A 71744-nucleotide genomic window follows, 5' to 3' on the forward strand; every position below is an offset into this window, starting at 1 on the left:
CGGTACCATGATCACTCCTAATTGCTTTTAGTTTAAGATTGAGTTCATTTGAAACCCTATTATGAAAATTGATAAAAGCGGGAAAGGACTCATCTTTGTGTGCAAGAAATGAAACCCATGTAAAATGTGAAAAATCATCAACGATTACAAGACCAAATTTCTTACCCCCTAGACTAGCAGTTCTAGTGGGTCCAAACAAATCCATGTGAATTAGTTCTAAGGGTTTTGATGTTGAGACTATGTTCTTAGACTTGAAAGAACTTCTTGTTTGTTTCCCTAATTGACATGAAGCACAAATTTTATTCTTTTCAAAGTCTATTTTTGGTAGTCCTTTGACTAGATCCTTTGTAATTAATTTAGAGATTAAATCCATGCTAGCATGCCCTAACCTACGATGCCATAACCAACTAGTCTCATTGACTTTGGGATTCATGGCTACAAGACATTGGCCATCCTTCATGGTGAGATCATCAAGATCTACCATGTAAACATTTCCATGCCTATGTCCTGTGAGTATGATCTCATTATCAATTGGACTACTAATTATGCATAGTGATGATTCAAATGATACTTTAAATCCCTTGTCACAAAATTGACTTATACTTAATAAATTATGTTTTAGTCCATTAACTAACAATACATTATCAATAAATGAGGAGGGTGATATGGAGATTTTACCAACACCAATGATTCGGCCTTTAGCATTGTCTCCAAATGTGACTACTCCTCCTTCTTTTGATTCCAAGGTGACGAAGAGACTCTTGTCACCGGTCATATACCTTGAGCAACCGCTATCAAGATACCACATTCTCTTTTTATTTTCGGCTGCAAGGCATACCTGTAAAATGATCATGTGAAGCTCTTAGGTACCCAAGTTTTCTTGGGTCCTTCGTGGTTAGTGTGGTTGGTTCCCTTAGGCACCCATACTTTAGTTATGTTTTTGGCTTTCACAAATGTACTCTTGTTAGTTTGGATCTTTCTTTGAATACAAGAGTAGGCTTTATGTCCATTCTTTCCACAATGAAAGCATGTAGATTTTTCAGTTTTTACATCTTGTGCTTTTATGAAGAAATTCTTTAGATACTTTTGTTGTTTGTTAGTTTTATATCCTAATCCGGCTTTATTGAAAACAACTCTTTGATTTGAAAGAATAAGATTTAGTTTTTCAGAGCTTTGTGTAAATTTTTCAACAATTGGTTTGTACTTATGTACCTCGTTCTTAAGATTCAAATTTTCTTTAACTAGTTCTTCCTTATCCTGTTTAAGAGATTCAACATTTTGTGCAAGTGAGGTATTATTATTGAGTAGGGATTTTATTTTTAGATTTAATTCCTTAATTAGTGTTTTTGCCTTTTCATTTTCAATGCTAAGTTTTGAATTTTTGATTTCTAGGTCAATAGTGTTAATATTTTTAATGCTCTCTTTTTCAATTAATAGGTTCTCAATATCTTCCTTTAGTTTTTGATTGGAGACTTTTAATTCTTTATTCTTTGCTCCTAACATACTACAATCACCCATAAGTTCTTGAAAAGCTTCATACAATTCTTCTAAAGTAAAATTTATAGTTGGGTTTTGACATACCTCGTCGTCTTCGAACGCCATGAAGCATAAATTGGCGGTCTCTTCCTTCTCTTCCTCGGAGGATGATGTGTCACTATCATCCCATGTTGCCTTCAATGCCTTCTTCTTCTTCTTTCCAAAGTACTTCTTTTGTTGAGGGCATTCGGAACGAATGTGTCCCGGTCTCTTGCAATCATAGCATATGATTGGGTCTCTTTCTTTTTCTTTTTCCTTTTTCCAATCATTTCTCCCTCCAAACTTTTTCCTAGGGAAGGGTTTCTTTTTCCTCATGAATTTTTTAAACTTCCTAACTATCAAACCCAAGTCCTCGTCCTCACTTTCTTCCTCACTCTCACTACTTTCTTCTTCACACACACTCGAAGTAGCCTTGAGTGCAATTGTCTTCTTCTTTGGCAAATCATCTTCATGTTGCTTCATCGTGAGCTCATGCGTCATTAATGAGCCCAAAAGTTGTTCTAGCCCCAAGGTGTTGAGGTCTTTGGCTTCTACGATCGCCGTGACCTTTGCTTCCCATGCTTTTGGCAAAGACCTGAGAATTTTACTCACAAGTTCCGGGTTAGTATAAGATTTACCCAAACTTTTTAGACCATTAATTATATCGGTAAAGCGTGTAAACATGCATGTGATGGTTTCATTGGGTTCCATCTTAAACAACTCATATTTGTGAACTAGAATGTTCACTTTGGACTCCTTGACTTGATTTGTACCCTCGTGGGTAACTTCAAGCCTATCCCATATTTTCTTAGCGGAACTACATGTGGAGACTCTATTAAACTCATTTGCATCTAAAGAACAAAATAATGAGTTCATGGCTCTAGAATTGAGTTGAGCCATCCTATCATCATTCTCATCCCAATCCTCTTCAGGTTTGGGAACTCGAATGCCATTAACCATGTGTGATGGTTCTTGTGGTCCCTTGACTATAACCCTCCACAAGGCATAGTCTTGGGCTTGAATGAAGATTCTCATTCTAGTCTTCCAATAGGTATAATTTGTCCCATTGAAGAGTGGAGGTCTATTGGTTGCTTGCCCCTCGGCAGGAACATTGTTAAAGGGTGTTGCCATCTAGATCTTTGGCTAAGACGGTTAGGTCTTTCAAGAAATACACAGAGCACCCGCTCTGATACCACTTGTTGCCCAGAGATGGTCACCCAAGAGGGGGGTGAATTGGGTGTTTTAAAAACTTTTTGACTATTTAAAAGTAAAAGACACAAATATAAGAGCTAAAGCAAGAATAAAGCTATGAAGACAACCAATCGCAAACACAGGCTTTTATAGTGGTTCGGAGCCTCCACTGCTCCTACATCCACTCCCCAAAGCACCTTTGGGAATTTCCACTATAATCCACGATTACAGTACGGTAGTTTTGCGAGTTCACTACCCAACTCGTTGTTTTACACCGGGCTCACAACAAACCCTAAAACCCCCAATTTAACCTAGGCTTGGGACGCCTTTCCCTTGTTCCAAGTCCCTTGACTGGAACAAGCACAATGTTAAAAGAGTTTTACAAACAATTGGAAAGCTCTAAATAAGCAAATATGACAATGATAAACAATAGAACCCGGAAGAATCCTTTTGCCGTTGGAAGCGTGGGAAATGGTGATTCTTCCGATGTGGATCGCGTAGTTTGAGTGTGAGCTTTGAATGCACGAGCGGAAGAGAGTAGTTGAGCTTGAAATCACTTGGGAAGCTTGAAAGCACTTGATTTCTTCACTTGAATGCACTAACTCCCTTGAACCTCTTTTTCTTTCTTCTCTCTTGAATGATTTTGCTTTGGGTTGGTGAAGGGTTGTTTAGAAGCACTTAAGAGGTCCCTTTTATAGCCCAAAAGGCAAATATAGCCGTTAGAGATAAAGTGAAGGAGATTTGAAATTCAAACCAAACCTGAAAAGTTGTCAGTCGCGTCCCAGGCGTTCCGGGGACGTCTCCGCTTCAACGAGAGACGTCTCGGCTACAAGATTTTACTTTTTACGTTGTCTGGGGACGACTCGGCTCTTTACGGGGACGACTCTGGAATTGTACCGTTTGAATCCTTGCCTTTCTGATTTGCTGAGAGGGTCGTCTCTGCACTTTACGGGGATGTCTCGGCTTGTTTGCACTTTTTGAATGGGGACGACTCCGCTCCCTCGGGGACGACTCCGGAATTGTACCGTTTGAATCCTTGCCTTTCTGATTTGCTGAGAGGGTCGTCTCTGCACTTTACGGGGATGTCTCGGCTTGTTTGCACTTTTTGAATGGGGACGACTCCGCTCCCTCGGGGACGACTCCGCTTCTTTATCTCAGAAAAACATGTCTTCTGGAGTTCCCTGAGAGAGTCGACTCCGCTCTTTCAGGGGACGTCTCCGCTGCCTTATCACCGAAAAAATCATTCTCTGAAAAACCCTGAGAGAGCCGTCTCCGCTATCTAGGGGACGACTCCGGAGATCTGCTTTTTACTTGCGGGGATGACTCTGCGTATGGTGGGGACGTCTCGCGCATGTCTCTTGAAAACTGCCTTTCTGCCGCCACTGAGAGAGTCGACTCCGCTACTGAGAGAGTCGACTCCGCTATCGCGGGGACGACTCGGCAGGTGCCGGGGACGTCTCCAGACGTGCCAGTTCTTCCTGTTTGTGCCAGAGACGTCTCTGAGACCATCAGGAGACGTCTCGGCTGTCGCTGAACTTTTTCTTTCATCTCAAAAAATTCTTCAATAAATTCATAAAAATTATGGAAACTTGCCTAGACATTTCTTAACAATATTCTTAATAAAACACATATTTCTCAATTAAATTGTTAAGATAAATGGAATTATACTCTAGTGTTTTGTATTCATCAAAATCCATTAGGGGGTCAACATCAAGCACTTCAACAGTAATACTCTTGTGGATTGCATCTCCAAGGCTTGACCTCCCATTCTTTCGTAAGAAAAAAAAAAACCCAACTCAGGAAAGAGATATCATTAACAAATAATTAGAGTGAGCATGCCTCTTTTTCTTCTAACAATAATGAGAATTAGGAAAACTAAATAATACTATCTCATAGGTAGGTTCCTCCAGAAATTGAACACATACTGTTAGAAAGAAAAAAAGATTGATTTTTTACCAGTTAGATGTTTGATTATCTGTGAATTGATGGTTCTCTGGTAAACTTCATTGAAATTGATAGAGGACCAAGCATAGCATTGAAAAATATAATTTGCCATCTAAATAACTTGCAAATTATTGAATTAGATACAGAGAATAGCCCTTTTTATTTTTTTATATGATTAAAGTGACAATTAGACGGACATGATAGAGTCAAAAGAACAGGTACAAGGATCATTCAGGAAAGAAGCATGACCTATCAATCTCAGTTACCATCCTAAAGTGTTGGGAGGAGAAATATATAAAATTCTTGCAAAAAATTCTTGGATTGATAAAATAAAAAGTTGTTTAAACTAAGGATTGCCGAACCAGACCGTACTGCCCAATTTGGGCCGAATCGAGCTGACTCGGTCTTTGACCGAGTCGGTTTTTCGTAGGGGTCGGAACCACAATAATTCCGGCCGATACAAGTGCGAACCGGACGGAGCCCGTGGTCCAAGTCGGCTCGTAGGGCCGGCCTACGCTTCTCGGACTAGCATCCTGGTTCGTTTGGGGTTCCATCCGGTTTAGCTAGGACTCGGTGCAGTTCGCACCGAGTTCTGTGGCCATTTTGGTGACAGCGTGTGCACGTTGTGGCCATTTTAGGGACAACGCGCACGCGCTGTGGCAAATAAATGCTGAATGACATTGCAAGGGAAGTCCAAAGAAGGCCTTCCTAAAATTGATTGAGGCAATCCAAAAAATTGATTCATGCCGAAGAAAGCATTTTCTCTTTCCAAAAAATTCACAAATAATATTGATTCAAGCTATCAGAAGGAAGAGCCAAGGCTAATTAAGGTGTGCTTTCTTTTTTCTATCTTCTTCCTTCTTTTTTTTAGGGGCTCTGAAAAAATAGCTCAAAAATTACAAAATAAGAGGAGATCATGCCAAAGTTTTTGATTTGGGCTTGATTTTTTTATATGTTATAGATTTATGGACGATGTGTATGCTAACATAAAAAAAAAAATATCGTCCTCATATTAATATTTTTATAATTTTAAATAATAAAAAAATTGTGGTACTTAATCAACTCGATGTAGGAATGGATCTATCAAGAAAAAAGAACCCCCCCCTCCCCCCAAAAGCGTGATATCGGTTGGGAGCGTGGGCAATGCTGGAGGGTCGGCACCAGTGACAGTGCAACTAGTGCCACCAACAGTTCAAGAGAGGAGGGATAATCAGGTTGAAACAGCACTTAACTGGTAATTATTCTGATGTAGCTACATGCCCCAAATGCCCACAGCAGGTTCGGCTGTTGATGAGGAAGAACCTCGCTGATTTCAAAAAAGTGAAGGAGAGGGCTGCTAGGGACAAGGCGGAGATAGAACGCCGAGCGGCAGAGCCACCTTCCTATCATTCCAGTGAGTCAGAGGAGGCCTCCCTTCCAGATGACAAGGAGGCACAAATTCAGGCTGCCATGCAGGCGAGCCTGGATGATCAGTAGCAGCAGGAGGAGGTGGCCAAGCACAGGTCTCGATTTGGACCCTCGTTCTACGAGTCAGGCTCCGATTCTTTAAGAAGCAAGCCAAATCTAGAGTTACAGAGGACCTTCTCAGTCAGGAAGGGCGTCAGCAGAGGCGGTGGTCGGATTGAATCTATCCTGGATGCTTTTGTAGCTGAAAGAAGTCATCCAGAAGGATTCCATCTAGAGAGGCAATCCATAATTTAGATCTGCATGCTTTCTTTAGTAGAGAATTGAAGCAGCAGAGGGTTGACTCAATGCTGAAGAAGGATAAGAAGAAAGATATGTGGCAAGCTATTGGATTCTGCTTCAACTTCAGCCACATCCTAGCGAATATGGCAGACAATACATACTACAGGTCTGCCATTTTCTTCATACAGATTGCCGGTCCCGGTGTATATCTTCCAGGCTAGAAGGACATCTACGGTGAGCTTCTTGACAATCATAAGAAGGAGCTAGAGAAATGGATTGCCTTCTACAAGAGCAAGTGACCCACATATAGACTGACTGTGATATGTGATGGTTGGACCGGTCCTACCAGACGGAGCATAATCAACTTTTTGATATAATATGAACAAAGACTTTCTTCCATAAGTTAGTTGATGCTTCAGATCAAGTGCACGACTCCACATGCATCCTTAAACTTATGTAACAGGTGATTGATCAGGTAGGAGAGGAGAATGTTGTGCAGGTCCTCACTGATGATGGGTCAAAATATAAGGGCGTCGGGGGATCTTGATGGAGCAGTTGTTGGGAATTGTATCCTAAGAGTCAATCGTCAGTGTGCTGATGATTAAATTTTGTAAATGAATTGACAAATTAATAAAGTATTATTTGGCATTGTTCATTATTTCATTGTACATCTTCAAATGAACTCTTATATGATGAAGTCCTTAGGACTTGTTTTATGATAAAGGAGGATTTATCTTTAAGTCCTTAAACCTGTTCGCGACCAAATAATTTGCTGTTAATAGGACGATAGCATTATCGAGATTAGGTCATTGTAAGACATATGCGTTGGTTGTTCTCTTAACCAAGGACTGTGGAGACACTGATATGCCACACAGGTGAAGTGTAGGAGTACATTTCACTAACGTAACTAATTTCGGAACACTCTACTGTCGAGAGATGTTCCGAGTGGATATGGGTATAAGTATCCCTCAGACCTGAGATCACCACAGTGATTAGTAAGCAATTTACTGTACTTTGGTACCAAACTAGCAGAATTTTTAACTCTGGGATGGAAGGTTACTGGGTGCAGTCAAGTACTTGCGAAATCAGTGCGTGAGTCAAGATGGAATTGACCCCTCCTGGAAATAGGAGATAATGCTTTGTGTTCAATTTAGCAAAACCTTGGCCAGGGTAATCCTTGTGAGGAATCATAGGATTTCTAAAGTTGATCACATAGAGGATGTACTTATTATAGAGTTGACAGAACTCTGAAGTCATCCTGGCATTAGGAGTCAAAGGGATGAATTATACAGTAACCATAGTCCTGGATTCTAGAATATTTGCTTTACATATATTCGGCTTATTCGGACGTCGGGTACCATTGCTAGATGGTCATTTCGATTAGTATAAGAAGTTGTTCTTGTGCTACCAGTTTAGGTTCGAATTTATGGGGTCACACGCATAGAAGTTTCTAGGTTGATCAAATGGCTGATTGATGATTAAGAATCATTCAGGGATCATTTGGTCAATTCGATTGACAAATTATCCTAAGCAAAAGTTGCATTAAGATAATTATTGAATTATTGGAGGGTTAATTAGTAATTGGATTACTAATAAATTCAATTTGATTGAATTATTGGACTTTAATTAAGTCAAATTGAATTAGATTCAATTTGGGCTAAATTAGGGTTTGACCTAATTCGATCGGGTTCGATCCGAGTCGATTGGGCATAACCTAATTGATCGGACATGACCCAATTGGATTGGGCTTGACTCAAGTCAATTAAGAGTCCTTATTTGATGAGGATTAAGAGTCCAAATAATCAGAATTTATTATGGAGAAGAATTTCTAAAATTTAGGACCCTAGCTTTCTTTCTTGGAGAAGAAAGAGACCTCATCCTTATCCCTAAAAGCAGTGGTGCCTATCCTCTTTATTTTTGGCCAATTTTTGGCGTGAGGAAAGAGGAGGCGTGGGGCTATTTTTCAAAAAATATAGCGCCTCAAATCTTCCTAAAAAGATAGGAATCAAATCCCTAATTTATAGGGACTGCATGGCGCATCAAGGAGGGTGGCGTGCAGCTGAAGATTGGGGTGCAATAACCCTCTGATTTTTAGGGATTCTTGGCACAAGATTAAAAGAGAATTTATTCAGCTCTTAGCTGCCGATTCACCAGAATTTTTTGAAAATTTTATCAGCCAAATTTGTTGGCCAAAAGAGGTGTGAGGCGTGGGGGGTCTTTTGGCTATAAAAAGACCCCCATGCCTAGGGTTTGCAAAAAGATGGTCTTTAGAAAAGGATTCTAAATTCTGGAAAAATTTTGAGAGCCAGCCACCTTCTCACCTCCTTCTTCTCCTTCATCCTCTCGAAGAAGAATCAAAAGTTGAGTGCTTCGAGGGAGAAAAGTTCAGCCACTGCAGCACCTCTGCACGAACTAGCACTTCTGCAGTTGTGGATCTTTCTAGAGCTTTGCGTGGACTATCCGTAGAGGCCGGACGCATGTGTGGCTATACGAGGTGATCAAGGCATCATCAAAGTTCTCAAAGCAAAAAGGTATGAGATCTGATCTCATTAAAAATTAAGATTAGAAATCAACTAGGTTGCTGAAATTCTGCATGACTACATGTTAGACATAGAATCATGTCTACTTGTTTAGGATAAATGTTTAAAGTCCTGGATCTATTTTTGTTATTGAGATATGATCTCTAGCATGCATAGGAATGAAATAGTTTAATTCATGCTTCTGCTGTAAAATTTTTAAAAAATATATGCATGCGACCACCAGGATTTCCAACAGCAGTGGCCGCATTATTTCTGGACCCCATGTGCTGCACATTGTATCGACCTCATGTTGATGGACATTGCAAAAATCCGCAGGGTGCGGCATACGGTGGAGAGAACCTAAAGCATCACCAGATATATTTATAGCCATACTTGGATCCTTTCACTGATGAGGAGGTTTGCAGGAGGAGAGATTTTGAGATTATAGGTCACACGGTTTGTTACCAACTACGTTACACTTGATAGCCTTCTCGAGAAGAAAGCAGCCCTACGTCAGATATTTGTCAGTGTCGAGTGGCAGGAAAATAGATATGCCCAGCATGACACTGAAGGAAGCAGAATCGAAGACTTGGTGACAAAGCAGACATTCTGGCAGCGAACCACTACAATAGTGAAGGCTATCAAACCATTATATGAAGTGTTGCTAGCCGTGGATAGCGAGAGGCATCCCTAGATGGGCTTCCAGTATCACATGATGGAGAGGGCAAAGGTTTAGATCATGGACGCAAATCCAGGCCATGCCTAGGAGTGCATCGACATCATTGAGCGACGGTAGAACTACCAAATAGGTAGGAACTTGCATCTAGCAAATAAGCAAGAATATTGAAAATTAGACTGCTCTTGTACTTATATAATTTTACTAAGACAGTCTCCTCTGTATGGAGCATACTATCTAAACCCCCGGTTCGAGTCCAACATATCTAGAATTGGTATAGATGACGAACTTTTAGCGGCTCTGTGTAATGTTATTTACCAGATGGAGTCTGATCTAGAAGTTGCGGCCCTATATCTAGACAAGATAACTTAACTTTAGTGACATATGTAAGTATACCGGTATCTTTTATTATTAACATATGGTTCTTTTTTACGGACCAAATTATTTAGAGAGGGCAGCAACAGCTTTGGATAGCGAGCAGCTATCGTGAGTAAGATAATTATGAATCCAGATATGTTACACATTAGGAGGATATTCATCCGATGTTAGCTTCATAGCCAGCGAGGCTAGAGTCGATGCAAAGCAATAGGATGAGCGCAATATTCCACGTATTCCCATAACTAATTAGTCGCAGCCACATGAGAGCCAGTCACCTACTTTTTTCTCGTTCGATACACTCTCTCAGAAAGATGATCGAGAGATGCTCAGATAAGACCACTATGGTACCCGGTCGACTCGATCAGGAGGACGACATAGCTATGCAGAAAGGGACATGAAAGCTAAGAAGGCAGATGCCTAGCAAACCAAAAAAGGAAAACAAAAGGCCCCAATGGAGAGTATCGAGGAGTCCAGTAGCAGCAGCAATAACGATTCAGGTTGTCATGAATCTGCTAGCCATGGAGGGAGTGGAGGATAGGAGACCACTGCTTATATGACATAGCCAGAGGCTAGTCTTCGATACACTAGTGAGTCCCAATTTACGTATGCTGCATAGGATAGAAACCACAGTACACGATCTGGTAGAGCTCGCGAGGATACGATTGCATATAGAAGACAGGCTCCTCGAGCTCGTTCAGGAGGACATAATGTAGCCGCAGAAAATCTCGCATGTGGAGTAGGATCTATAGACGTATCAGATTCCGAGTTGTATACTAGATCCTATTATCCGCAGCCACAGGCAGCCTACGACCTATACAGATACAAATATGAATATAGTGCGCTTGAGGCATCTTTCGGTGGCTACGACCCTATGTAGCCCGGAACATCTCATGGGTCGGATTTTGCTGTCAGCATATTCGGATGGACCTCTCCACAACCGTATTATCAGTTAGAGGACATCTCTCAAAGCCAGAGCTTCAGTGAGAGATCCAAGAGTGCTTATAATCCTCGCACGTTCCTCATGGATTGAATATATAGAACTACAATGTTGCTTGGTTAGAGGGGTGGGTTGATGTGCCTCCTTATTATGCTGATGATCTGGATATCTACGAGAGGCGTCGCCACTCAACCCGATTTTAGATATCTACGAGTGCTTTAAAAGTATATAATTGATTGTATTTTCATTTGAAGATATTTTATGTTGATCATTTTATAAGTTGTATTATTTTAAAGCAATAAGATGCATCATCTAGCTTAAACCAGAATTATAGAAACATCAAAAAATATAAAAAAAACATCAAATTATACTTAAATTTATAAAAAAAATTTGAAAAGACAAAGTACTCTCCTATAAAATAAAAAATAAGGGCCAAGAATCGCCAAACCGAGCTAATTGGTTCGGTACTAGAACCAGACCGGATGCCGACTAGTACAGTATCCGGTACCAGTCTGGCAATCCTTAGTTTAAACTTATAATATATAAAATTAACCAAGATAGTAGAAAAAAACATAATTTCAGAGTATAAGTCTAATTACACAAATAGTTTATTGGCCCAAATGGATTACCGAGTTTGAGTCGGATCATAGAGTTGGAACTTAAAATTGCTCAAATTTCAAATAGATTGGATCGGATCGGTTCAGAATTCAGAAAACTCAAACCTGTCCCCAAAAATAGAATGAGTTCAATTTTAGAACCCGACTCAACCCTATGAGTCCTTTAAAACGGATCAGAACAGATCTAAACAGGGCGGGTTGGGTCACGGATCAACCCTATCCATTTGCAGCCTTACTAAGGACCAACCACAACATCCTAGCCAGTAGCAATGACAAGCTATGTTACATTTATTCATCCTTGGTGGGTTTGATTCTCATCTCCTTCAATATCAGCTTGGAAATGAATGCATTCTTGTGGCTCTCAAACGTGTGGCCTTCGTTGATATGATGAACTATAATACAAAAGGGCCTCTAATGGACAAGAACGTGTGCCTGCTCCTGTTGTTTGAGAAAACTGTAATGAACCATATACATCAAGGAGCTTTCCACATTCTCTTGGTCTGATCGTAACGCAGCGATGAACAACTTCCATTGCGGAAATCTTCAGCCAGCAGCTTCTTCATTAACTCTTGCAGCCTTTCAGCACCTGGACCAGGCAGGAACACAGAAGCATTTCCCCTCGAGGAGCATGGATCTACCCCGCCGTCTGATTTCCCAATGCACCATGCACCTGGAGTGAACTGGTCCTCAGACCGGCCAAGAAGATCCCGATCGATCTTGTTTAAGACAGGGTCATTCTTTGCAAATTTCCGAGCAAAAGGTGCGCCACTCTTAACCATCTTGCCAAAGTCTTTAGTGGAGAGGGAGCGGGGATGCTGCTTCGGAGGGTTGTCCCAAGCAATGTAGTGCAGGTCGTGGCTTATCGTTGTGTTTCGATACTCATCAGAGTTGCAGATGACAGAGTGGAAGTAGCCTTCCGGTGAGGAGATGAAGTTTACATAGTACATCAAGATTGTTCGGGGGAGGTTTTCCCATCCCCATATGCAATATTCAAGGAAGGGCCGAGCCAGCATCACCCACGCGGAACCTGCGAACAAACAGAAATGATATATGACACATGAAGAGCCAATTGAAGAAAAGAGAAGAAACGAAACTGAAACACATATTGCAATAATAATCCAAGGTGTCATACCCAAACATGCTTCCAGAAATCTAAAATCTGCAGTCATGCTTTACAGAAGTGATAGCCCATAAATTTCTCATTAATGCAACCATTATCCTTACTGTCCGATCTTTTTCCAGAAACTATTTTTAACTTAAATTATGTTATAATTCCTTTTGTTTCATTGCTTATTATTTATTGGATGCTTCAGTAGGTTTAGAAAAAAACACGCTGTGGTGCAGCTAGGAGTCTGATATTCAAATGCTAAATGGTGCATAGAGCTGTCTGGTAGTGTCATCAAGAAAGCCACCTTTAAGAAGCAATCTATGTATAATCCATCTCCCTGGGATAAAATTCCCACTTACTCTCAAATGATGCTAAAAGCATTTGGTAACTGTAAAAGCAAACACAAGAATAAAAATGTACTATTCAGCCTTTGGTTGCTGGATGCCTTCAAGAATCATTTAAGGATGCATGATTATTTAAAACATCCAGCAGACACACAGATTCCGAGTACATCAATCCAACCGACACTTAACACTCATGGATTCCATCAAATATATGATTCCATCATTCAGCTTCAAAGTTTGACAATTTTCCCTTGGACTAAAACTGGGTTTAGGGTCTGGCAGAAGTTCTCATGGTAGCGGGTAAATCTGCCAACGAGAGAAAGATACCATTGTAGCTTATGTTTTTGTCTATGCTTTCTGTTTTCTTATATCATATAAATGAACAGGAAAAAAATGTTCAGGGAATCTAGCTACAAACACTATGATGTTACGATAGCAGCACGAAAAATGAACTTTAAGTGGGGTGAGTGGCTGCATTAGTACACTTCATACATCGGACTTAAACATGAATCAAGTCCATGTGATAATATGCATTTCAACAATCAAATCTTCCAGCATCATGGAGCCAAGGTGTCAAAAACCTATCATTTGGTCCAGTTGATCATAAACAAATGCTACTGTTCAATTCAATTGCTATACCTCCACTACGTTTCATGCTCCTCCTGGATTATACATAACTGAACTTCGATAAAAATGATATACACTCATTGACCAGCAATCATGAACAGCATTTAGTTGAGCTGGGTATAATGATATCTGACTTTCACTCATCATTTTGGTTAAAACATATGCATCTGGATCCAGAACTTACATAACAGGTTCAACTCAGATCAGGTCCAAGCATATTTGAATTTAAAGGGCCAACTGAATTTTTAGGATATAAATCCAATTTCAGCAAAACCTTGACTCAACCTAGTTTAAGCATCAGTTTCCAGTTTAGGACCCAAACTTGAGCAGTATGTCCAATTTTTGGATATGTTTCAGATCCAAATCAGTTCTGATAAATTTATGGTTTGGGTGTACTGGACTCATTTAATCTCCTAACTAGAAGTGATCCTTTTTCCTTTTCTTTGATGGCAAATTGGATTGTTTCGCTATCATCTTTAAGCTAACCGCTTTGCTGAAACATCTGGGTTCACCTTTTGCTTGATATTCTCTTGGTCTTTATACTTCTTGAACTTGTTCAGGTACCAGCTTTTGAAAATGAATTGTTCTTTTTTCCCTTTTTCGGAACAAAAACATTTTAATACATATTCATCAATTGAAAAAAAAAAAAGATGCACATAATAATATAGTTTATAGTTATGAATTTCCACAGAAAGCTAGTAATTGTCATGCATAAGACATTTTATTCTTTTACATCTCTTATTTTTCATGTAGCAATAAGTTCATATTTTAAAAACAATTTTTTAATTAGTATTAAGTACAGTTCAGTGGATGTACACGATTTGCAAGAACTATGTTTGGAAGACCATAAATTGGAAATAACTTTTGTATCAATACTTTGTTATTTAGGGTCCCATTCATACTTGCTAGAATCGTATGTAGCATATTATTTCCCATACCAGATCTTCTACCAATTCTGGGGTTCGTGTTAAGACATGAAGTCCAACTACGGAATACTTGAATTTTCTCCCCTTTATGTAAGCAGCCTCCATGGAAAGAACATATTTGGCCTTCTGGCTTTCAGTCTATTTTAATATAGATTCAAATAATGGGCCACCTGTATTGGCTGATCAACTTAAAAGACGCTTGTCTTAACAGAGATATCAGAAGAAACTCTTAGTTAAATATCTACATTTAAATATCTAGATAAACCAATAAAGAGCTACCTACATATGATGATGAGAGTATGTAAAAAAGTTACCAGACAAAAGTAAAATAAGAATTTTCTATGCAAAAACCTTACCAGTGTATAATTTAAAAGCTGTTGGCAGTTCCCTGCGTTGATTAGTCACAACAATGTCAAATTTCTTTGACAAATAAAGACCTGGATCAATAACGATTGGTCTTGCCCGTTGGTTCCTGCATTATTTTACAATTTAATACATAAACTGGGTTTGACGAGTGAAAAATAAAATGCAAGGAAAACAACCAATTGTACAAGTTTCTGTTGAACTTACACTTTCCACCCAGCAATTTGTGTGTGCTCAATAAAATTAAGATTTCTTGGTAAGGTAGAGAAAACATGAAGTATATCTGCATGGATTACCCAGTACAAGTTAGAGCTGAAAATGTAACAAAAGGTCAATGACTTAACCTCAAATATAAGAATCCATAACAAAAGCTTATAGCTTTCTTTGTGATTTTACAATGTAATCTGAAGTAGTAAACTGTAACTCTACACACTAAACAATAGTTTAACAAATGCATCAGCAATTGTAATTGCAAGACTATCTACCGTGTTATCAATCCAATCATCATGAAAATCTCACTATTAGCAGATCAACATAGCTACAAACCAGAGAAGAAATGTGTAAATTCTTGATCTTTTCATATGATTACAGGAAATAAATGAGTAAATGAGCACATGTTGATGACAACAACATTAATCATTAATTGAGGCTGATAAAATCAAGGATATGCATAAGATGAACCTTTGTCCGAATTCTTGATCTTTTCAAGGGTCGATACTCACTAGCTTACAGAGTATGAAATTTTAAGGAGAGCATTGTGATATTGATGCGCGTATAACAAAGTCCATCAATAAGCATGATACAAACTACATGACCAACTCTTTAACTACCTAGATCGAGATAGCAATAATGCAATATTAAAAAAAATAAAGGTTATAAAAAAATATGGTATAAATATTGCATGGTTAAATAGGCATCTTATCAGCAGAATGTTTGACGAGCAAGGAATGATAAAGACTAGTTCAAAGAAACTTGCACCATTATATACGTGCATGAAAACATATACAAGAAAAATAGAGCAAGGGATTGTCTAGAAAGGAAGAGCAGAAGAGAACAAAAGGTATTATCTGAACGGTAGCCACAACTAAATTGCAGATCTTATTCTTCACATGGCAATAAAATTGAAAAATACAACAATAACAATAACAATGACAATAACAATAATAACAATAATAAAGAGGTTTAGTTTGCTGCCTTATCTTATTTATAGTATTTATTGTAAAATTTAAATCTTAGCTGTTAGACTAAAGAAGGGCAAGGTAGGTATTTGCAATCTAAACTGCTTTAGGCGGTGAAGGCCAATCCTAAGGCATCATAAAAAAGGTCCCTACTAAGACGTGAAAATCTCTTTTCATCTGACTTGGCTGCCTTGTCCAACATAACCATGTAGATTGTAAGCACCATGATGACAATGTCAGGCAAGGGGACATTGTCCCCATCTATAACATGACTGATGCCATTTGTCTCAAATTTATGGGTATGGAGGCATGACTACATAATCAAATAGATAGGGAATCAAAAGAAGATGATAACTTAGTTGAATATGATTGAAGATGGGATGGCATTGACCTAGGTGAGGCTAAAGATTCTGATAGCTGATTTACATTTGAACTTGTGAATGTTGTGGCACTTCTATTGCTGATTCCATTAGTTAAAGCAATCAGATCAAGCACTGGTTGCTGTGGTTGTGAAAGGACAGAACAAGGAAAGAACTCTAGTCGTGATGGTATCAAGAAAGTTCAATAACAACCCATGGTTTTGTATCATAATTATGCTCAACTTAGAACTCTTCCCCAGTATCAGTAGTGGTACAAAATCTACTGTAACTTTTAATCCTAGTCCTCTACTTAAAATATGTGAATGGCTCAGAGAAATTACAGGGTGTCAAAGCAAAAAACTAGTAAGAATACAGTATTACGCTGTTGAGCCTAGGCTTGAGCATCATTACGGCAGCTTTTTTTTCCCTGCATATTCCTTCCCTAAATTCCTTTTTTTTCCTTGTTTTATTGTTCTTGCTGCCCTTTTTTCTATTCTCATTATATGGAAACAGAAAAATCTGAAGTAAATACTCCAATCCATTTATTTTTTCTGCATAAAATTTGAATAGGGATTGGCTTAATCCAGTAAGGAGATTTGTCAAAATGCAAACCCAGAAATTGTATCATGTAACTTGGGCCCGTTCTCTTTAAGAATGAAAAATAATTTCTTTCCAAGGCAAGGACAAATGTAAAGGAAGTTGTTGCTATTTAGTATATGATTGAAACAACCTGGTGGAAGAGGGATTCAATTTTTTCTTAGAAATAAAGAATATTTGAATTTGGAAGCCAAACTAGTAAATCCTCAAAATTAAAAGAGGTAATTCCGAAAATGATTTAATAACAACCCAAGAAATCTAAGAAACTGCAAAGTTTTAGGAGAGGCAAATGCTTCCTGGGATCTACTGGTGCCCTCATCCTAGCCCCCACCACGTCCCCTATAATGTTATATCGCTCATCTCCTCAATCCCTCTCTACCAATCCTATATCTACTTTGTGATCCTTGTCCTCCCTCTTCTTTTTGACACAGCATACTAACGCTTCATTTAGAAACTCGTCTCTGCCCCATCCTAAATCATCTAACCCACTATGGACCAGTTTGGTTACTTTGTGTAGATCCAGACATGGTTTGACAGCAAGATCTGCCATATTTAGGACTGGATCGCGAATCGAAACTTCGGGAAGCTAAAACCTCTAATTCTGTATGCATTTGGCAATGTGGTGAAATACAAAGTTAATGCAAGAGTTGAGATCTAGCATCTATTAACATATTTTTGTTTTGAAAACGTTTGACCCTGACTAGGAGAGAAATCCGACTCGGAAAAAGTCAAACTTCATTAGTATAATATAGGGCTTGCATCATAATTTTATACACATTAGTTGGAAGAAAATAAAAAGGGTTTTACCCTATTTTTTATATAATTCCTCTTTTAACTAGAAGAGGTATCCCTTCAAATTCTTAAAAGGGCGGACCTCACAAGTATAAGTAGAGAAACCATAAAGTTTTATGGATCTTTACAAAGGTAAGAGGGCTTAGAACCCTATTTTCGAAAATTATCCTATTTATTTATTATTCTGAAAGGTCCAAGTTGAGTGGGTTGAAGCTAAACCTTACTTCTTTCTAATCGGAGCAAGAAGGTATTAGAGAGTAGGATACTTCTTCTATGGATGTCTAGTGCATGATCCAGAATCGTGAGCACTATATGCAGATGGGAGAAAAGCTTTTGGTCCTCGATGTACATCGAAGGACAAAGGCGAGGATGGCTTCTACCTCGGCGGATGTTGATGTGAAGTCTCATCTTGGTCAATTGGAGAAGAAAGTCATACAACTCATAGAGTTTTGAGTCTCAACAAATACCTGTAACTTCAACATCTATAACTCCTATTACAAAACTGTCTTTAATGTCTCGGTGTGACATGAAGTTTGTTCTATTGATACTAAAAGAAATGAACAGTTCATACTAGAAGACAAATTCAAAATAGAAAATTAAGAGGCTCAGTTTTGGAATGGGGATGCAAGCATTTCCCCAACTTTATTTTAATTTTGCAGAATCTAAATTCCCCAAATAGAAGAACCTTTGATCTAGAAGGATCATCTGACCTATCGTGGACAAATCTGATCACTTTGGATAGGTCTAGATAGGATTTAACAGCAAGATCTACGACATCTAAGACTCAATTACGAACCGAATATTTAGAAACCATCAAGGTTTGTTGAACTATCCCAAACTGGCCGGTTCGGACATACCGAACTGTGGCAATAATTGGACCGGTTGGTTACTGGCACGGTTCATTTTCGTGGTTCGAAATTGAGGGAGGGGGAGAAAGAGAGGCAGAAAAGAGAGAGGGAGAGAGGGCTCAAAGGGATCCTTTTTATTTTTGCCGATTTCTAACTGAAATTAGCAAATAGTTTGCCAACTTCATTTAAATAGGGGATCTTTATTTATTTTTGCCCTCTCTCCCCTATCATATCAAAAAGCTAAGTCAATAATAGACAACCCAATTCAAAGTTATAAAAAAAAAAATAGCAAACAAACTCTTTTCTGTTTTATCCTACCATTTCAAGTGCAAACTAATCCAAGCATAACTAGACTACTGTTGATGCAATTTAAATTTACATTATACTTGAATTTAGTTATTTTTTATTTAATTTTCATTAATATACTTTTTTTAGTCTAAGCAGTTTCCCATGTAAGTTTCATGAGAGCAGTTATGTATTTAATTTTTCTTAAAATTTCTAAACTAATTCTCAGGTCTCTTTTTAAAAGGGATCATTTAGTCCTACTTTAAGTAGATTCTTTGTCTAGAGGTCCCACTTTAGGTATACATTGGATTAGGAAAGGCTTCAAGTCATTAGAACTCTGTTATAAGTTGATTTCGACAGCTAGCTACACTTGCTTTTATACATATTCGAATTTTACTATTTTTAGAAATTTTTATAGTATGTTTTGTTGTGCAAGGTCTGAACTATCATATCTGCTACCTCTTTTTTCTAAGGGTAACCCTAAAGGCACCCTAATTAATTCCAAAAAAAATCCTATTTTATAAATCTTATTACATGTTTGGCTATAAAAGAGAAGCTGTAATCAATTCTGGTGGTATATATTGAATACTATTGCTTCTTTCTTCCCTTTCATCTGTCATTCGTAACTCTAGTTCTTATACTCTCTATTTGGGCTCAAGGAATCAAACCAAACTGTGAAAATGATCACTTCCAGGAGCACAATTTTGTCATGTTAGCAGCTATTTAATTAGAGAGTAGTTAGTAGGGCTTAGAAGTGACACAAGGTGAAGTCACATATGCAGGAGGTCAAGATATATGCAAGCCAAATGTAGCCCACATATACTGTTTGAAGTTTCAAAAATAAGTTTCTGAAATCTAGATGGTTGATTAAATAATATTCAAAGAAATGACTCAAAGTTCAAGTTTTCGCTGCCATAAAGTTTATTTTTTCAGCTGAAATCGACAAGGTTTCATTTGTTTCATCTGAAAGCTGTGTTTGAGACCTTGCATGTGGAAAATGATCTAAACCCATAGAATGCATCTCCTTTGCACCCCCTGTCTCCAAATGATACTTTAAAGTCTTGATGGAGTTATGCAAGGTATAACATCTCTAGTAATCTTTTCATTGTGTATATTGCCTATAAATTTTCCATTTTCCAATTAACTTTATGCTTGTTATGCCATATACAACAACAGCTACATTCTCTTGAACAAAACTTATGGAAAAGTTTATCTGCGAAAAACTGAATTTCTTCCTTCGTTTCTCCTTTATCTTTCTTCCAACTAGTTTCGGGATGAATGTCCAAACATATTGCATGGTTTTTTGTAAAATTCAATTGAAATCAGTGAGATTCTCGACCAAAATGGGCAATAGCAAATTGGTTTTCACTAGATTAACAAAATTATGCTAGTCTCTATGCAGTCCAATTTTTAAGTACTGAATTTGAAATCAGAAATATATTGGCTTAAATGAAAAAGCTTCCACCAGAATTTGCCAATTTAGACCATCTCATGCAAAATCTAAGGAATTATATAAAATTAAAATGAAAATATATCAGTACAGCATTTTACAGAGGCAAGTTCAAGAATTATCATTGCATAACCACAGAATATAAAAGTCAACAGAAAATTTTCATAATGTTAATGTGATATCAATAAAATAATCATTGTAGAATGTGTATATGGATGAAATACAAGTTTTTTAAATATAGAAAAAGATAATCAGAAAATAAACACATGCGGTTACCATCTTGTGTCATAAGAGGATAATCTGAGGCGCTGAGGTTTATAAACCAGTCCCACTTCAAACTCTCCTTAAGCAAAATCGCAATGGCATGAAGTGTACAAGCGATCATCGTAGGCCCCTTGTAAGTCACCAAGTTGCCCTTTGCAATCACGCGTACATTCTCAAGCTCACTAAACATAGGATCACCCTTAACATACATGGCCAACTCTATCCTTTCCCGAGGGGGAGCCTCCATATCCAAATGCAAAATGTACTGATTTCTTGGATGATATATAGCCTGCAAAGTTCTTCTCATTCTTAGACTGTCACCCTTTGTACCAGTGATAAGATAAGCTATACGTGGTGGTTCAGATTCCGGAACTAAAGGCTGTTCGAAGCGCTTTGGGGAATCTGGCTCTATAAAGTATCCATCGGAATCATCCAAACTAGTAAAAGAGACAATGTCTAATGACAATGAATCCCCATTGTATTGAGGGGAAAGGAGCCCAAAAGCCATTGCTAAGAAAAGAGTAATCGAGACCAGCACGCTTGCCAAAAAGGGAAGAAGCCATCTTCTGTCACTAAATGCCCTCCCCGAGTGAAGGCCCCCATTTTTCCTCATACTTCTCTTAACTACCCACAGAAACAACTATTCTCTCAGTAGCTCCAGATACCTTTCAGCCTTCAATCTATCCAAGGAAGCACCTTCTTTCTACTCCAGTGACAGACAACACCAACAGAAAAAAGGCAGCAAGGAACTTCGGTAGCAGAACCAAAGCCGCCTCTTCCGAAGGATATGTATCATTTAATCAACGGCCTATAACTTTCTGAAGAACACGAACATCAGACGAATTCGATATTTTGAACTCTCGATGATTGCAAGTACCATGGCCAATCCAACAACAATCATCCAGCGCGCAAAGATCAATCTTTTTAATAATTACAGCTCAAATAGGAGCAGGCAGCCCATTCCACACCAGGAGATCAAAACTATCAATTCCCAATACCAAAATTTCCAACAGATAGCAACAATAATCACTCTAATAATTCATAAGCTGCGCAATCTGGGGAGAGAATGGAAAGAGATGCATCTGTTATTAAGAAGAATCAAATGCGCACCACCCTCCGAAAGCACCAAAAATTCAAGAATGCTTCAGATCCACAATTTCACACAACAAAACATAAAAAGAACTCTTCTTTATCAACGAAATGCTCTCAATCTGGAAGAAAAAATTAACAGAAAACGAGGGGAACCAGAACCAAAACAAAACCAAAGTATCCTCTGAAATCGCGCTTATAAAAGAAACCAGAAGCAGGAGGAACCCAAATTGGAGCAGAGACTTACTCGAAAAACTTTGATGCGAGAGAAATTTCTTTAAATGGCGCTCGAAATCCGATCGCCGAAACCCTGCTCGAAGAAGGCGGAGAGAGAGAGAGAGAGAGAGAGAGAGAGAGAGTGGATTGTCCGTACAGGATGATAGCCGGCTTTATAGGCATTTGTAAAGGAAAAAAGCCAGAGCAGTGCCTGGAAACTTCAATTTATTAAAGCATTTAAAAAAATATTATCTTATTGAAGAGCGGCTTCGTGCGAGCTGTAACTCTGTGGGGCCCAGCTGATCTCACAAACAGTACTGGAAATGTAACCCAGTATCTAATGTCCTAAGTTTTTCGGTACCCGCATTGCAGCATGATTTGTGTCTAATAGATTTGAAGCTTGCTTGCATCAAAGCAATAACTCATAAGAATGTATCAGAGGTTTTAAATTGGTAGTTAATTTTCATAAAAGATTCATAACTCATAAGAAACAAGATTTATGTTCTGTTTCATTCTTGAATTAAAGAAAAAGAAGTAATGCAGTCATGATAGGAATGAATCTATATAAATATGGGGGTTGCACGAACTTAAACTTCAAAGCTAACAGAAAAAAAGGACGGCAATGTATATAAAGTTTATCACAATACCCAATTTTTTATGCACCAGAGCTTCCGAAGCTGATTGGGCACTAAAATTAGAGAATAAGAATGGGAAGGTGAAAAAAGTGCATCTTTTGTTTTTCATTATCACAATAAATCCAGTTAAACTAGCCTCTTTTTTTCCAAAGAAAAAGGTAAAAACTAAAGACATCTTTGGTTGAGAGAAGTTGGACTTTAGAATTGAAATAGGAATAAATGATTCTATCCTAACCGTTTGGTTGAGGAAAGTTCCATTTCTATTCGAATTTCAGAGGAAAAATGTGAACGCCTAGATCCTTCAAAATATAATCTTTACTCTTTTCTAGTTTTCAAAATTCATTCTAAGTCTGATCAAAAGCCAAACATGTCAACAATATGGCCATTCTGATTTTCATTCCAGTTTATTCCAATTTTGATTTCAATATTTCAATCATGAACCAAACATACCCTAAATTCTAACACTAGAGGAGACATCTTAATGACATACCGAAATATAGGAATTGGGTGTTCTAAGAAAGAGGCCACTTGCTGACTAAAAAAGAAAGTAGTACACCATATATTATTTAGCTAGTTATTGCATAATTACAACCTACAAGGAGGGATAGCTGGAGTCATGACCAATTTGCGTGTTGGGTGAGGGTCTCCCTTTTTTCCCCTAATCTTGATGGGGTCATATTCACCTACCGCTACAGCAGAAATAGAATAATATAAAACATAAAGGTTTAGGGTTGTTCCATTGGCAAATCCCATTAATCAAACATGCCTTCTAAGCTAAGTGAATTCGTTGGACGGGATCCTTTGTATGGTCCGGCCATTCTGCGGAATTGGGATTAGATCAGCTACCACTTTCTCGAAATTTTCTATCAGGCAACTCACTAGCTGACAGCCTGACAGTATGGATGGATGCTAAAAAATTAGAATGCAATTATTTAAACTTATTTTTTTGGTTAGATAGCGATATTATACAATCCTTATATAAATGTAATCATTGAAGTCTGAAAATAAAAAAAAATCACGGAGTTGTATAGAAATGAATAAGAATTATTTAGGACATATTTGGTTGGGGACGATTGAACTTCAATGAAAATGAAAATGAGTGATTTTTAAGTTGGAAAGCTTCTTTTCATTTCGATTCGAGAAGAGATTGAAAATGCTTCAACCTCCTAAAATTCAATTCCTACTCTATTCTAATATTCAAATTCTATTTCAATTTTGATTTTGACTTCTATCACAAACCAAACATGTTCGCTGATATAGATTTCTATTTCAAACCATTTCGCTTCTGATTTCGATTTCGATTCGGATTGTGAACGTGAACGAAACGCATCCTTAAGCTCTTTTATTAACGTGGTTGTTACGTGGCCAAATGATGATAATGATGGAAATCATAATCATAATATGAAAGGGAATAAAGTTAAAAAATAGATTAAAGGGCAGGTAGGTTTCAGGTACGACAGGCTGAGCGGCATATCCAATTTCCTAACCATTGCCTGGACGGCGCTGCTCGCTGAATTGAACGTGTCCGTGGGGCACGGCGAACAGCGTTTCCCACCAATGAGAATAAAATAATTTGATTTAGTACTATTATTTGTTTGGCAGTATCGCATGACGACCAGAAAAATAAATTGCTTTCTTTCTGCAATTTCATAAAAGAGAGCAGTGCAAGAACGTAGGAAAGAGTTATGAAGTGATTGATAGCTAAAGTCTTGTCAGAAGTTTTAAGCGTATCCGTCGAGTTGTATTTCTTGCATAGAATAAGATATCATTAGGCATCAGTGAATAAATCAAGGAATAAAAAGTTATAACTGCTAGAAAAAAAGGTTGGAAGTGTAGAAAATGAGTAATCCTTCTCAATTATATCAATCGTTTTTTTTTTGTTTTTTTTCATTGCAATGGCATCAGAGGAAGTAAGTAGTCTGCATTCCCACCATAACAGTTTTTCAGAAGATTAAATTCACACGGAAGACTCTTACTGCAATGCCCAAAGTATTGTTAGTACTCCAATCTATTTATGATATTGAATGGCTCCTCTTCAAATAAGAAGCCGAGAGAGGTGTTTGAACTTAGAACGGAAATACATAACCAAGTTTCAGACAATCATGACAGGATAGATGTGATAATCATTGGAGATAGGACGGAGATCGACAAATATTGATGTTCATTCTGAATTTACCTTTTGGATGTATTGAAGTATTAGTGCAGTTTCCATCTACCTACAATTATGCAGTCAGATTAAACGGCGCCCGGTCCTTTGCCTCTACATCATCATTATATTGCGCTCAGAACTTGTTCCAGAACAAGTGCCCAAGGAGTCCACTCTGTCCCTCCCTATGTCAGTTATATCAAGTAAGTTTAAAGTTCCCAAAGATTAGAAAACTTCAAAGTCATTTCTACTTAGGAAATGTTGGTCTCAATGGCATCATGATTCAAGTTTGTTTTCATTACATCATAATTTCTGAACACAGTACAAAAGGATCCTATGTTCTTCTTTTCCCACCCCTCAGTTGGGAAACCACTTTAAGAAGAAGAAAATAATTGGAGTATCATGGTGTGGCTGTCGCTTGTACTTCCATATATAAAAGTTCCATCAGCATTCAGCAACATTACTTGTTTCATGGCAAACGGAATTTGCTTTGTGTGACTCAGACAGTCTGAATTAAAGCTTCAGATTCCGATCTTACATTAAATTCTGATTCAAGCCAAGATCCTAAACAGTAGATTAAGACAGAAATTGCTCATATTTTATTACAGTTAAAAGTATGGTACATTATACTAAAATAAATTGGATGGTATAGAGTATACCATATCATATTAATTCGATACCGATATATAATACTGAAGGCATACTGACATTTGGCTGAACCGACTCCCATATTGGATGTACCAATATAGAGATAGAGTGGCATTGATATGGGGCCTTAGAGATGGCGTACATTGATTAGAAGTGAGGTTGTTCTAGTTTAAACCTCGGGGGTTTTCTGGTTATTTGAAATAGTACAGGGCCTTACTCAGCCTAACTGATTAGAACTGCTAGTTCGGGCCAAATACCATATTGAGATTACAAACCGTTCTAGTTTGTGGCTGATACGTTATGATACTGACCGGAATACCCATATACCATAAATTCTAATAATCGCTACCCACAATGTTAATAATCAACTTCTAATTTTAATTTCTGTTTCTGAATTTCAATTAAAAGGTAAGACTGTTAATCAAAATCACAACAATTACTCCTTATTCTGGATGGAGGCAAGATATAGGCATAGATATATCATATCTATTAACAGGAAATTCGAATGCCTATTATACACCATCTGCCTTCTATGCCGTCGAGCAAGCGAAAATTCTTTGATTGATGTTACAAGAACTATACATTCAGCTTGCAAAGCAGAATATGAACTATGTTAAGCTAGCAGCTGTTAGCTTCAGCTAAATAGTCAGTCAGTGGTTTGTGAAAAACAATTAGAATGACTTAGTGTCAGGAATAAAAGAAAAGGCAACTTAATTACCCTGAAAAAAAGGGGAAAAGGCAAGACTACCACATGGATGGGCAACTCTGGCACTATGGAACAGATTTAGCTGAGGCAGAAACACATTTTCCAGGTGAAATAGTGCATTAAACTGTGTCTGAGCAGAAAGAGCTAAGACAGCTGCATGAGCACAGATTACAGAATCATGTGGAGAGCAGTGAAGTATCATCAAAGTCCGGCTATATTCGAGATTGAAGCGATATCGAAACCTAATTTCTAAATAAGGCACTAAAACAGCTGCCTGAAATATATACCTTTCAAAAATTGTCTTAATGCATATACACAAAAACCTGAACATATATTTTCCAAACCCTGTTGGAATGAATTTTGTGCTATACAAGATTTCAAGAGAAATTAAGTTTTTAAGGAATGTAAGCAGCATATTTCAGAAGAAGACAAAGTAGAAAATAAGAGTAGTTATCTCAGTCTTGGACAATAATTTTCAAAAGAGTAAACACATCTGTTGCTGTCAATAAGAATAATAACTTAGTTCATACATATCTAAGAGAAACCTCTCTCCTTTGACTGAAAGGGAGGGAAACCCACCCAATTGATTAAGCAGCAACCATGCTATGATGCTTGGATATATAAGAGAAATAAAAACATTGCATTCATGCGAAAAAGACTCTACGACTCTCAAAGCTAGGTAGATGCTGGGAAAGGAGTGCACCAGAAGTTGTCAAGGAAACAATACAAACAGAATGATTAATTACTTCAGCAGATTTATTGCAGATATCACTATTGATAATGACCTGATAATAAGGCTGAAGGAAAACCATCACCAACTTAGTACCTCATTGCTTATTAGTTAAGTTCTGTTGGTCTTGTATCTTGCATAGAGCAATCCACATTCCTGCATCCTTTACCCCCCTATACTATCTAAACACACTACAAGGTTATGAGAGAACTATGACTGTAGCATCAAGAAACTCATAAGCACCAAACTTCAAGACAAATTTTCGGAAGAACTGATTCTGCATGAGCCACAGCACATAAACAATTATTTTCAAATTTGAGTCTTGATTTTGAGTGGACCACAACATATAAGCCCTTATTTCAAATCTCTTCTCAGTCTGTCATCAAGTTGTTCAGCTTAAAACTGCACCAACCAACAATTAAGGGTTTATCAATGGAACCTCATCATTGGCTACTCAGAAATGAGCACTGATTCGGGCGAAGAGCGCCCCAAAATCTTTTGTTGGTGTACCCACATTCTCTAGTTTGACACCAGATCAAATGCCTTGATGAATTTCTAGTTATGCTACATGGTAGCTCATAACGTTGTTGCCATTTTCTGAAAAAAAGAAAACCAAATCACTTGTACTTTGCTGTGATTTTACGGCGCATACATGTCAGACAAATTAGCGATAGAGGTCATCAATACTAACAAATTTGTGGCCATGATACATAAAACATATTGCCTGCTGCAACTGTCCTAATTTAAGTCTAATGATCAGCAGGCAGAACATGCTTGTCAGCAACTAACATTTGCTTCACTGTCTGCAGTTTTAATTCTTAGATTTGGCAAATCAAACCAAAATAGTTGCTCAACTAAGCTGAACCTGGATGCAATCTTCTGCAACATCGGTGTTTTTCTGCCTGGAGAAGCTCATCATCTTTTCCCATAAGCAACTCTTACAGGCCCCCATCTTTATCTTGTAATCCTCCAGCTCTGGTCAAGAATATCATAGGTCAATATGTGACTCCATAACTGGGCATATATGATGTTACACTTGAAATGTTTAATTTCAGTTTGCTGCATAAAGCTTAAACATTAATCTTCTGGTGAGTAGAATAAGCGGTTGGTTTTTCGTTTAAAAGGTTATCATGACACAGTTATGCTCACTTTAGAAAGTTGGAAGTTTTTCTGATGAAAGTGCCACACAAAGAGCCTATGATCTGTGAGTAGTTTCTCTCTTGCTATAACCTGATTATCTGGCAGAAAAAATAACGCGACCCCCTGCTTTCCAGGTTAGAAGGGAAAAAGGTAATGAAAAAAAGGGGCATTGTGCATATGCAATTGCACTTGATGCTCTGGTTTAACCAAGAATTCTTAGAACTGATGGTTTTTTCTAGTCGAATGTCGCCCCGAACCTAGATCAGCTACGAGACACGGCCTGAAAATTTATTACACCCTCAATAACAAAACTTGTGTAATTACAAAATTTAATCATCTAGATGGCTTATATATTCATCCTTTCACCTGTGATCCCAAAATAGCTAAGTATGAAGCATCTTGCAACTTTAAAAGAAAAAGAAAAGACATGGTATGAGATTTGTAGTCTAGTAAGAATCTCTATACATCCACACCAATACAATAATATCAATTTGAAAATAGCAAGTACTTGTTATACACTTATCATAAAATCACAAACCGACTATCAATAATACTAGAATAAACGGTAAACATATGTACGTCAAATATCAATAAAAGTCTAACCACTCAAGAGTGATATATCATATGATATCTCATAAATCGTTAGTAGTATTTTCAAGCAACTTATGATTCTGTTCTTTTTTAACCCGATCCAGATTCAAGATCAATTATTTTTTCAACTTTGGACTAAATTCTGATCACATTTCCTGCCGATGATGGGGCAATTAATAGGTGTCACATTTACCGCTCGTGAGGACAATCGATAGTACCATATTTCTAGCCTGTGATGGAGCAATCGATGATAATGAGATCAGCCCAAGTCCTTATTCATTCAATCAAGTCTACATCCACACATCAATTTTTTTATTTTTAGCTTTAGACTAACTACGATTACATTTTTCTCTCATAACAGGGCAATCAACAGGTGTCACATTTCCAACCTATGACGGGGCAATCAATATGTGTCATATTTTTGGCCCGTGACGGGGCAATCTATATAACATGGTTAGTTCGAGCACTACATCTATTAGTCCGATTATGCAAATGTAAGTTATATGCATCCATCATACTATCAATTATAAGCATACATAATCAAAATATAATTTAATACCGAAGCCATTATAAAAAAAAATTTGCAACTTACTTATCTTGATCATTAGCATATTATATATAGATGTGTACAAAATATCTATAAACATGCAGGCGGGTATACAAAGATTCTTACCTCTATGGTCTCAGACTCAAGTACAATGAATATTGATTCACTCTTCGATCTATGCGCTCGGGGTATCAAATAAGTTTGCCTACGACCTTCTTACCTAGATGATTGCTCATCTACAGAGCCGGATCTCATCATCAGAATAATCATAACCGTCCATGGGTTATGTTAGATGATCATAACAAGATCAGCTCGAACCCTCTCCTAGAGCCACATAATGCTGATTCGGAACCCTCCTAGGGCCACATAATGCAGATCCAAAAGACTCGGAACCCCTCCTAAGGTCAAGGATCATCCAGGCCTATAAAGAAGTTTGAACCTCCACATGTCCAAAGGATTTCAAGAGAGAGAAAGAGTAGTGAAGAGAGAGAAAGAGAGAAAAGGAGAGAGAAAAGAGAAGATCTAGGAGAGAAGAAGAAAGAGGACTCCCTTTTAGAATCTAAGACTCTGGTAAGCACTTAATTGAAATCTCCAGCGAGCATTTTGAGCCAAGATCGTTCAACATAAAGAGAAGAAGGAGAAAGGAACTTGTGGTGGTGATCAATAAAACCTATCGGTGGTGAGGCGAAAGGTGGTGTAGGGGTGTTTAAATAGCTATTGGAGGCTAGGTTTTCTAGCTTATGTAGAAAATTGGGATGGAGGAGGAGTCCGTCTCCTACTCCAAGTCGAACAACACTCTATCTTTTTTTTTCCATCTCCTACTCTAAGTCGAAGAGGGTTGTATTTTTTTTTATCCGTCTCCTACTCCAGCCCTTACATCTGGGCCAATCGAGTAGACTAGGTTTAGTTCCTTATTAGATGGGCTGGGTGTTAAATTGAAATTTTTATTAGTAGAGATCACAGCAAAGACTTTGCATCTTTAAAAATGACATCACCTTATTGCTAAAGAAGGTGGAAAGATGATAGGTTCTGACTTTAAGCTGTTTAACCCACACTTTGATTTTGGAAAAGAAGATTATAGGCCTGAATTATATATTCTTTCACTAACATCCTATTAAACTTGTGTTTAAAACATAAATGATTGATTTTGAATGTGAAACCCGTTCATAGGTGCAACCATTCTGTCAATGGTGATCATAGGTTGCAGGCCCTTTAGGTGGCGTTGGAGGCTCAACGCTAAGTGATGGATCATGGATTCAAAGAAATCCGCAAGATATTGGCTGGTTTGGGGCGTACCCCCACTAGAAATTGTGAAGAAGGTAGGAACAACCGTGCTAGAAATCATGCTCGCAATCAGCTTATTAATTGTTACGGTCCTGCAAATCAACGTAGGCTGCCATCCTATGTTGATGATTTAGACGATGGAGGATATGCAGCATATCAAAGGGAAGCAAGACCTCATATGAAGACCAAGGCTACCGTCTTAAAGTCGATATTCCTAGTTTTAGTAGAAACTTGGATATCGAGGCCTTTCTAAATTGAATCTATGAGGTTGAGAAGTTCTTTGAGATGATGGATATGCTAGATGAGAAAGGAGTCAAGTTTGTCACATAAAGGGTTAGGGGTGGAGTGTCCACCTGGTGGGATCATAGGCAGAGTTGCCATCAGAGACAAGGAAAGATGCTAGTGACAAAACTTTGGTTCAAGATGAAGAAATTATGGAAGGATAGATTCTTATTTCCTAACTATATAAACAATATTTATTTTAACAATATCGAACTTGTAACAAGGGTGGGGGATGGCCGGAGGAGGGGAGGGGTGGAGGAAGGGCTTTATCCTCGATTCCTTTGTTTTGTTCAAAACAAACATCGAGGGCCCTTTCTTTATTTTGAAAATTTTAGATGACTTAATTTAGTAATCATAAACAAGGCATATTTTCTTGCACTTTTCTAGCCTAGTAAGTTTTTTAACTTTAGATAGAGAATATATCCTGAGGAAGTTTCTTATTCTAGAAGGAGAAGATCTCTATAAATATTTATTGTAACCACTCAATTGAGATAGTTCGGCTTTAATAAAATTTTTAAGAGATTTTTCTCCACTTTTTCAGATTGTCTAAGCCTTTCTCGCCAATCACCTTTTCATTCTGCATCACATTAAATGTTATAAACTACCAGAAGATTCTTATGGCCTTTGTTAACATAATTTGGACTTAAAAAAAGCAACCATACTAATTACTTTGGACCAAGGTTCACTAGGCAGTTTGGGGCATACCAAGATGTACCAGAGATGAATCGGCACTGTTCCGCCCCTCGATTTGAGAATTTGGCGAAGGTTGGGAGGAGGGAGAAGGAAGAGAGAGGGGGGGAGGGAGAGAGAGGGGGATGGCCAGAGGAGGGGCGGAGGTCCAAGGAGGAGTGGAGGTAGACCTGACCACGGTCCGGTTCTAACCGGAGAACCAGACTGGAACCAGAACAGTGTCTCACGGTTCTTAACCGAACTGGAACCTTGAGGAATACGGTTCGGTTAAGATTTTAGGTTTGATGGAACCGAACCGAAACCGGAACCGGAATCGGCGGTTCGGTTCCGGTTCGAACCGAAAAAAAAGAAGAAATGGTTCAAATTTATTTAATGTAACTTATTATTTTTTTTATAATGTTATCTAGTTGTATTATTGAAACCATTTAGAACCGGAACCGGAACCGTCTAGAACCGGAACCAGAACCGAACCGACTATTTTCGGTTACGGTTAAGGTTCTAGGTTTTTGTGGAACCAGAACCGGTGGTTTCAGAATTGTGGTCAGGTCTGAGTGGAGGAAGGGCTTTATCCTTGTTCGAAATAGAAGTCGAGGGGCCCTTTTTTATTGTGAAGATTTAGATGAAGTTGGCTCGCCCCCCGCCCACCCTTGGGTCTCCTATCTCGAATGAAAGACGTGAATTGAGAGCATAGCCCTTCTTTCGCCCCTTCATGGGCCACCTCCGACCATCTCCACCCTTTTCCTCTCTCTCCCTCTCCATCCCTCCCCCCTCTCTCTCTCTTCCTCTCCCCTTCTTCCTCTACCCCCTCTTCCTCCAGGCTTGCTGTGTCGATATAGATTCAGTACGGAACAACACAATACCATACTGAATTGTGTTGTCGGGCAGCCGGTACGGGTCATGGTACTAGCACAACATTTCTTGCTTTGGACATCACAATATAATCTAAAAACTTATGGCAATAACTGTAAAGCTACAGATATTGAATTTGATAGTTAAAAGAGGAATGCTTCACAGCTTCGTCAGATCCAAATCAGAAAGCCTGAGTATTAAAGTGCTAATTTCACCATGCGCTGATACTCACGGAAATTATTCTCCAGTAAGCAAGTGCATATGACGAAACATTTTGCTTCAAGGTCCAGTCGTTGCAAGGACAGAAAACGAAATCTATTCCAAGGCCCAGCCCGGTTGAATCGGAGATTCGTCCAAACCGGCATTGTATTTGAACCAGTTAGTTTGTCGGCGGGTGGGGATTTGGGTCCGGAACTGGGAATTAGGGCTCCAATCGATCGAGTAATCAAACCTCTTGTCCTCTCCCTTCTATGTCCTCCTCGCCCTCCTCCTCCTCCTCCTCCTCCTCCTGCTCCACGCTGCCAGCGGCCGACGGCGGTGCACGGTCGGCGGTGGACGATGCCCACCAGAGGTAAGCCTCTCTCCGTCTCAGTTTCTCTCTTCCACGGTCCACGCTGCCAGCGGCCGGCGATGCCCAGCCCGAAACGTCGACCCCCCTCTCTCTTCCTATTCTTCTTCCTCCCATCGGTGCGTCCATCGGATGCTGGTCGACGGCGGCAGTCGGCGCAGATCCGACAGCCATCCCGCCGCCATTCCCTTCTCTTTCTCTCTCTCTTCATAAACTTCCCCAGCTTCCCTCCACTGCTCCCCTTCACTCTATCCACTCTCTCTGTCTCCGCCCAGCAAGGGCTAGAGTCTGGATCCAGCAGGATTGAAGCAACACAGTAGGCCTATGGCTGAGCTCCACGTCTTCTTCAATGAAAGCAGTCAATTCTCAATTCATAACCTGGTGAAAGTTTATTGTTTTTCCTTGTTTTCAGATTTTTCTCGGTCTTAGAAAGTGAAGGAAGCTGAGATTATAAAGAAAGATTCTTTGCTGCTGGACATTTGGTAATTTTCTAAACACATTTCAAATTTCAGTTTGTTAAATTGCATATCTAATTATTATCTTCTAATTTTCGTGATTTTGTGATACTTGTTCCTGACGTTGGTGTTACTTATTAAAAACTTGAGCTCTGTATGGTAATAACATGATATCATACATTATTGTAATGCTATGTGATAATAAAGACTGCTAAAAGTTGTTAGAAGAATGCTAGCAATTTCTAAAAAAATTTACTATATACTTGTAATTATGTCGTTATGATGTCACTGTTCGATTCCGCCTGACCTGGTGGTTGAACAGGTGATCATGACCTGGTCCCTTTTCCGGTTCAATCATCAGTCCAGGTTTTAAAACATCACTTGAAAGTTGAAACTAATCCCTAAGACTTGTAACTCATTCCACAAGCACATTCTATCGTGATGCTCTAAAGGACCCTGTATGCTAGAAAGAATCCGGTGCAAGATATCCTTGTTGAAAATACCCATTGACAAAGAAAACCAACCTTTGTGAATACGGAACAATCACCAAAACAGCTTTTCAACCAGATAATCCCCACCAAAAGCACCATTAGAATTAATCCAAGCCCAACAGTCTAAAACAGAACCACAAACTAACATAAAGGTATCTGTCAATTAATTTTCAACCTTCTGTTGTCATGTCTTGCATGACAATTGTCACACCCCAAATTCGGGACACAACATGGCCATGCTACCAAGGGATACAACTTATGATAACATGAAGCCGCTAATTACATATAGCCTCCAAATCCTTCTCATACAAAATATAATAAATAAAGTTCAATTTCATCATCCATTAAATAATAAAATAAACATCGGTTCAGAACATCTAAATCCAAACATAAATACCAAACTCATAATCCACAATATTTAGAAAATTACCAAACTACAAATTGATAACCAACTGAAGAGCTAAAATTATGCTATAAATCGCCAAGCTCACTAGTGCGAACTTCAAGTCTGGACCATACTTCTTCATACCGACCCTACTCATCTGAAAAAAAAATGATATGTGAGCGACAACTCAGTAAATAAAACTTATACTATCTTACCGGATCAAGCGTAAATTTTTTTATATCAATGCATCATTTAAAGAAAATAATAGTTATTGCAAAAATAAAGCGTTTCATAGTACAATAAATTAAAGCAAGTCATAAAGTAAATCATGCATGAACAAATCATTCATTTTTTATAAACAGTTTTAAGTTTATATTGTAAATAAATTTATAAATCATTTTTCTGCCATTTAGCATATCATAGTTTCAAAATATTGGTCACATATATTTATGCTACGGCCACTTTATATTTGTGACAGGGCCATGTTTTGTAATTGACAAAGATTCATGTTTCATATGCTAATTTTATATCCGCTAGCATGATCGTATTTTATATGGATGCTAGCTTCGGATGTCGATCTTTTCCAATTCTAGGAGGTCATACATAGCCATCCGAGAGCATTTAGAATATATATATTTTTTCTTAAAACATACACAAATAGATGAAAATACTAAATGACATGATCATATTCATATTTCATAATAAGCTATTTTCATTAAAAATATTTATGAAACTATTTTTCATAATAAAGTATGATTTTTATAACACAAATGCTGATCCATAATTTGAAGAAAAATATGATATCTTCATAGAAATCTTATGCATAGAAAACATGATAATTTGAAAAATAGTAAGGAGTGTAAGATTTACTTACCACTTTTGTCTTTGACCGTCAAACGTCACTAGCCAAATCTGCTAAACCTATTTAAAAATATTAAAAACGAAATTAAATTTTATTTGATAACTTTAATAGAATTAAAAATAATAAGAGAAGGCTTGATTGGGCATACATTGGTTCCGTGTGGGGTCTGGTCTAAATGATTCGCTTAATGAATCATAGGGTACAAACTTGATTAGGGTCAAGGTCGTTCGACAGGTTCATCATCCGTGGATTTCAGAAATACTCAACATGGCCGGGATGGTCGGTCCGACAGGCTGCCTGGGCACCAGGGCAGTTCAGGGCTTCTTTACAGGGGTTATTCCGAATCCAAAGAAAAGATCGATGGGATACCATACTAGGATCTATGTCTGTTTAGAGAGAGAAACAGAAAGAAGAGAGAAATAGGAGAGAAAAAGTAGAGAGATTCAAGAGAGAGAAAGAGGAAAGAGAAGTGGGGATCGTCGGGGGTCGTGCAGGGGACTTGGCTGGCGGTCGGTGGTGGTGGATGGTCAGTGGCGGAGGCCAGCCGGCAAGAAAATTTAAGAAAAATGCCCGAAAAACAAGGGAACTAGAGCCTTTTCTTAGTTTCGGCCGTTGGCCGCTCACCGACGGCCATAACTCCACCGTGGAGGAAAGTAGAAATGCTGCAGAACTCAACCGAAGGTCCGACATCAAGAGGCAGCAATGGCAGTGCCGGTGGTCGAAAAAAGAGGAAGAAAGCAAAATAGAGCAAAACAGGGAATCCTTTTTTTTGATCAATTTTCGGCCGATTTTTCGGCCGACGGTCGTGATTCCAAGTTGTGGGAAGAAGAACAAGAAAAAGGGAAAAAGGACAGAGTGTTACCTTGGCTCCAGAGCATCGGCAACCCTGATTTTCGACGAGCACAGTGACGACGACCCTGACCTCAATGGGAAAAAGGGGAAGAAAGAGAGAGAAGATAGAAAAATTGCTCAAGGTGGAGGGTTTTGGAGGGTGGGGGCTCTCTCTTATAGAGGAGCCCTAGGGTCCCCGCGACCCTAGAATTCCTAATACCAACCAAAATTGCCGGAGAGGACTCGACTGGCCACATGGGGTGTACACGTTGTCATCCCCTTTTGGGCCAAGCTTGGGCCGGTCAAGTGGACCCGACCCAGGCCTTCACAACAATTGTTTTTGTGATTAATGATGTTATTCCTTCTATCTTAATGAAATTTACATTGTTTGTTCAAGCTTTACATTTGAAATTTGGAAAAATTATAAATATTGTAAGAGTCATGATAACTATATCAGAAGGCACTTGTTGACATTCCTTTCATCCTAACATCTAAGAGACCTTTAAAACCAGACACTGATGTAATCATGAAGCCTATAAAAATCTGTCTGGAAATTTGACTTTATATTATACAATAAGATGACCCTCCAACAACCTTTCCCATGTGCATTTTACCTCCCAAGTCCACATCGAGTCTGGTGATCCTCCTGAATTGATATACCATATTTTGATCGCTGTGATGTATATAAATCTGGGGAAAAAATAGACCGAGCATGGAATTGATGACTAAGATATAGGCCAAGTTTAGTATTGTCCTTTTCTTTTAAAGATAGAAGAATGAAATGGACAATTGTGACATACATAGTGTAGGATTGCCTTTTGTAGGTTGATGTCTAGTGGATATTGCATGCGTTAGAGAAAGAGAGAGATGGCACAATAATCCGAGGGTATTATTTATATTATTAGTAATATTGGTATTATCAATTTGAAAGTAGAACTCGATTTATTTTGCAAGGGCTTAGTGCTTCATATAAAGAAGAAGCTTTAGCTGGGGAAAAAAAGGCAATGGCAGTTGTTCAAATGACTGCCTATGTGGCAGTTACTATTGTGCCTTATATTGTGAGCATTGAATTCTCATCCTTACTTGTTTAGTGGAAATACCGTTATAACAGATATCTGATTGACATACAAATTCACATAGAACATATGTATGTGCCTAATACTTAGTTCATATTCATATGTATTTATATTGGAATGAATCTGGATAATGATTTATCTGATTGGTAATATCCATTTAGAATTAAGTAAATTAACATTGATACAAAGTTTTGTTTATATCCATTGTATGGTTACATCAATAAAACGAAAATGGATTTGGATGTCTGATCCATATCCTATCTTTACGTAATTCAGTAAAGCAACTTATTTGACTGAAGTTTTATCATTTCAATTTTGGTCAGATTTGGATCTTGACCCAAAAAAATATGAGCAGGCTGGATTTGGATTTTGGCCTTGATTCGTGTGAGGTCATGAAGAGAACATAGCAATCAAGTCATTAAACATATTCTTGGCCTTTGCATAGGCATGCAATGGGCAGGACATGTTTCATAATAGTTAAGAAGGAAGAAACCTATAGGCCCTGTTTGGGGGAGCTTTTGGAGGGCCAAAAAGCACTTTCTGGCCCTCCAAAAGTACTTTTAGGGAAAAAAGTGTGTTTGGTAAAATTTCCAAGAAGCTGTTTCAGCTTTTGCGGGAAGCTGAAATCAGCTTTTTGGCAGAAGCTCAATTTTGGAGCTTTCTGAAAACGCTGTTTTCAGCTTTGTCGGGAAGCTGTATTTTTGACCAAAATACCCCCATTTAAAAGTTTCTTTTTCCTCCCAAAAATCTCAATCCCACCGCCTCTTTCTCTCTCACCATCCCCCCCTCTCTCTCTCTTCCTCTCTATCTCCTTCTCCTCAATGCCGTCGGCCCTCCTCTTTTTTTTTTTTTTTTTTTTGGGAGGCAGCCACCACGCCGGCCACCCGTGGCCGCGCCCCCCAGCCCCCACCCGAGCCCCCCGCCGCTGCGACCCACCACACAGCCAAAAAAAAAAAAGGAAGGGGAGGAAGGGGCCGCCATGGCCGCTGCCTCCCCGGCCGGCCCGCCGTCTCGGCCCCCTCCCGAGGCCCTCCCTCCCCCGCGGTCGCCGCGGCACGCCGTCCCGGCCCCCTCCGAGCCCCTCCTCCCCCGCGGTCGCCGCGGTACGCCGTCCCGGCCCTCTCCCGAGCCCCCCTCCCCCCGCGGTCGTCGGGGCCCGCCGTCCCGGCCCCCTCCCGAGCCCCCCCTCCCCTGCGGTCGCCGCGGCACGCCGTCCCGGCCCCCTCCCGAGCCCCCCCTCCCCTGCGGTCGCCGCGGCACGCCGTCCCGGCCGCCTTCCGAGCCCCCCTCCCCCCGCGGTCGTCGGGGCCCGCCGTCTCGGCCCCCTCCCGAGCCCCCCTCCCCCCGCGGTCGTCGGGGCCCGCCGTCCCGGCCCCCTCCCCCCGCGGCCGTCGGGGCCCGCTGTCCCGGCCCCGTCCCGAGCCCCCCTCCTCCCGCGGCCGCCGCGGCCCGCCATCTCGGCCCCCCTCCCGCGGCCCGGTCCCCCTTCCGGCGCCGCCGGCTTCGCGGGAGAAGAAGAAAGGAGAAGAAGGAAAGAGAGGAAGGAAGGAGAAGAAGAGAAGAAAAAAGAAAAGAAAAAAAAAAGAAGAAAAGGAAAGAAAAAAAGAGAAGAAAAAAAAAGAAAAGGAAAAAAAAGAAAAATAAAGAAAAATAAATAAATAAATAAATATGTATATAAATGAACGAATAAATAAATAAATAAAATAATAAATAAATATATTTCAATGAAATAAAATAATAAATAAATAAATAAATAAAAATATTAGTAATTATTTAACCAATTTTTTCACCTAGTTAGAAAATTTGTTAGAGAAATAAATGGTCATCAAAAGAGTAAAAAATTAATTTATACTAATAATTATAATATTTTATACATTTATTATTGTATTATACTATAAATATAATATAATATAATATTATGTTATGTTAAATAATTTAATATTATTTTAAAATATTATCCTATAGTATACAATGTTATAGTACTATATTATAATAATATTATGTTACATTACATTAATATTATACTATATCATATATTTATGTATTAATATATATTATATTTTATTATGCACTATTGTATAATACTAATGATGTCCTTTATGGTCATTTTGTCATACAAAAGTACTTTCTCAGTTTGTTTACCAAACAAATGTTAAAGTGCCACAGCACTTTAGAAATGTAGTTACCAAACAGCAAACAGCTTTTTATAAAAGCTCTACTTCCAACAGCTCTACTTCTAACAGCTCTACTTCCAACAGCTCTACTGCCAACAGCTCCCCCAAACAGGGCCATAATCATGTCCTGAAAATTTTTTCCTAATTTCTATCCCTCCCTGCCTCCATATATTTTATTTTTTCGAGTCCCTGTTGTGTCAGGTTTTTTCGGGGCACTACATTTGATTGTGGTTGACACATCCCGAGTGCTTCCTCTTCCCCTTGTCTTCATCTAAGCTCACCTAGTATGCCCCCTAAGGGGTTCCTCCGCCCTCTCGTTCCTCCACTGCACTCCCTCCTGTCAAAATGCTTTTTCCTCTCTTGTGCCACACTGCCTGATTATTGATCCCAACTTCTCTTTTATTACAGGCAGCAACAATAACCAATGGTGGAGGTAATTTTCCTTTGTGCCATATACCTATGCTTAGTAATCCTGCCTTGGCTTAGGCTCTTCTTGTGCTTATTTGTCTATTTGAGAAGAGACAATGTTTGCTCGCCTTCCAAAATAATATCATGTAAGGGTGCGATCTGATCAAGGCAGGTTGGGCTAGCTCCCAACCTCAACTTGAACTTTAAGGGGATTGAGTCTAAATTTTTAACCAAAATCCTTGGTGAATCAGTTATGTATATAGGTAATTGGGATATCATAATTGTCTGGACAGGGACTTTGTCTAGATTCTACTATTTTCATTAAATTTGCATCACATGTACTCATTTTCATATTTCTGTGTTTTAAGCCATTATCTATTTGTCTTCTTCCATAACTTGATTTAGAATTTGGATCTATTCCATAGTTTGACATTTTTTAAGCCCCCCACTTTTTCAATCTAGGCTTTGGACTTGCTCTTTTTTGTTTGAATTTTTTTTTGGGAGTGTTTGCAAGTATCCAATAGTCAAATAGTGTTCACTTATAATGAAACTGGGTTGTTTAGAATTTGTTGCGATACAAACTTAGAGACACATATAAAGAAATATTTAGATGCTGGATTTATTAACATTTCATAAAAAGACGAGCATCATTTGCCTAAAGGCCTCAAAACTCTTCTAGAGATAGTTAATCATAGATATTCATTTTAAAAAGTTTTGAAGGAATGATCATTTTGTTTTCTTTTCTAATTATTTAAAGGATTAATTTTTTTGAAGACTTTAAATATGCTTTCACCAAAAAGATATTTATCTTTTTGACTTTCAGTTCTTTTATTAGGAAAAAAAAGTTTTGCTCTAGCACAACGTCATGTTCAATGAATTAGCAGTTTTCTTTGAATTCAGAGTCTTATTTTTGCATTATAACTTGGGCATGTTGAAGGGCAATGAACAGCCAAAAGACACTGTATTATTGTTTGTATTATATTAGTTTACTTATTTTGCCTATGCTGCTTTATTGTAAATATGTGCGCAGCAGTAGCCAGGAGTGCCTCACAAATGTTACCCCAAAAGCGGCCGCACCCTGACTCAAAGACAAAACTTCCTCCACTCTCTGAGACTGAGCGTGTCCTCTATGAGTTGATCAAGAGCAAGCAGAACCTTGGAATATGGACAGCTGACATGAAAAGAGAGACAGGTCTTCAAACCACTGTTGTCACTAAAACCCTGAAGTCCCTCCAAAATAAAAATCTTATAAAAGATGTTGTTAACATTCACAATAAGGCAAGAAAAATTTACATGGCTGTGGAGTTCGAACCATCAAAAGAAATATCAGGTGGTTCTTGGTATTCAGATGGAAGCCTTGATACAGATTTCATTAGGATTCTACGAGAGCAGTGTTTGAAGCATATTGAGAGGCTCCAGGTTGCCACGATGGAAGCTATATACAAGTCCATCCAAGAATCACGGGTATTTAAAGTTGAGTGTACGATGCAGCAGATTGTTGAAATTGTTAATGCAATGGTTCTGGATAAGGAGGTCGAGGAATTGAAGAGTACTGGGATTGGAGATTTCTCTAAAGTTCAATCAGGGAAGATTTGCTACAGGAGCTTAAAAGGTAGAGAAGGTCCCAAAGTAGGTTCATTTTCATCAATTCCTTGTGGAGTTTGCCCACGGATAAGCGAGTGCACACCAGATGGAATTATCTCACCAAAGACTTGTATCTATTACAACAAGTGGCTTAAATTGGAATTTTAGATGTGAACTTGTTATCCTGGAGAAATATTTCTAGGCTTTTATGAACCACAACTCTCTGGGTGTTTTGAGGTTCAGGTTTTTTCCTTTACGAATCCAAAGAAGGAGATCAGAATCTTGTGAATGTATACTTTGAAAATTGTTTCTAGGCCTTTTTCTGTATCAGTACACTTGCTCACTGATTATTATTTTCATTTGCTGAAATTTTAGCAAAGCTTTGCATGTATTGCTCCATAGTTTGACAGGATGATGGTTTTCTGTGCGTCACTTGTCCAACTTTAATTTGCACTATTTGTGGTGTGTTCATCCCACCATGGAGAGAAATTATACCCTACATCGTTTGTATGTGGCCATGCACTATGCTAATCATCTAGTCCATGCACCATGCCAGATGATTAGCTCAGAGGAAGGAGACGAGCTGATTGGCGTGATGTATGGCCATGTTGGTATATGTTGTGTGGGCCATATTTGCCCACCTTGGGTTATATGTACCACCTTGCGGTTATCCTCTAATTCTCCTCAAATCCATAGCTTGTTTACCATTGCAAGTCAAGTGGAGCCCGTAGGTGTAGAATTCTCTCCCCCATTAGATTTAGATTTTATTGCATAATATTGACAACTTGAAGGCCCTACAAAAAATAGTACTTATTTTTGGAGATAAAATTATTGATGCTTGCACATATTTTTCCTCTTGCTTAGCAGAAAGAGACTGTTATGTTGAGGCGAGGTTATCAAAACCATGTTGGTGGCTTAAAAAAAAGCTGGGTCTGATGGTGAGCTATTTGGGCACAGAGGAAGGACGGATATCCCAATTAATAGAATGCTGCAATTACCCCAACTACCACCACCAAAACAAAAGAAAGAAAATGTTGCATTCATACTTGGTTTTGTAATTCATTGCTGAAGTATTGTTTGCTCAAATTGGAATATGTTTCAATTAACGGATAGCAAAGCAATACTTGGGCATGCATACGGTCTCTATATATTTAACCATCCAATATGATAACCCCATGCATAATAGAACTAAAAGAGGAACAAAATTAGATTAGGAGATGACAAATCTCAGAATATTTTCAGCAATTGTTTTTATTGTTACCGGAACCTAATCTTTGCCATCCTACATAGGCAGAGGACTGCAGCAATTATTGGATAGGGCTGCAAATAGCATGCATGCAGTATGTCGAGATCAACCCGACGAGTGTTATTATGTGATTCAAAACATAAATATATCTTTCATGTGCTAGCAGTCTGTCACTCCAGCAGTCGAAAAGTAGATCGACGGAGTAAATAATTTTTTGCATGTAATTTATTCATTTCTAATTACCTAAGTTAGTGAATGTTCAGGAGTGGAGCCTTACCTCTCATGGTTACCTATAGCTGTCATATAGGTGACATGGGAAGTAACTTGTGTGATGAGAGTGACAAACTAATCCCACTCAACCAAGAAGCCTGTGGCATAACTTGTATCTCACATATGGAAAACTAAATCAACGCTATCGGATACAATTTCATCCGCTACACAGAGTGATCTAGGCTGCATGTGTAAAAGCAAGGAAACACCGAGTCATGCAATTCTTGTTTTTCATGTTATTAAGTCGGTAACATAAAAGATTTACAGCAATCAAAATGATAATAATAAGTATCGATAAAATGGACTAGAAAATTCATAGCAATGACAAAAGATATAATTAAAAAGAAATAGTCTCATATTCTTGTAAATCTAGAATGACACTCCAAATTTAACGTATCTGATGATAGTGAGTTACGTCAACAAATTCATGGATACAGGTTCATGTCGCCGCTCTGATGATTTTGATGGCTGTCTCATTTGTCCTCTTTTTTTTTTCTTTCTTTTCCTTGAAAGTCTGTAGTTCTCATGATTTTATTAATGGGGGAAGATGTTACCAAAAGATGATATGCTTCTCCAATCCAACCTATGAACAACAAAAAAGAAGTTCCACTAATGTCCTTTTGTTAGCTGAATGTAATGCTCGGCTGATGGATCCAATGGAGCTTTTCCCATGTCGCCATAAGCAGTAAATCATAGTTCATCTGATCCAGCAGCAGTTGGAGTTTCAAGTTTAATTTGGCCAGTCCAACCAACAGAATCACTGTTTGTTTCAAGATTAATCTCTGGTTGTGAGACGAGCTATACTATTTGGTAGAACATTTATTAGGAACATCTAAAACTTATTGTGCTAAGTCGTCTTCTTCTTCTTTGGGAGCAAAGCTAAGTCCTTTTTACCCCATATTACACATCTATAAGAGAAGTTCTGAGAAGGTTGGAGCCATGTCATTACAGCAGAATGGAAGTATCCTGGGTCATGCCATCCAAAATCCTTGGCTAGACTTGCTTTACTTGAAGAACGTATAGAAACAAAGCCAGACAAGAGGATCAAGTATTAGGGTTTTTTTTACAAAAAAAAGAAAAAGAAAAAAGAGATAAAGGGGAACGAATTATGGTTATATCTGCTGTTTGCTCGCATACATTAGTATACTCTTGTTTTATTTTTGAGCAAACTAGATTACTGTACTGTTGCTTTGCATAATCTTAAGTTCCAAAGGACATAGCAGGATTGGCTTGCTCAGACTCAGTTAGTCCAAATGTTTAAACTTGGTCATTTTGGAAGCAATCCCCAATATAGGTTTCATCAGTTGGAGCCGATTATGACCCTAGCCATTCTGAAGACAGTGGTTCAAGAGATTCCAGCATTGGACCAGAGGAATTGTTGGAACTGGAATGTTTTAGTACAAAAGACTGAGAAATAAGGTAAGTTATTTGGAAATCATCTAATAAGTGTTTCTTTTCCTTGTAGGACAGAGAACAAGACGTGGGAGGTAAACAAATGGAAAAAAAAAAAGGGAGAAAAAGAAAGCTTTGAGGTTGGGTAGAAGCCAAGTTAGCACTTGGAGTGAAAGCAGTATAGAGGGAAGAAATTGGATCGGATACGGATCGGATACTAGCATATCCATATCTATATTTGTTTGTTTGACAAATAATATATGGATGTTAGTCGGATACAAAAATTCATATCTATATTTATTTTAAACGAATACGAATACAAATCGGATACCAAAAATTTGGATATAAATATGGATATAAATTGGACAATTAAATTTTCTGATTATAGAATCAAATATATTACTAAGTAAATTATAAAACAAGGTAATAACATGTTAATATGGTCATTTATTTTATTTAAAGTTTATAATTATTATATAAAATTAAGTAAGGTTACAAATGAAATTGGATACTTGAATACAGATGTGATAGTTGTCCTCAAATATCGCAATGCGCAAGTTGAAATGAAAATTCACTTTTATTTGAATGCACTAGAGAAGGATGTCTAGTTTTCTTTGCGATGGATAAATCTCGTAGACGATGCTCGAGGAATACTTGAGAAGGTTATGTCAGATCTACAAGGAAGTTTGGTGACAGTGCAGGCATACCAGGGTCTTTGTAGAAATAAACCCTACTATGCTCTTCACCTAATAGTCCAATCACCATCCTTGTTGAAAGGCCCTGGATAACACAATGACTAGAGGAAAAAACAACGACAGCACAGTTGAGATCTTTGGTGAGTTTGCTGACGGATAATAAATTGAGATTGAATGTAGAAACATAAACTATATTAAAAAGTTTAAGATGAGTAGAGAGCTAAAAATCACCATGATAAGAGACTCGAACTTTCTCACCGTTGAGCAGACGAACATTGTGAACAATTGTTTGGCAGGATTTGATTAGCAAAAGGTTAGGAGATCAGATCATATGATCAAATGCTTCTGTATCAATGATCCATGCATCTTGGGAATGACAGAAAGACTAGTCCCTGCTTAATTGCAGTCAAGGGGATTGGTATCCAGCATGGCCTATGGAGAGTAGATGTGCGTATTGCCAGCCAGCGAGAGGCAAGGCACAACAATATTGTGGGTGCATTGGGTTCTAATTTGTGCCAGCATTGGTGATGTTGGGAGATTTTGTTCCATTCATTGCCTTGAGATTAGCCCGGGAGATTTGGACAATGCTCGCAAACATGGCTGAAGTAGTTATAGTAGTCAATTTAATACAACCTTTCAATGGCAAGATTCGCACGAACTCTACCATGTCTGATAGTTATTTTGTTAAGAGGAGGAAGAGTTGTAGCACCCATGCCACTGCCATTGGTGTTGAAGTGGTTTGCTTCCAATGGCAACATCATCAAGAGGCTGGATGGATTGAACTTCTAGGCTTCATTGGTGCTCTTCCTGCAAGGCATAGGTCTTGCTCAGCGATGGAAGTGAATCCATTGTGAGGATATTGCTGCAAACAATGGAGTGTGCCTCGTTATAACAAGATAGTTACAAGGATAAAGTGGATTACAACAAATTAATGATAAACTGAGTTAAAACAAACTAAACTAAGATTAGTTGATCAGTTCAAGCATTTCTGATAACGTCCGAGTCCCTTCAGAACTTCAGCAGTGTATCTAATTTGCTAACCTTTGAATGGAATGTGCCAGTTCTTTGAACGTGGGGCACAGACAGCTTTCTCCGTCAATAATATTCAGTGGAAATTATCACAACACTACCAACTTGTCCAAAAACAAATTTTTCTGTGTAAATTAATTAGACAGCAGACCAAGAATCTAAGGAACAATCAACAAATTATTCTCCTTGTCTGTTGTTGTCTATCATCGCCCAAGGTCTATAAATTCTTCTGTTTTTCCAAACATCAAAAATTTTCAGCACATCCTCTATATTGTTTGCAAAAAATGTCATATTCTTTACCATCAGTAAGTTATAGAAGATATCTGGCTGAGACAGAGGTTGGAGGTGTATAAAATTACAAATCACTAATTACCCTTTTTTGGACAATATGAAAAGAAATAATCACAAAGTTACTCAATTACATTAATCAAAATTTTTATTTCTTACTACAATGGCATCTGAGGAGGTGAATAGTGCACATTCCTACTACACTGCTACTGCAGACAAAAAGAATCAGACAGATGACTCTTGTTGCAATGATCAAAAATCAAATATTGGTATACTCCAATTTATTTATGATAACAAGTGGCTCTTCTGCAGAGAAGCCCAGCGAGGTATTAGAACCAATACCCGCACCTAGAGTTACCACACAATTATCACCAGGTTGATGTCATAATCATTGGAAAATAAGATGGGGATCAATTAAATGTGATGGTCATTCTGAATTTACCTCTTGGATGTATAACAATAGTGCAATCCGTTAAGCATACAAGATCAGTTTTCTGAGCATGGTATACTCTCCCTTTATGAAGTCAGAAGCAATTGTCACCTGCTCCTTTGCCTCTCTGACATGACAATTATATTGCTCTCAGAACTTCTCCCAGAACAAGTGCCCACTGAGTCCAGTGTGTCCCTCCCTGGAGCAGCAGCTCAAGTAAATTCAAAGTTACCAAAGATTAGACTTTGCCAAAACTTTTGAAGTTACTGCCATTTAGCTATTTAGGCTTCATATTTAAATGTGCCTTCATTATCTCATCATTTCTAAAAGCTCAGTATAAGAGGATCCTATTTTCTTCTTTTCACACCTCTCAGTTAGAAACCACTTTCAGCAGAAGAAAAAATAGTAGTATATCATGGTCTACCTGGCAAAAAACCGTAAAAGGCTCCCTCAATGGTCCATCACATGACAACTCGCTTGTACTTCCATCTATAAAAGTTCCATCAGCAAAGATTACCTGTTTCATGGCATATCAAATTTGCATTGGTTGACTCTGACAGTCTGACATAAAAGTTCCAGAAGCAAATCTTACATTAAGTTCTGAATCAAGTTTATTACAATTAAACATGAGGTTGTCCAAATTTAAAATTTGAGTTTTTTACCCATATCAAAACCCGATAGTAGGATAACTATACAAGTTCAACACTAAAAATGGCAAAGTATATTAAAAAAACACAAGGGGTATACTATAACATATTAAAATTTGATCTTTCCTTGTGACACTGACATACAAGCTGAAAAGAGAGCACAAATTATAAGAACTTATGCTCATATATGCCAAAGTCTGAAAAACCGAGCTCACCGGTCCACTACCAGCTGATGCATACTGCACCAATCATTAGCCAATACACTTCGGGACATATGCGTCAGCACATGCCAAACCAGGCTGATAACCAATATCAAACGGTATCAGGATGGATTGGGTCTGAACTGAAAACAACTTGTCAGGGCTTTTAAGGGGTTTTTAGCTTGAAATTATTCCAAGATTCACATAAACTACTATGATGATTAGATGTCTATAACATTGAAATTTTGAATAGAAATGTTTGCTATGAAGAAGAGTTTAATTTTCCATTAATTCAGCAAATAATAGGATAGTAAAAGCTTAATTGTCAAAGTTAACATAAAACAGCATTTCTTTAATCAAACCTACATGATCATCTTAAAAGGTACAGGATGAAAAATTAAGAATATATTAAAACAAAATAATGAGATATTTTTTGGTAAACGAAGAAAATAATAAGATCATAGATAATATAACACAGCAGAACTTGTTTTGATAATTATTACGAAATTACATGGTCTAGTTCAAATGATTTTTCTTTCGGACTAATATATTTTCATAGTTTAATGGATTGTTAAGACTTAACTCTAAGGAATCTTGTTTACTATTACTAAGCTGCCTGTATAAATAAATTATAATATGACAATGAAGATAAAATGCTTTTATGGAATGTTATCCTTTATAATATCAGAAAAAAATTGTCTATCAAAACTTATCATCTATTAACATCTTATAGAGTCTCAATCTGTATCCAGAGAGTCCTTTCTCCTCTCCCTTGGATACGTTCATTTGGAATTAAAAAACCACCCCAACTTCTTAGATCTATTCGTGGGTATTTTTAAACCATTTGATTTTATAGAAACACTCTCCAAGCCATCCAATTTTATATAAGAGAATAAATAAAAGTAAACCTCCTGGTGAAAAAGTTAGTTTTGGGTAAAAGGAACAGAAAGAAACTGCTCCTGTATCGTGGGAGTAGTTAGCTGACCTTTCAATCATTTAAATTGTTAAAATGAAGTCAGATATGATATCATCCATCAATATGACATTTATAGGCTTATAGGCACGGGATTTGCTAGTCAACTTTAGTGCTATAAAGTTCAGATTGACATCAGCCCTCAGATTTGATGTAAATGAGTCCATCATAGTTGGATCTGGTGGCCTCTTTAACTGATCTGGGTCATTAGATAAAACATGCATTATCCATAGCCGTTGGATTTGATAGAAAGGTATTAAGATCAGAATAATTCTCAACCAAGGAATGCTGAACCGACCCAAACCAACACCAACCCTAGACGGTTTCGTTGATTTCTACAGTCTGGGTCATAAAAAGGATCCCTCGCCTCCCTCTCGGTGAACAAGCACTTCGAAAGCCTTCGAGGGCTCTCTCGCCCACTTTCTTTGCCTCGCGAAACTCAAGGTAAGCTCCCCCTCTTTCTCTCTCTCTCGATCCCCATCCCCATCACGAAGTATTGGCCCCTTTCTCTCACTGGATCCAGACACCCTCTCAATCTAGATGTCGATCACGGAGCCTTAAGACTGCTTGGAGTCCTTGCGAAGCCCTTTCCATTGTCGGATATCTCCCTGTCATCATGAAACCCTTGCAAAGCTGCTTCAACTCTCAGGTGAGTCCGGAGGCCTCAACCTCTCTCTCTCTCTTCTCCTATTTCTCTCTCCCTCTCCCTCCCCTCCCTCTCTCTTCTCCTCCCTCTCCCTCTCCCTCTCCCTCTCCCCCTCTCTCTGATTCGGTATGAATGCTCTGGCACGACAAGGTATGGACCCATACCGTACTAAACCGATCGTTGATAGGTACATCCGGCAGACCTTGTTCTCAACCATTAGATTAAACATACACAAATCTGTTGCCATAGGATTTGATAGGCTTCTTATACTCCTATGGGATCGTAACTAATCCCATCCATTAGGTTTGATGCAATAAAGTCATTGCCATTGGATTTGATAGGTTTTCTTTTCTTTTATGCAGGCTTCTGAGTTCTTAATTTAACGCAGTAGCTAAATTTACCATATACAAAAGCATCACCATAGCATTTGATAGCCCTTCATGTAACTAAGCCACCCAATATGATGAAAAGAATAAACGAGCCATTACATTTAAAAATAACTTATGTTAATATCATATACAGTGGCTGGCTATTTAGTTTTGGGCTATGTTTGTGATACATAAGGAATAGATCCGGTCAAATACATTTAAAAATATGTAGTCAACTATGACCATTCACCTGGTCATTGGCTTTAAGAGCCATTCAATTGGTTATGCACGAACCAAATCCCAGCCCTTTAAATCTAGCTGTTGGAATAATTTATTAGCTGTTAGATCTACTACAAGTTTAACTAGCAAATCTAGGCCATGTATTCAGTGACAAATAGCCTATGAACTGTTAGAATTGTCGCGGCTTTATATTAGACAATCAAATAATAAATCTAGATACTTTATTAAGCATTGGATTCTGTAATAGGGTTTTATTAGAATATTTAGGGAGCAAAATCGTCCCAAGTTGCAGCAAAGGGGGTTGCCCTCTTTTATCCATGGTGGTGGACCCCAACCAGATGACATCTGTCCAAGGGATGCATAGTGCTGGTACGGTGGGGTTGATGGGAGACTTTTCATAGGTTTTAGGAGCATGAAGAATTCCAGCAAATGATACACTCCAAGCACTATACAGAAAATACGATCCATGTTTGGCTGCCTTAAAAATGGTTTTCACTGTGTTTTTTCTTATTCCTTTCAATATTTTTGTATTTGTAATTTCTAATAAAAATTGACAATTGATTCTTCCCTTACTCCTCACGAACTGTTCAACCTTTAATGACGAATGGAATTGAATCAAGATGCTTAGAAGATTTGCAATTTGAGAAAAGTTGTGGTGAACTCAATACTCATGTATGTATGTAATGCTTTAGCAGCTTAGCCAGTGTCGAGGCACCATCAACATTGTGGCTCGACCTGAAACCTCTAGAGGCATACAAGTTCTGAATTCTGATCTTTCTGATTTCCTATCTGTTATGTATAACCAAATAACTATTATTCTTCTAATATTGAATGCACACTTTCTGTGTGGATCCGTGTTTGGTGGATTGATCATTCCTATCTCATGAACAATTACTGTAAATGTCATTATGGTTTGGGATTAATTTGTTGACAAGTATTTAGAATTTTAGTAAATTTGGATGGTTCCACATCCCAATAAATAAAAGGTATTTAGAATCAACAATATTTTTTTTCTCTGAATTTTTTTATGGGCATGGAGTCTACAAAACAATTTGAGTCCATGATACTCAAACTTCATGAGTCATCAAAAGCTGAGATGGTTTACCACTAAATTCATATGATTATTTTGATTCTTTGATAAGATATATTTGGCATTACAAAAAATCATGCAATGTCATGATAATGACCCCCAATATATCTATCAAAATTTCAGTCCATGCTAAGATTTCCAATGGCTTTTCATAAAACTTTAAATTCGATTGAACGGATTGTGGCATTAACTTAACATGTGATACTGAAAATTACTTTTGAATAATTTTTATTTTCTTTAAACATTCTTATGATCTTTCTAGAACAGAATCATATTAGATTAATTATAGTTGCATTGGATAGAAATGTAATTATAGTTTAATTTTGTTTTATAACATGCATTTGCACATGCATGTATTACTACTAGTCTAAGTGTATAAATATATTTGGCAGTCTCAAAAAGATACATGTATAAGAAGAAAAAGATTTCTAGAATACATTATACATTATAAGAAAAAGCTACATCTAATTGTGGTCGTTGCTTTGAACTTATTCTTTGTAGTTTATTTTAGGCACTTGGTACTTGCTATGATGGCAATCATCGATATCTATTTCATACTGGTAGGGGTATAAACAAGCCAAACATGGGCAAGCTAACCACTGCTTGAGCTCAATTCGAAATGCCTGAGGCTAGCTCAAGCTCTTGAGCTTGTCTTGAACTAGGATTGCGTGGCTCAACCATTACTAAGCTAGCTCAAGCTTGGTAGGCTTGTGAATGCTAGAGAGGATTCTAAAATAATAATTTGGAGATAGTCGACAGGGTAGGAGGCTCTCAGTGGCATGCAAGGAGCGAGGTAGACCAACACCCTCCAATGACTATCCTCATTAAAACATTCCAAGATCAAAAGCCCGATCTTGACGTTGGCCATGGTCGACTTGGGAACATTACATTGTTGCAGAGGTGGAAAGAAGAGAGGAACCTTTGCACGTAAAATGGAGGAAGGATAAATGTGAGGAGGTGCAGAATAGGCTTGATCTCAAAGTTTGAGGGGTCAAACCTTGGGGCTATAGTGGATTAGGCTGTCTGGAATTAGCCAGTGGAGAAGGGGAAAGCTAAGATGAGATCCAGCACTTTGGGAGAGTGAGTGGTCTTAAGGGTAACTTAGAGAATTCAAAGAACAAGAAGAGAAAAACCTATAGAGATAAAGATCCTGGACACTAACATGTGAACAGGTAATTTCACAGTGTTCAAAGGTGTAATCTGAATGATATACATTTTGTACCTCTATAATATTTAAAGATACCAAAAGAATTTCTTTCAATTCTATTATGAGATTGTCATAGCCTTGATTAGTGATTCTTATCTGAATGTCTGTGGATCAATCATAGCTTAATGTTATCATAGAAAATTGAAATTATATCTGATCAACACCAAACAATAAACGGAACTAGGTACACAAAACCATACCACACCTCTGATGCATATCCAGCCGTAAGACCAGCAACAGGTTTGACAAAAGATCCTATTGGGCAGTTTTTTTGCACAGCTTCGCAGAATGATATTAGACGCTCTTGACTTCCAAGTTGTACTGCCTGATTCAAATGTAGCAAAGTGTAAAATTATATTAATTATGTTAACTGCTGCAACCCACCATGTGTACTTTTTTCAACAGCTCTTTAGTTGGACTTTCTCAATTATTCATATTTGGAAGAAATAATTTACCTAGCTATTCTGTTCTAATAAGACAGATGTGAAGATCTAAATAAAAAATGATGAAAAAACTAAACAGTTTTTTTGCTTCAGCTATTGAATTGGCAAAGCCAATCAACAAGGTACTAAAACCGAGTTTGGGACAACAATGCAGCCCAATAGAAAACTTAAAAGTCCAAAACCACAGGGTGGCATCCACCACAATGCATCGTCATCGTCATTTCTCAGGAACAGAAGGAGAAGTGCATTGATGTTTAGATACAGATAATGCCAAGATTTGTGTGTTAACCAGCAGATATCTGCTATGAATGTCTACGTGCATGTGTAGATGAATATACAAATTTATATAGGAAATATATATATGCTTGGGGATGAACAATTGAAACAAAACCTGCACTGTATCATGATGAGGATCCCGTGGAAGTGGTTGAACCTTATATCCCTTGGATGCCATGACTTCTGCAATGAGTAAACCTCCCTGAAAGTGGACATGAAAGACACAGTAATGCAAGTACAAACAAGGAGGAGACGTTGCTATGTGCACACACCTTGATTGCTTCTCCAACCATTTGGGGTGAAAGGAACAAGCCTTGAAAAAATGCTCGCATTACATCACCAGGTGTAGATCCACAATCCACCCCTAAACCAGGTGCAGAAAGACGGGCTGCTGCTGCCTCAACCCATATTTTCTTCCCAGCAACGTATCCACCACAAGGTGCAATTGTTCCACCAGGATTCTTTATCAAACTACCAGCAATTAAATCAGCTCCCTGCCAACCATTATGTTAACAAAGTATGTGGTTCCTTCCGCTGCACAAAGGGTCCGTTTAGAACATACCACCATTGGAGGCTCACATGTTTCCACAAATTCACCATAGCAATTATCCACCATGACCATGCAATCTGGGTTTTGTACCTGTAAGTATGTAGAAGACAATCAATCATCAGTAACTCGTAATGCCAAAACATGCATATAGAATGGTTATGTATTGCATAGTTCATGATTTAGAATTGAATTAACGTCGTAGTAGTTTCCTTGATCATCTTTATTGCTCTCTGAATTTCTATTATGCTTAAGCTTCGACGCCATGAATAACCACATGACCTCTGTATGAAGGCACATTTTGTCTGCGGTCCCACAGCAAGGGCAAGGGCATCCCAGTTGAGGCCACCATCTTCTGCAAGCTGAAGAATGTTCCAGGTTAACCCTCTAGAAGTGCATCTTGACATCTCTTATGTCATACAGTGAAACATGCATTGGTGATAGACCAAAGAGATACCGGAACTTCTCGGTATGTTATTCCAAAGTTTTTCAGAGAACCAGAGCTAGAAGAATTTCTAATGCCAATTACTTCCTCCAAGGTGTCATAAGGAGCTCCAGCGACTGCTAAAAGCTGGCTTAAGAATCAGGCCCCAGCACAAGATACAATAAATTGAGCAGGAAAGAAGAAAGAAATATTATTGTTTCTCTGACAAAATCAGAATATTGCTTACCTCATCACCAGGTCTCAGCAAAGCAAATAAAGCACAAGTGATTGCATGAGTACCAGAGAAAAACTGCAGAGAAAAAATTAACAAAGTGTCAAGTGCATGGGAAAAAATATCAACATAGTCAAAGGAACTTCAACAGAAGTTTTACAAACCTGTGAGCGAACCATTGCTGATTCTGCCCCTACAATCTCAGCAAAAACATTGTCTAGAGCTCCACGCCCCCCTCCGTCATCATGACCATACCCAGTGCATCCACCAAAGTGCTGATCAAGGTGAAACCATAACATTTCTGATCATTTTTACTTCATTTGATATAATGCTGATTAAGCCAACTGCAGAATTAATTAGTTGGTATAATGATTGTAATAAATCAGGGTTACATGTACTGTTCGCCCAATTTTAAAAGAGCATACACCAAGCCTCCTCATGGTAAAGAATGATGTAAAAAACAAAACATTGACAAAAATACAGGGAAGCAAGATGAAATATCAAAGCCCCCCTTCTCCAACCAGCCACTGTTGTGCAAGCTAAACAAGGCCAAGGAAAATGACATCGCAAGTTCTCCAACTCCTTCTCAATAAAAGTCCCAGAGTATGACACAAACATGGAACCCAATGCATTATCAGATAAGCTTATGTAGTATCCTAGATATAACCACTGAATTATAACAACAGTTGTAGAACAGGTGCTGGCAAGTTGTGAAAGTAACTTGTCACCAAGCATCCTTGCAGGAAAATAGCAACAGATGAGGCCATTTCTCCACCAAACGAAAACTGCATCTGCATCCCAGTTCCATTGCAGGTAATTGGAGTAAGACTTGTTCAAGTTTATCAACTGAATCATCAGCTGAAACTAACTCCACAAAAGTAACAATCTCTACAACATGATACCAGCATCACACTCCCCATTCCCTATGCAAAATAGTAATTCATCTTTTGCAGCTAACATAATTGCAAGACTAGCGTCACAAGTCATCTTCCTATAACAAGAATACACAATGTAGGACTTCCTCCAATGTTCTTGACACCCTTAGCATGCATACAATCGATGATAACTCATATCCAACTATTCTAAAAAAAATTGAAACATCATGAGTGCCAAATTAATATCCACCGACTGATCAAATGCCACAAGTTTTCAATTTTAGAGGTTTCCCAACAAGGTGACTGCCCATAAATGTTTTAAAGCAGTAAGTAAACATCTCTAAGAGCTAAGTATAGTGGAAGGATCAATAACATAAAAGAAAACAAAGAAGATAACTTTGATATAATCTCGAGATGAGCGTACATGAGATCCAACCCTGGCATTCTGAAAAGCCTTGAGAACACGGGTGGTGTTGTGCGCCACCAAGTTATCGACCTCTCTGAACTCCGAATACAAGGATTCCACTGCTTCCGCCACCTAAACACTCAAAAAGCGACAAAATAAATGGAATTTAGGGTTTGCACTTGATCAAGTAAACAGGAATGGACATTCGAATTGGAACTCAACAAAGAAAATTATATCATCGTTTAATTCGGAGAGAAAAGGAAGACGACATGGGGGCCTGACCTCGGGAGAGAAGGGGTGCGCAGGATAAGCAGAGGCAGCGCAGAATAGGGGCCCGGGATGTCCCGTTGGGCATACAGGTACAAAATAGGCGGCGGCCCGGGAGAATCTCCGGCGGGGTAGGGGCGGTGGGGAACAAGAGCCGCAAATGGCGGCCGTGGCGGCAGCGGGCCAGGATAAGGCCATGGCTTTGGTTTGCTGGCCGAAAGGAGGCAGTCGCGCAGGGCCCTATACGGCGGGGTAGGGGAAAGAGGAGTGACTGAATGCCGGCGCTACTTATCCCTAAAAGAATAGGATTTTGATTTTTCAATAACTCCAAGAACCACTCTGGTACAATCATTTTCGAAATTTCTCTATGGATTGGTAGCAGCTATCAAGTGGGCAGGCTTTGTATCCATCCTTGGGAAGCGCTCTTTTCATTCCAATTTCTTCTGGCTTTTCGTCACCAGGCGAAGGAAAGTAGTAAAACCAGCCCTGCTTGATCTAACCCTTATAAGTGAAGGGCGAGGCGACAACGACTTTGATAGCATCCAGGCAAGAACTAGTTGTTTCAACCTAAACCCGCCCACCACCCTGTTCCGGTTTAAACTGGCATCCTTAATTTTTAATTTTATTTTTTTTAATAAGGCGGATAGCATCACCCCATTCTAGAATGATTATATCCAACAAAATTAAAGAAGAAGAAGAAGAAGAAGAAGACGGAAAAAAAATGGAGAAGACTCCAAACTATTCTAAAATAGGCCACTAGAGTGCTCCGCCTTGTTCGCTTTCCGGTATACGTGAGTGATCTGGGCATATAGACAGTCTCGTAGATGATCATGTATGTTACGGGGGAACTAAGCCGCCATGCTCCACGTGACCGGCACGCGCGCCCATGAAGACTACGGCTGTCCTTTGATCCAGCAATCCGACCCCGAGTCGGACATCTTCGGCTCCACAGCCCGACCTCGAGTCGGCTGCCCTTTGATCCAGCAATCCGACCCCAAGTCGGACATCTTCGGCTTCGCAGCCCGACCCCGAGTCGGCTGCCCCTTAATCTAGCAATCCGACCCCAAGTCGGATGTCCTCAGCAACGCAGCCCGACCCCGAGTCGGCTGCCCCCTGATCCAGCACTCCGACCCCGAGTCGGAGATCTCTTGATAACGACAGGCTGCTTCCCAGAGGCACGCCGAGACCTCCTGCTCCACTACTCCCTGCAACGGCTGTATCCGATGCTGTTCCACGATCTCCTGTATCAACCGTACAAAGCGGAACTCCACTACGCCCTGTCATGGCCGTACCCAGCGCTGCTCCACGACGCCCTGTAACGGCCATGTCAGTGGCCACTCCATCGCGCCCCACGATGACAAACCCCCCTGAGAGACCCCCCAGCCAGGTATATATGCGGCTGGGGGGGAGAAGGGGGGGTAAGCAATATCTTCCAGAGCACTCTCTTGCTTGCGATTATCATCTCTCCTCCTCCTCCAATCTCCTCTGACTTGATCGTCGGAGGGCCCCCACTACCCCAGTGGTGGTGCGAGGCTTGCTTGCAGGTTTCCCGGTGGAAGGTGGAGCGTAACCAACACCAACCAAGACAACTCAGACGGAACCCCGTTCACACCGCTGTGTCAATCGTTCTCGGTTTGGACCACCAGCAACAGTTGGCGCTAGAAGGAGGGCCTGATCTCAGAGCGATCGTAATGGCACGGCGAGGTGGTCGTGGAGCTTCCAATGCCTCCGGTCGCGGGGCCTCTCGCGCCTCCGGCCGGGAGGCCGCTGCGTCTCCAACACATTCTCAGCAACACTCCACCGTTCCACCCCCGATTCAAATGGTCGAAGCCGCTCAGTTCGACCAGTTAGCCCAGCAGGTCCGCACCCTCGCGGAGGCGGTGCAGAACCTGCAGGGTGTGATGTCTCGGGCGCCGCAGCGGGCCCAGGAGCCGCTGCTCCCTGAGCGCTCACCTGTCCTCCTTAACCCGCGCTCCTTCCTCTCCCATGGGGAGGAGCGCCGGCGCGAGGGAGATTCTCGAGCACGGTCCATTCTGCTGGGACCGTCCCATCGAAGCTGCGCGGGGTACAAGAGGCGGGCCCGGGCGCGTTCCCAGACCCCCCAGTCCTCAAGGAACCCGCGCTCCAGTCGGTCCCCCTCTCGGTGCTCCTTGTCCCCCACCCATCGGTCGCGCTCCCTGGACCGGCGGGTGGACGATCTCCACCAACAACTCCAGGTCCTGAAGGGCCACTCTAAAGATCCCTTCGCCGACTTGGAGATCTCCTCCCAACCGGCGCTTGCCTCGAGGATCCTGCGGACCCCAAATCCGCCGGGATTCAAAATGCCGGCGATCGAGCCCTATGACGGGGCGGCGGACCCGCGGGATCACGTGGAGAGTTTCAGGACTCTTATGCTCCTCCATGGAGCATCAGATCCTCTCCTCTGCAAGGCCTTCCCGGCGACCCTCCGTGGCCCAGCCAGGGCGTGGTTCGCCGGCCTGGAGGCTGACTCTATCCAGTCCTTTGACCAGTTCACTCGCCTCTTCATCAGCCATTTCGCCGTCAGTAGCCGGCGGCGATTGGTTTCCGACTCCCTCTTTGATGTCCGGCAAAACGAGGGAGAAAGCCTGCGGGATTACCTTACCCGCTTCAACAAGGCTACATTGGAGGTCCGGAACCTGAGCCAGGAGGTGGCTCTCTCAGCCCTGAAGCGTGGCTTCCGGAAGGGCAGACTCACCTTCTCCCTGGACAAACGCCTGCCGCGGAGCTTCCCGGAGCTGTTGTCTCGGGCGAACCAGTATGCAGACGCCGAGGAGGCAGCCGCCCACCGGAACAAGGAGGCCGCCGAGGCCCCTCTAAAGCTCGGGAAGAAAAGGCGAAAAGAGGCACCCCAGAGGAGGAGCCCGACGCCTCAACATCGGCGCAGAAGCCCGTCACCGGCGAGGAACCACGGCGCCCCACGCCCTCGTTCTCCGCACCGACGCTTCAACCGGTACACCCCACTCCTGGCCCCCCGGGCCCAGATCCTTATGGAGGTCAAGGGGCGGGAGAACCTCCCGGTCCCGAGGCAGATGAAGAAAATCCCTGGGAGGAGGCCCTCTCGAGCGTACTGTGAGTACCACCGAGACCACGGCCACGACACCGAAGACTGCTTCCAGCTTCGGGACGAGATCGAGGCTCTCATCCGCCGAGGGCGTCTCGGTCGATATGTAAACGACCGACGTCCCCCCGCAGACCCGCGTCCGGCCGACCCGGCCCCTCAGGAGCCTCGGGAGCAGAATCGACCCGTCGCGGGCGTGATCCACACCATCACTGGGGGCTGCTCTCGGCCCGTGAGGAACGCAGGGGGCTCGGTGGAAGCATCAGGGGTGGCCGTCGCGAAGAGGCAGCGGGTCGGAAATGTAATCACTTTTTGTGATGAGGATGTAAAGGGGGTTCAGACCCCCCATGATGATGCCATGGTGATCTCCCTCACTATGGCGAACTATGATGTAAGGCGTGTTCTTGTGGATAGTGGAAGCTCAGCTGATATTTTGTTTTACGAGGCCTTCCAAAAGATGAGCTTGTCCCGACAAGTGTTGCACAAAACATCCACCCCCCTCATAGGATTCACTGGAGACGCTATCTCGGCCAAAGGTGTCGTTGAGCTACCTGTGACTGCGGGCGTTGCACCCGCAGAAGCCACGGTGCGGCTCGGGTTCTTGGTCGTCCGTGTTCCCTCGGCCTACAACGCTATCCTCGGACGACCCGGACTGAACGCCCTTCGCGCGGTAGTCTCTACATACCATTTGCTAATGCGGTTCCCCACGGCGGCCGGGATTGGAGAGGTCCGAGGTGACCAACCGACCGCACGGCAATGTTTCCTAGCAACTCTCAAAGGGAAGAAGCCCGTGGAGGCCCTAAGCGTCGAGTCCCTTGACGCCAGAGACGAGGTGGCTTTGCGGCACGGGGAGCCGGCCGAGGGTGTGATCGAAGTTCCCCTTGAAGAGGGTCGCCCGGACCGTATGGTCCGGGTCGGTGCCAACCTCGACTCGGAAGCTCGGCTCAGGTTAGTGGAATTCCTCCAAGCCAATGCTGATGTATTTGCCTGGTCGGCGGCTGATGTACCTGGGATCGACCCGGAGGTCATTTCTCACGCCCTCAACGTCGACCCAACCCACCGACCAGTAAAGCAGAAGAAGAGACACTGTGCCCCGGATCGGATCCGAGTGGTCGACCAGGAGGTAGACAAGCTCTTGGAGGCAGGATTCATAAGAGAGGTCAGCTACCCCGAATGGCTGGCAAATGTCGTACTTGTCCGGAAGGCGAGCGGGAAGTGGAGGATGTGCGTCGACTACACCGACCTGAACAAGGCGTGCCCCAAGGATAGCTTTCCGCTTCCACGGATAGACCAACTGGTCGACGCGACTTCCGGATATCAGCTGCTGTCTTTCATGGACGCCTTCTCCGGCTACAACCAAATAATGATGGCTCCACAGGACGAGGAGAAAACTGCCTTTATAACAGACCGGGGGCTGTACTGTTACAAGGTAATGCCCTTTGGTCTGAAGAATGCTGGCGCCACTTACCAGCGCCTCGTCAACAAAATCTTCAAAGGGCAAATCGGCCGGAACATGGAGGTGTACGTGGACGATATGCTGGTGAAGAGCCGCCATGCCGACCAGCACATCGCGGATCTGGAGGAGACTTTTGCCACCCTGCGGAAGTTTCGCATGAAGCTGAACCCAGCGAAGTGCGCCTTTGGTGCTTCGGCCGGGAGGTTCCTCGGTTTCATTGTCAACCAGCGGGGGATCGAAGCCAACCCTGACAAAATCAAGGCCATCCAAGATATGTCCCTTCCGACCAAAGTGAAGGAGGTTCAGGAGCTCGCTGGAAGGGTCGCCGCGCTCGGACGATTTGTGGCAAAATCGGCCGAACGCTGCCAACCGTTCTTCAAGGTGTTGAAGCGCCCGAAAGACTTCCTTTGGACGGCCGAATGTCAAGTGGCATTTGACCAACTCAAGGAGTACTTGGCGTCTCCTCCCCTGCTGTCCAAGCCGCAAGAGGGGGAGATGCTCTACCTCTATCTGGCGGTCTCCCCAACTGCAGTCAGCGCAGTACTGGTTCGGGAAGAGGCAAAGCTCCAGAAGCCTGTGTACTACATCAGCCGGGTCCTACGGGATGCCGAGACGCGGTATACGAAGGCGGAAAAGATCGCCTTCGCGCTGCTCACCGCGGCCAGGAGGCTTCGCCCCTATTTCCAGGCTCATCCCGTCACCCTCTTGACCGATCAACCACTGCGGCAGATCCTCAGCAATCCTGAGAATGCGGAACGGCTGGTGAAGTGGGCAGTAGAACTTGGTGAGTTCGACATCCGCTACCAGCCCCGACCCGCCATCAAGGCCCAGGTGCTCGCGGACTTCCTCGCTGAGTGCACTGTGCAGGAGGCGGAACCTAGGCCGCCGGAAACACCCAGCCTCGACCTCCCAATCTGGACGCTTCACATTGATGGGTCGTCGAACCCCGAAGGTGGAGGGGCCGGGCTGGTCCTTACCAGTCCCGATGGAGTGATAGCCGAGTATGCCTTGAGGTTCGGATTTCCAGTGACCAACAACGAGGCGGAATACGAGGCCCTAGTCACAGGACTCAAACTCACCAAGGAGCTCGGCATCCGGCGTTTGAAGGTCTTCACCGACTCCCAGCTGATGGTCGGGCAGGTCCGAGGGGAGTTCGAGGCTCGGAGCCCGACCATGCAGAGCTATGTCTGGAAGGTGCAAGCACTCATTCCCGACCTCGGCAGTGTTGACATTCAGCAGGTCCCAAGAAGCGAAAATGCCAGGGCCGACAGGCTGTCCCGCTTGGTGGGCGCAGACGCGCACAACTTGTCGAGGGCGATCTACCTGGAGACCCTGGATGCCCCGAGCATCGGCGAGGCCGGAGTGGTGATGGCGATTGATCCGGAGCCATCTTGGATGGACCCGCTCGTCGCCTACCTCGCCGAAGGGATCCTCCTAGAGGACGAAGATCAAGCTCGGCGACTCGTCATGAAGTCCGCCCACTACGTACTCTATGAAGGGAGGCTGTATCGGACCTCGTTCACCGCCCCCCTCTTAAGGTGCCTCCGCCCCTCGGAAGCGGCCTATGCCCTCAGCGAAGTCCACGAAGGCATCTACGGATCGCACCTGGGGGTTAGGTCCTTGACGCATAAGATCATGAGGCAAGGCTATTATTGGCCAACCTTGTTGGAGGACTCAAAGGATCACGTGCGGAAATGCGACGCCTGCCAGCGCCACGCCAACGTCCAGAGAGTCCCTTCTGTCCCCTTGGCACCAATTACTGCACCCTGGCCCTTCGCCCAGTGGGGAATGGATATCCTCGGACCATTCCCCGTCGCTTCAGCTCAGCGAAAATTTTTGATTGTTGCAATCGACTACTTCACCAAGTGGGTGGAGGCAGAGCCGCTGGCCACTATCACGGAGGTGCAAGTCCGGAAGTTCATGAAGAAGAACATCATTGTCCGATTTGGGGTACCTCGGGTCCTCATCTCGGATAATGGGCGACAGTTCGACAACAAGCATTTCCGTGACTTCTGCGAGGAGTTCGGGATCGAGCATCGGTTCACATCTGTGTCGCATCCCCAAACCAACGGCGAGGCCGAGGTCACAAATCGGACAATCCTCCAAGGAATCAAAGCGCGAATCGGTCGGACGGGGCAAGCTTGGGTCGAAGAACTCGAGAATGTCCTTTGGGCGTATCGGACCACGCATCGGACCCCTACCGGGGAGACGCCTTTCAGCCTAACCTATGGCACGGAAGCCGTTGTCCCCGTGGAGCTCGGACTCCCCTCACCTCGAGTGGCCGCGCACCGACCCGAGGCCAATTCGGAACAACTCCGAGGGAACCTGGATCTCTTGGAAGAAGCGAGGGAAATGGCGCAGGTTCGGATGGCGATGTATCAGCGGAGGGTGGCCCGATATTACAACTCCAAGGTCCGACCGAAGCTTTTCAGAATCGGAGATCTGGTGCTAAGGCGAGCTAAAGCATCTCGACCTGCAGAAGGTGGGAAGCTAGCGCCAAATTGGGAAGGCCCATATAAGGTTCGCTGGGTAAACCGACCTGGCTCCTACCAGCTGGAGGCCCTAGATGGTCGAGAAATTCTAAGGAGCTGGAATTCCGCTAACCTGCGGATGTATTACCAGTAGAACGACGATGCTAGAAAGACAGTTCAAAAATGTATAACACTTTGCATTTCAATAATTCCTGGTTACAACGGCGTGCTCGTGTGATTACAAGAAATTCCCAGGGGGGAATTAGGGTGTAAAGAAAGTAAAGAAGAGGTGGAGACTCCGAGGAGCTGAAGATCTGGGATCCCGAAACCTCCATCTGAAGCGGTTGCAATCCCGTCGGAAGTGGGTGCTTCCAACCGGAGGCGCCATCGGCGTCTCACGAAAGAGATGAAGAGCCGGCGCGGATGAAGAAGAAGTGGACGAAGGAGAAGTCCACACTGCCTCCAACCGGAGGCGCCATCCACGCCCCACGAAGAGGATGAGGAGCCGCCGCCGACGAAGCTCCCGCTGCCTCCAGAGGAACGCCACCTCCAAGGGATATTCCGGACCTCCCCAGTGTTAGGGGAGAGAAGGAATACGAGGGGGAAGAGCATATGGAGGCGCGGTCCCGGATCAGGCGTCTGGTGCAGAGCTCAATCGGGAGGCTGAACTTCAAGGAGGGGAGATGTGATCCCGGATGAAACGCCTAGAGCGGAGTTCCGCCGGGGAGACCCTCCTTGCTGATCCCAGATGAAACGGCTAGTTGGCTGAAGTCGCGAGGGGCGCGCCTCCCGTTCCTTCGGCAGGAGTCTCTCAGCCATGCGCCAGAGAGAAGGTCCACGATCCATGGCAACTTGAACAGCTCCGGCTTGGCAGGCTCCATCGCACCTGCACTTATATTTATAGCCAAACTGCGGCCCCCCGGTCGTTCCGATACGGGTGGCTCCAATAAATGCGGGCGCATTGAATCCGGAGCCGATCCGGCTCTCAAGGCGTATCTTCCCGCGATTTCCTAAGCGTCATTCTCCTTAATCGCATTTTTTGTGCAGGACACTCCGGGTGGCCTGTACCCCTAGGTCCACGTATCTCCGCTCGCGCCCAGGCCGCATCCGCTTCGAAGAACGCGCGCATCGCGGCCGCTTAACTGACACTCCTCGCAAGCAGCAACTGGCGATCCGATTTCCCAGGTAACGCATCAATTAGCGTTTAATGCCCTTCTGGTGTTCCCCAGGCAACGCTTGGAGAAGAGGAGAAACACGATCGCAGCTGGCCACGGAGAAACCCCGTCGGGCTGCAAGCGACAGGCGCATGGCCAACGAGTGGCATTTCCCGAGGCACGGCCCTCGGATGCCAGCTAACTCGATGATCATCCCGGGAGCAGACTAGCCTGAAGCCCCGACCGGTCGCCTTGGCTTGCGCCAGCCTTGGCCGACCAACGAGCGGAATTTCTCGAGGCACGGCCCTCGGATGCCAGGCTAACCCGATGATCATCCCGGGAGCAGACTAGCCTGAAGCCCCGACCGGTCGCCTTGGCTTGCGCCAGCCTTGGCCGACCAACGAGCGGAATCTCCCGAGGCTCGGCCCTCGGATGCCAGGCTAACCCGATGACCATCCCGGGACCAGACTAGCCTGAAGCCCCGACCGGTCGCCTCGGCTTGCGCCAGCCTTGGCCGACCAACGAGCGGAATCTCCCGAGGCTCGGCCCTCGGATGCCAGGCTAACCCGATGACCATCCCGGGAGCAGACTAGCCTGAAGCCCCGACCGGTCGCCTCGGCTTGCGCCAGCCTTGGCCGACCAACGAGCGGAATCTCCCGAGGCTCGGCCCTCGGATGCCAGGCTAACCCGATGACCATCCCGGGAGCAGACTAGCCTGAAGCCCCGACCGGTCGCCTCGGCTTGCGCCAGCCTTGGCCGACCAACGAGCGGAATCTCCCGAGGCTCGGCCCTCGGATGCCAGGCTAACCCGATGACCATCCCGGGACCAGACTAGCCTGAAGCCCCGACCGGTCGCCTCGGCTTGCGCCAGCCTTGGCCGACCAACGAGCGGAATCTCCCGAGGCTCGGCCCTCGGATGCCAGGCTAATCCGATGACCATCCCGGGACCAGACTAGCTTGAAGCCCCGACCGGTCGCCTCGGCTTGCGCCAGCCTTGGCCGACCAACGAGCGGAATCTCTCGAGGCTCGGCCCTCGGATGCCTGGCTTAGTGCCGGAAGAATTTCCTGAGGCCTAACCCTCGGATGCCTGGCTTAGTGCCGGAAGAATTTTCTGAGGCCTAACCCTCGGATGCCTGGCTTAGTGCCGGAAGAATTTTCTGAGGCCTAACCCTCGGATGCCTGGCTTAGCGCCGGAAGAATTTCCTGAGGCCTAACCCTCGGATGCCTGGCTTAGCGCCGGAAGAATTTCCTGAGGCCTAACCCTCAGATGCCTGGCTTAGCGCCGGAAGAATTTCCTGAGGCCTAACCCTCGGATGCCTGGCTTAGTGCCGGAAGAATTTTCTGAGGCCTAACCCTCGGATGCCTGGCTTAGTGCCGGAAGAATTTCCTGAGGCCTAACCCTCGGATGCCTGGCTTAGTGCCGGAAGAATTTTCTGAGGCCTAACCCTCGGATGCCTGGCTTAGCGCCGGAAGAATTTTCTGAGGCCTAACCCTCGGATGCCTGGCTTAGCGCCGGAAGAATTTCCTGAGGCCTAACCCTCGGATGCCTGGCTTAGCGCCGGAAGAATTTCCTGAGGCCTAACCCTCGGATGCCTGGCTTAGTGCCGGAAGAATTTTCTGAGGCCTAACCCTCGGATGCCTGGCTTAGTGCCGGAAGAATTTCCTGAGGCCTAACCCTCGGATGCCTGGCTTAGTGCCGAAAGAATTTCCTGAGGCCTAACCCTCGGATGCCTGGCTTAGTGCCGGAAGAATTTCCTGAGGCCTAACCCTCGGATGCCTGGCTTAGCGCCGGAAGAATTTCCTGAGGCTTAACCCTCGGATGCCTGGCTTAGTGCCGGAAGAATTTCCTAAGGCCTAACCCTCGGATGCCTGGCTTAGCGCCGGAAGAATTTCCTGAGGCCTAACCCTCGGATGCCTGGCTTAGGGCCGGAAGAACTTCGAGAGTCAGGAGTCGGCAAGACGCTGCCAAGGGTTAAAAAGAAAAAAAAAAAGAGGAGGACGAAAGCGAGATGAAGAAACATTCGACTTATATTAATTTTCATTATTTCAGGGCCAAGGCCCATACAATTTGGCAAAATGCCGACATACAAAAAAAGAGGACAACGAAAGGTACAAGAGGTCAGCTTGGAGGAACCCCCGGGTCGGGAGCGTCGGGCTCGTCCGCAGGGGGTAGGGAGGCGGTAGGAGAATCAGCAGGCGATGGCGCCGGAGAGGAGTCGAGAAGGGAAATCCCACTCAGGTCAACTTCGGGGTACTTAGCCGACACCCTTGCCAGGCCCTCCTCGAAGCCTAAGATGAAGGATTCGGACCCCGCGTCCGACGCGTCACGGACGAACTCGTCAGACTGACGATAGGCCCGTACCGCCTCCGACATATCACGGGTGAACTCGGCGGACTGACGATAAGCCTGTACCGCCTGGCGCCCGATCTCCGCACTCTTCTCGGTCAGCGCCGCCTCTGCTCGCTCCGTAATCTGAGCCTTAGCCTCCAAGACCTTCGCCACAATCCGGTCTTCAGCCTCGGAGGAGACCCTCAGCAGATTAGCCTGAGCCTCCTTACGCCCCGCCTCGGCAGCAGTGCGAGCGGCCTCAGCTTCCTCCAGGCGCGAACGGAGCTCTTGGTCGTTCGCGCGGGACCTCTCCAAGGCTGACTCCAATTCGCCCAGTTTGGCTTCAAGAGACCGGGTTCGGTTGCGGGCGCTGTCGGCAGACCGCTGAGCCTTCTCCCACCTCTCTCGATAGTCCGCGACCTTCCGGGACTGCTTTTCAGCTCGTTCCTCCGCCTTCTTAACCCTGCTTTCGAGGCCCGAGGCGACTTTGAGTTGCTCCCGAGCTTCCAACAGTTGCTTCTCAAGGGCGGCGAAGCCGAGTGCCTGCTCTTCGGCCTCCCGGAGCCTCGCCTCGAGGTCCCCGGTCGTCCTGCTCGCCACAGCCTGGCCTCCCTCTTCCACTGCTTTCAGTCGGTCCTCGGCCTTCGCCAGAAGCCCCGCCTGTTCCTTGTAGCACTCCTCTAGACGGATCATGTACTGGGCGAGCTAAGAGATAGGAAAAGTGAGGGCGTCAGGCGGAGAACAACAGAGCTAATAAATGGTGAAAAGCGGCCAGAAGAACACTCACCGACATGAGACAGACACAGCTGGCAGCCCCGACGTCAGAGACCCCCAACTCCCGGACCCGCCGACGGTCCTTCTCCAGCAGCACTGTTTCGATGAGGTTTCGGGCGCCATCGGTAGTGAAGGCCGACCCCGATTTCTCCCCGGAGCCGGATGGTGGTTCTGCAGCCTTACCCTTATCCATCGCCTGGGGAAGAGTCCTGCTGATTGTGCTCGGGGCGGGGGTCACTCCAGGAATTGATAGGGCCCCGCTCGGCCGGGGCCTCGGCGCGTCCCTCCTCGGATCATCAGGAGCCGGCTGAGTCGAAGGCCGGGCCGGGGACCGATCACGTCCGACCCGTCCGTCTTGAGCGGGCTCGGATGATACCTCCGGAATAGCGACAGTCTCACCACCGGAGGGCTGATACAGCGTCAGCTGCCGGTCCGTGCCCACGGCGTCTCCCTGATCGGTGGGCCCGGACTCGTCGGTCGGCGTCGGAGGCACCTCCTTGCGGGACTTCTTCGCCGGCGGGGCCCCGCTCGGAGGAGCTCGTTTCCTCCTCCGGACCGCTTCCAGTAGGGACGACCTACCAACAGCCGGTCCCTTGTCCGACCGCATGACGTCGTCAATCTCTGCAACAAGAACGAGATGGTCGAGGGCTGAGAAACCGAAGGAAAGAACGAGACGAAAGAGGAGAAAAGAGTCAAAAAAGAAATGGTGGCGGGCTCACGGTCGGTGGGGACCGAACTCAGACCGACATTCACCAAGGTATCCTCGGAAATAAGGCGGGCCACCGGGGGGAGCTGGCCCTCGGCAACCAACCCCTTCAAGGCGGCCAAGCCATCGGATTCCTCCCTCGACAGTCTCGATAGGCCGATCGGGGACTTCATCGGCGTCTCCCAGGTCGCCCTGATTCCCCAAGAGGGATCTACATCGATGAAGAAGAAACGCTCCTTCCAGCCGTGAATGGAGGAAGGAGCCTCTTTGACGAGGCCGCACCCTCGCCGCGCCACAAAGCACCACCACCCTTTGTCCTGGGGGTGGCCACTCAGGCTGTAGAACTCCCAAAAAACATTCAGAGTGGCGGGAATCTCGTGCATGCGGCAGAGAACCTGGAAGACCGTCAGGGCACGCCACGAGTTCGGCACCAGTTGCGTCGGCGCAACTCTTAAACCCCGGAGTACCTGCACGACTAAGTCCGAAGGGGGAAAGCGGAACCCAGCCTGGAGAATGCCCTCATTGATGGCGATCTTCCCTGGAGGAGGATGGGACATCCTCTCCTCAGGCCCCGGGAGCGTAACGTTGCAGGCCTCGGGAAGGTGGTACCGAGCCACGAGTTTGTCTAAGTCCTCGGCGACCAGCTCCGACTTAATGTGGTCTGCTCTCACGTCGCCCATTCCTAATGGCCAATAAACCTACGGTCAGGACGGGGACAAGAAGGGGGGAAAGACCGGGACGACTGGGGTACACTAGTACAAAAGGAGAAAGTATGAAGAGCCCTAAGTAGAAAAATGGGGTAACTCACCGGAAGAGAAGGAAGAACGGCTCCGAGAGCGTCAAAGGAGAAGCAAGCGAACAGTCCGACGGCAACAACGGCAGCGCAAAGGGAAAACTCGAAAATGTCTGTAAAGAGGAAGACGGACGGGGGAGGGTCCCCGGTTAAATAGGCGGAAAGGCGGGTGATGCCTCGATGACGCCAGAGGACGCCTGGCCGCCGAAGGGTCGCTCGCGCCCCAAAGGCGAATCGACACCATTAAGGAAGGATGTCCGCCGAAATCCTCAGACTGCCAGATCAGCAACAACCGCCATACGCCATAAAGAAGGCGGGGAGCTCGAAGCGCGCGCGCCTCTCCGAGGGATGGCGGCAATCTCGAAGCATCACTCCCTTCACCCGTTCTCCTTCTGGTTCCAGGCTCGGAAGTGGGGGGCTACTGTTACGGGGGAACTAAGCCGCCATGCTCCACGTGACCGGCACGCGCGCCCATGAAGACTACGGCTGTCCTTTGATCCAGCAATCCGACCCCGAGTCGGACATCTTCGGCTCCACAGCCCGACCTCGAGTCGGCTGCCCTTTGATCCAGCAATCCGACCCCGAGTCGGACATCTTCGGCTTCGCAGCCCGACCCCGAGTCGGCTGCCCCTTAATCTAGCAATCCGACCCCAAGTCGGATGTCCTCAGCAACGCAGCCCGACCCCGAGTCGGCTGCCCCCTGATCCAGCACTCCGACCCCGAGTCGGAGATCTCTTGATAACGACAGGCTGCTTCCCAGAGGCACGCCGAGACCTCCTGCTCCACTACTCCCTACAACGGCTGTATCCGATGCTGTTCCACGATCTCCTGTATCAACCGTACAAAGCGGAACTCCACTACGCCCTGTCATGGCCGTACCCAGCGCTGCTCCACGACGCCCTGTAACGGCCATGTCAGTGGCCACTCCATCGCGCCCCACGATGACAAACCCCCCTGAGAGACCCCCCAGCCAGGTATATATGCGGCTGGGGGGGAGAAGGGGGGGTAAGCAATATCTTCCAGAGCACTCTCTTGCTTGCGATTATCATCTCTCCTCCTCCTCCAATCTCCTCTGACTTGATCGTCGGAGGGCCCCCACTACCCCAGTGGTGGTGCGAGGCTTGCTTGCAGGTTTCCCGGTGGAAGGTGGAGCGTAACCAACACCAACCAAGACAACTCAGACGGAACCCCGTTCACACCGCTGTGTCAATCGTTCTCGGTTTGGACCCCCAGCAACAATGTATATCCTGTAATAAGAGGCATTTGCCACTGATCTTGGCGTGACCCTGGATCCAATGGATAACTGCCATCGAAGCCCCTTCGAGCTGAATCTGGTTGGCTCTAAGGACAAGGTGAGCAACATGAAAAAACTTAAATATTTTCGAAGTAACATGAAAAAAAATTATTTTTGAAAAAATTATATAAACCCCTCCAACTTTGGATGACTACACATTCTCAACTAAGGGTGCAATCGAGCTGAGCCAAATCGAGTAACTAGAAGCTCAAGTTAATATGAATCTGAATATTTGAGCTTAGAACTCAACTCGAAATTAATCGAGCCTTAATATCTAAGCTCAAACTCGATTCCACAAAAAAAAAAGAAGCAATACTCGAGATTAATTCGATTCGACTCGTATATCAATCGATCCATACTCGAGCTCAAGTTAAAGCTTGGGTCATAATTAATAAAATATGATTAAAAGTTAGAAGTTAGATTAAATTAAAAATATATAAATATTATATTTTAAAATATTAAATTAATAATATTTTATAAATAAAATATAATATTATTAAAAATATTTATATTCGATCATGCTTGTGAATCTTCGAGCTAAATATTTTGCTACTCAAGCTCGAAAAACTGTTTGAGCTATTAAAGCTCAGTAATAGTTAAGTCATGTTAAGCTTGGACTCGAGTTGAGCTGAAGCAGCTCGGTTCATTTGCATCCCTATCCTTAACTTTAAAAGTTTCACATCGACCCTTCAAATTTCTGAATCATTTCAAACTAATCCTACCATTCATTTCCATTAACAAAATGGTGTCATATGACCATTATATGGTAGCATAAAAATACTATGACCAAAATACACTTTATATCAGTTGTTTGTGGGGTGAAGTCCTAGCATAGATCTCAAAGTATTCTTAGTTTATAGTCCATAGTTAAGGATCACATACTACATAGATCTCAAAGCACTCCGAACATCTTTATTTACTCCTTGGACAGATTTCAAAGCACCCTTAATATATGGCCCATATTTGTCAAGGATCATCCACTACACAGATTTGAAAGCACTCCGAGCACTTTCATTCATTCGCCTGCACGAATCTCACAAGCATCATTAGTATATAACCTATAGTTAAGGATCACCCATCGTGGAGATCTCAAAGCACTTCGAACCTCTTCAAGCATCCACATGCACAAATCTCAAAGCATCTTTAGTATATGTCTGATAGTTAAGGATCACTAACCATGCAGATTCCAAAGCCCTCCGAACCTTTTCAATCATTGACTTGCACAAATCTCAAAGCATCCTTAATATATGGTCATAGTTAAGGATCACCCACTATGCAGATCTCAAAACACTCCAAACTTCTTCATTCATCTGCCCGTAGAGATCTTAAAGCACTTTTGGCATATGGGCCATTGGTCTATCGTTAAAGATCTCCCACCACACAGATCTAAAAACACTCAACTCCTTCATTCATCTTACTAAAGAGGATGAGGGTATTTTGGTTATTTGTAATGGTAGACTAACATCGTCTGTTGGTATGGAAGCCGGATGATCAGCTTTTAACTAGTTGGAAACTTGAAGGGTCGGTTTAAAACCCTTTTAAGTTGAAGCCTTGAGGGGGTGTCTCTGGGAAATATTCATAGTTAAGGGAGTGTCACTATAATTTTTCTTCATTTTTTTGTTGATTGGTATTTTTTATATCAAGATTTATTTTTAATTTGTTGACATATATGAGACGAATGATAAAAGATGTTTTTTTCTTAAAAAAACTTGGAGTTACACCGTGAAATTTGTTGTATTTAGGAATGAATTAAGGGATAAGGATTATCAAGTGAAATAAACCATATGAGACACAGCACACAGGAACTGTAGATGTCGGACTCCAGATTTTCCTAACACTCGACAACTCCTTTGATACATTTGCGCGCAAGAAGTTCAAAATTCCAAACCAGCACTAGCAGAATTTAGGGCAACATGGTAGGGTTATGTGTATGCAGTAACCACATTACAAGCAGATCACAGTGTATTGGAAGGGGACTCCAAAATAGTTATCTCTTGGATCTCATTAGAGGCAGAACACCATTTACCTAGTCATCTTTTGATGATAGATCTTCGGAGGCTCAAAGCAAATATCACCTCATATGTTGTTAAGCATTTTTGTAGGAAGGCAAATAGGGCAACGGACTGGATGACTTCCTATGTCGCCAATCATAGTGGCTCAATATTTTAGGAGCCTTCCTCAGTTTTACTCACTTCTAAGGCTATGTAAAGCAGCCGTTCCAGCATTAAGACATCTATAGGAATTGTAATTTGTTTTTTTATTGGTTACTAGATTAAACTAGACTAATTTAATTTGTACCAATTCGTAATTTTCTTTCTGATTTAGTGAATTAGATAAATAAGATTCAACCCATTTGTGATCCAATTGGGGTCTTTTTAGGGTTTGATTTTATTTTACTAGGGTTGAAATGGATTATTAATAAGGATTTCATATTAGACTTAAGGTCACAAACTTAGCCTGTCATTTTCAGATTTTGGAGTTTAGTCAGATTTTGGGTTCACTCTTG

At 42.3% G+C, this 71744-nt stretch overlaps 3 protein-coding genes across 12 annotated transcripts; 1 reads left to right on the forward strand and 2 right to left on the reverse strand.

Moving 5' to 3' along the window:
- Positions 1-11511: 11511 nt before the first annotated feature.
- LOC103724045 (beta-glucuronosyltransferase GlcAT14B-like) lies at positions 11512-22139 on the reverse strand. Of its 4 annotated transcripts, none has more exons than XM_008815179.5 (5): positions 21941-22139; positions 20617-21659; positions 15039-15114; positions 14825-14940; positions 11512-12490 (listed from the first exon to the last, which is right to left on the reverse strand). In XM_008815179.5, the coding sequence occupies exons 2-5, from the start codon at positions 21215-21217 to the stop codon at positions 11937-11939; spliced, it is 1347 nt and encodes a 448-aa protein (XP_008813401.1). In that variant the 5' UTR covers positions 21218-21659; positions 21941-22139; the 3' UTR covers positions 11512-11936. The 4 variants fall into 4 exon arrangements, with proteins under 4 accessions (XP_008813401.1, XP_026656143.1, XP_088559193.1 ...); XM_026800342.4 differs by having other exon boundaries at positions 20617-21718; positions 21941-22131; XM_088703067.2 differs by having other exon boundaries at positions 20617-21746; positions 21941-22066.
- A 10414-nt stretch (positions 22140-32553) lies between these two features.
- LOC103724044 (DNA binding / DNA-directed RNA polymerase) lies at positions 32554-41382 on the forward strand. 2 transcript variants are annotated; one of them, XM_008815177.5, is made up of 3 exons: positions 32554-32728; positions 33138-33207; positions 40438-41382. In XM_008815177.5, exon 3 carries the CDS (start codon positions 40461-40463, stop codon positions 41157-41159), a length of 699 nt encoding a protein of 232 aa, XP_008813399.4. In that variant the 5' UTR covers positions 32554-32728; positions 33138-33207; positions 40438-40460; the 3' UTR covers positions 41160-41382. The 2 variants fall into 2 exon arrangements, with proteins under 2 accessions (XP_008813399.4, XP_008813400.4); XM_008815178.5 differs by having other exon boundaries at positions 40441-41382.
- A 3737-nt stretch (positions 41383-45119) lies between these two features.
- On the reverse strand, positions 45120-55684 carry LOC103724042 (uncharacterized). 6 transcript variants are annotated; one of them, XM_089924915.1, is made up of 13 exons: positions 55198-55684; positions 54934-55047; positions 53799-53909; positions 53650-53712; positions 53436-53549; positions 53187-53340; positions 52994-53067; positions 52704-52925; positions 52547-52633; positions 51918-52037; positions 46766-46858; positions 46354-46540; positions 45120-45456 (listed from the first exon to the last, which is right to left on the reverse strand). In XM_089924915.1, the coding sequence occupies exons 1-12, from the start codon at positions 55378-55380 to the stop codon at positions 46481-46483; spliced, it is 1395 nt and encodes a 464-aa protein (XP_089781041.1). In that variant the 5' UTR covers positions 55381-55684; the 3' UTR covers positions 45120-45456; positions 46354-46480. The 6 variants fall into 6 exon arrangements, with proteins under 6 accessions (XP_089781041.1, XP_089781038.1, XP_088559197.2 ...); XM_089924912.1 differs by lacking the exon at positions 46354-46540; XM_088703071.2 differs by lacking the exons at positions 53187-53340; positions 53436-53549 and having other exon boundaries at positions 45120-45401; positions 52994-53071.
- Positions 55685-71744: the final 16060 nt, after the last annotated feature.

The sequence above is a fragment of the Phoenix dactylifera genome, chromosome 8, assembly GCF_051530095.1.
Source record: "Phoenix dactylifera cultivar Ajwa chromosome 8, Ajwa_hap1_PhDact_Kaust_v1.1, whole genome shotgun sequence".
NCBI classification, from domain to species: Eukaryota; Viridiplantae; Streptophyta; class Magnoliopsida; order Arecales; family Arecaceae; genus Phoenix; species Phoenix dactylifera.

Bases quoted from the DNA above. Each gene is read 5' to 3' on its own strand.
- LOC103724045 (XM_008815179.5), bottom strand. From the start codon at position 21,217: ATGAGGAAAAATGGGGGCCTTCACTCGGGGAGGGCATTTAGTGACAGA. The intron at 15,115-20,616 runs GTAACCGCATGT...TAATCCATGCAG, and splicing joins TCCTCTTATGACACAAGATG to ATATACTTCATGTTTTCTCT. The intron at 14,941-15,038 runs GTAAGTTCAACA...AAAATAATGCAG, and splicing joins CAAATTGCTGGGTGGAAAGT to GAACCAACGGGCAAGACCAA.
- LOC103724044 (XM_008815177.5), top strand. From the start codon at position 40,461: ATGTTACCCCAAAAGCGGCCGCACCCTGACTCAAAGACAAAACTTCCT.
- LOC103724042 (XM_089924912.1), bottom strand. From the start codon at position 55,380: ATGGCCTTATCCTGGCCCGCTGCCGCCACGGCCGCCATTTGCGGCTCT. The intron at 53,068-53,186 runs CTACTACGACGT...ACTTACAGGTAC, and splicing joins AATAAAGATGATCAAGGAAA to AAAACCCAGATTGCATGGTC. The intron at 52,038-52,546 runs GTTTTGTTTCAA...CATTTGAATCAG, and splicing joins CTCATCATGATACAGTGCAG to GCAGTACAACTTGGAAGTCA.